The sequence below is a fragment of the Arachis ipaensis genome, chromosome B9 (genome assembly GCF_059453495.1).
Source record: "Arachis ipaensis isolate K30076 ecotype BB chromosome B9, ASM5945349v1, whole genome shotgun sequence".
Lineage (NCBI taxonomy): Eukaryota > Viridiplantae > Streptophyta > Magnoliopsida > Fabales > Fabaceae > Arachis > Arachis ipaensis.
Window position 1 is genome coordinate 140,322,158 of NC_142444.1, and position 68,605 is coordinate 140,390,762.

Sequence of the window (68,605 nt, forward strand, 5' to 3'; positions counted from 1 at the left end):
TTAAAGTGCTGAAAGTAAATGGCAGAAATGTAAATAGCAAGAAAAGTAAATTGCATCAAATGTAAATGGTTTTGGGTGCAGGGAAATTAAAAAGAGCAGTAAATCAAGCAATTGAAATGAACTCAAGAACAAGTAACAGAAAGAAAGACTCATCAGGGATTGGAGAGATCATAATCCACAATGAATCAAATGGGTCTCAACTCCTTTCTCAATCATATGAGTAGATCTATGGCAGATTGAAATTGATTGGATCCCAATTCCTTGGCAATCCAATCTCTCTAATCACAATCAATATTGCCAATTCCTTGATCTAATTGTCATGAGAAGAGGTTAAGCATGTTCTCTCATCCATAAGCCACACAAACTCTCAAGATCTCAATTCCTCCCGAATGGTGTTGATCAAGAGAGTTGTGAAGGATAGAACTCCAATTCTAATGTAGGTGATTCCCCTTTCGAAGCTCACACCCACATTCTGTTGAATTAAACCCCCTTCCGGAGTGAATAATCCACAATCAAAATAGAAGATAACCTATAGCTACACATTTGAATTGAGAAGAAGAAAAACTTTACTCAATTTATATGAATCACAATAGAGCTCCTCCCCTAATGAGTTTGGTTTAATTGATCATTGCTCTAAGAACACTTGCAGAAAATTTAAATTGCATGAAAGTAAATCAAGCTCAATAAGAACAGAAATATAAAACTGACAGAAAGGAAAGTTGCAGAAGAGAATTGCAGAAATTGAAATTGCATAAGCTAAATTGAATTCAATACTGAAATGTAAAAGTGCAGAAAGGTAAAAGTGTTTCAGACTATGCTAAGCTCTCTAGAGTCTCTAATCCTCCAAGAGAGCTCTGGAGTCTCTAATCCTCCAGCCTTCTATTCTACTCCTACTCCTACTGCCAGTAAAAAGCCTTTCGAATCCTCCTTTAGAATATGAAACTAAAGCCTTTATATAGGCTTTCCTAAATTACAAAGGAAATGAAATTAAAAATAAATTACAACTAAATGCAAAATTCCTATTCTAACTATTTCTTATGCCTTTGAATGATGTCAATGGGCTCTGCTTGCTTTGAAGTTTGAATGAGCTTGGAATCAGATTAGATGAACCAAAATTTTGCTCCCAGGAGAATGTAGGGTTCATTTGGAGAACAGAGCGCTTTTACATCCATGCGTACGCGTCCCATATGCATGCGCATCCTTGGCATTTTGATGCATCAACGCGTACGCGTGCTATACGCGTGCGCGTCCATAGCAGTGCTCTCCAAAAGAGCGTAGCGCTGCCCACGCGTACACATCCCCTACGTGTACGCATGGATCTTCAAAGATGCCACTTTCACGCTGTGCTTTACTCACACATTTGCGTGCTTTTTCAGAAATGTCCCACTGACGCGTATGCGTGGTCTTCCAGAATTGCAACTTCGACGCGTACGCGTGGCCTACGCGTACGTGTCACTTGCGAATTTTTCAGTTCCACAATCGCAAGTGCTCTTTGAAGAAGAACGTAGCACTCTTGGCTGGAGCGCTCTTTTGTGAAGAACGGAGCACGCTTCCTTGATTTAATCATGATCCACGCTTTTAAAAGCGTGGCCTAAAGTTCCAAAGCGTGCCCAAACTTTAAAGTGTGCCCCAAAATTCCTCTTTTCTCCTGTTTCTTTCTTGCATCTTTTTCATCTATCATCAATTAAACACATGCAATCAAAGCCTTACCAAGATCATAAGATTTTGCATCATAATAATCAAATAAACCTTGCATAAATCTCATGATAATGCATAAAATTAACAATGTTTGATTGAATCAAGACAAGCATGAAATTCTTATTCAAACACTTACTTATTGCCTAAAAATGCATGAAAACCAAGTAAAAACAAATGAAAAGGGCTTGTAAAACATGTACAAAATGACTTGTCATCACCTACAGCAACACCATGTGCGCACAGCATCAGCGAGACTTAAACCCACTTTCTGAAATTAGACTCTTGAGACTTAACCCTCTTTTTTTGGTGTCATGGAATTCTGATTCCTTTTAATTGAATTGACCACCATAAAAATTCATTGTATCAAAGTTCTCTAGAAAGGATGGATAACAACTATTTTCTTGAGAATATTTTTTTGGAAAACAAAGAGAGAACTTAGGTTGAAAGTTGGAATCTTTTAGAAAAAATCAACGTACTAATGCTTTCACTTGAAAATTTTGATCTTACTTGAGACCTAATTGACTTGATTGATTTGAGCTTCCTCAACAATTTTTCTTTTAACCCATCATTCTTTGCCCCAGAATCAAAAAATAATAAAAAGAAAAAATTGAACTTGAATTCGTTATTTGAACAAATTAGGGTGAAGATTGGAAAAATAAAGCTTAAAACTTTCTATTTTTTTTTTCTTTGGATTCTTCTTTTGATATAGTGATGTATTAGACTCTTAGCTCTAATGGCTTGTTTGGCCAGTGATGATTGTTTCAATGGTTGAGAGGAGAGAGAGAGAGTAGTGTGATGATAATAGTGGTGGTAGGTATAAAAGAAGGGTAAAACTGGAAAAAAAATTATTGATCATATGTTGACCGTTAAAAATTTGATGGTAGGGGTAGAATTAAAACGAGTTAAAACTCAAAATGGCCCCTGAATTTGCCAGGTCAGCTTTCCGGTGACGGAAAACGACGAAAGGACCAAATTGAGGCACGGGTCAAAATTTCAGAGTACAATTTGAGTCAATTGAAAGTTTAAGGGCTAAATTACGTCGGGAGTCAAATTTCAAGGGCCATTTTAAGTATTAACTCAATAAAATGATATAAAAATGGAAAAAAAATATATTTACCAATCTAGGAATAATAATTCATTTTTCAATAGAATAAATTATATATTGAATAACAAAAGTTATTATAGTTTTTTTTATACAAACTAATACTCAACGACGGTGTTTTGGTAATATTACCAAGAAATATTAATCAATCTAATAGCTTTTGTAATGACATAAGTTTATAAGTTTAGAAGCTTGAAAATTATGTCATAAAATATAAAATTTTAACCGGTAGCAACATTGATCATATTATTTGACTTCTTGAATGAATATGATACCAATAAATAAAACTGTTACAGTTAAATTTCAACAAAGATAAATCTCCATAAGTATTGCTATCATCAATGAGAATTGTTCTACTTTCAAGATAAATACTATTTTCTTTCCCTGTATTTTCCAACTCGGTAGGTCGAGAACTAATTATTCACGGATTGAAGCTCCATTTATTAAGGTCTACCGCTAACCAATGAGTTATTACATACACAAAGCAGAATTTGAAACTCTATACTTACTTAGGTAGACGAGTGAGATGACCACTCAACCATTCCAAATCAGTTAAGACAAATACTAATTATTTTTAATATTTTTAACATTAAAAATAATTAAACTTTAAATTTAATTATAAATTTATAAAATATTTATAATAATAATTATTATATATATTTTTTATTTAATCTTTTTTAATTAAAAAATTTATATATTTTTATTAATTATCCCGTACAATATACGAGAATATACACTAGTATTTGTAAAAATTCAATTCAAATTCGGATAAAAGTTATAGATACTGCGGATCATATTTGAATTTGTATACATCTAAATAAATGGACCATAAATTTGAGATCTTTTGGTAAAAAATTACAAACTATTTTGTATTTTTTTAATAAATATATCAATCTTTTGTAAGAAAAAAACCTACCCTTTAGCCTTACAAACTTCTATTAAATGAGTTAGGATCTTATTTTGAATATCTAAAAGTATTTGATATATGATTGATTTTTCTATTTAATTTGTGGGTTTAAATAAGTCATACTAACTATTTGGACAATCCTATAAAAAAAAAAGAGTGAAAATAATTTTGTTGTTAAAAATGTCAAAATTTCTACAAAACTAAAATTTTCGTCGAAACATTTCTGATTGAAAGGTCTGAGGAAGGAGTTTAGATTACCATGTCATTGTTAAAAATATCAAAAATGCCTATGAGATCGAAATTTGTAATAAAACACCAATTAAAATGTTTTAGGATGGAGTTGGCATTATTTAGCCAGAAACGTTCACATTTTCGAGGATAAGCGTAAACAACTTGGGGAAGTTCTGTCCCATACCTTAGAGCTTGCTGAGGAATTCGCACGACACAACATCCACATTGAGAAAAGATGACATCTTAGGCTACGTTTGTTTATAAGTACGAGACACTGAGACAGGGATACGGAGACATAAAATTATACTTAATAGATAAAATATAGACAGAGGGATTGTGTTTTAAAGACACTGAATTAGTGTATTTTGTATCCTTTATGATAAGAAGGACACAAAGATATTAACAAGAGACAAGTTAATTTTTATTTTTTCTTTTATTGTTTTTATCAAATTCTTATAATTATATTTTTTATTATTATATTTTTCTTCTTAATTTTTTTATGAAAAAAAGAAAGCAAATTAGATTTTCTAATTTGTGTCTTTGTCTTTTGTATCTTGTTCTCAATATCATGTCTTATCTTGTTCTCAGAATCAAAAACAGCCTTAGAGTTACTTTACCTTTTGTTCGAATATAGTTCGAATGTCTCTGAGTACCAGATCGATCTCCCACCTGCGTTGATGAGCGAATATTTTATACGCTTTTTTGGGGTAATTTCATGTAGTTTTTAGTTTGTTTTAGTTAGTTTTTAGTATATTTTTATTAGTTTCAAGGAAAAATTTATATTTCTGGACTTTACTATGAGTTTGTGTGTTTTTCTGTGATTTCAGGTATTTTCTGGCTGAAATTGAGGGAGCTGAGCAGAAATCTGATTCAGGCTGAAAAAGGACTGCAGATGTTGTTGGATTCTGACCTCCCTGCACTCGAAATGAATTTTCTGGAGTTACAGGAGTCCAAATGGTGCGCTCTCAATTGCGTTGGAAATTAGACATCCAGGGCTTTCCAGAAATATATAATAGTTAATACTTTGCTCAAAGATAAATGACGTAAACTGGCGTTCAACGCTAGTTCCATGTTGCATTCTGGCGTTAAACGCCAGAAACAGGTTACAAGTTGGAGTTAAACGCCAGAAACAGGTTACAACCTGGCGTTTAACTCCAGAAACAGACTAGGCACGTGTAAAGCTCAAGTCTCAGCCCCAGCACACACCAAGTGGGCCCCAAAAGTGGATTTCTGCACTATCTATCATAGTTTACTCATTTTCTGTAAACCTAGGTTACTAGTTTAGTATTTAAACAACTTTTAGAGATTTATTTTGTACCTCATGACATTTTAGATCTGAACTTTGTACTCTTTGACGGCATGAGTCTCTAAACTCCATTGTTGGGGGTGAGGAGCTCTGCTGTGTCCCGATGAATTAATGCAATTATTTCTATTTTCTATTCAAACACGCTTGTTTCTATCTAAGATGTTCATTCGCACTTCAATATGATGGATGTGATGATCCGTGACACTCATCACCATTCTCAACCTATGAATGCGTGTCTGACAACCACTTCCGTTCTACCTTCGATTGAATGAGTATCTCTTGGATTCCTTAATCAGAATCTTCGTGGTATAAGCTAGAATCCATTGGCAGCATTCTTGAGAATTCGGAAAGTCTAAACATTGTCTGTGGTATTCCGAGTAGGATTCAGGGATTAAATGACTGTGACGAGCTTCAAACTCACAAGGGTTGGGCGTAGTGACAGACGCAAAAGGATCAATGGATCCTATTCCAGCATGAGTGAGAACCGTCAGATGATTAGCCGTGCGGTGACAGCGCACCTGGACCATTTTCACTGAGAGGACGGATGGTAGCCATTGACAACGGTGATCCACCAACACACAGCTTGCCATAGGAGGAACCTTGCGTGCGTGAAGAAGAAGACAGGGGGAAAGCAGACATTCAGAAGACAAAGCATCTCCAAAACTCCAACATATTCTCCATTACTGCATAATAAGTATTTATTTCATGCTCTTTTATTTTTCGCAATTCAGACTGATAATCAAAATTAATCTCCTGACTAAGATTAGCAAGATAACCATAGATTGCTTCAAGCCAACAATCTCCGTGGGATCGACCCTTACTCACGTAAGGTATTACTTGGACGACCCAGTGCACTTGCTGGTTAGTGGTACGGAGTTGTGAAAAGTGTGAATCACAATTTCGTGCACCAATTTTTTGGCGCCGTTGCCGGGAATTGTTCGAGTTTGGACAACTGACGGTTTATTTTGTTGCTTAGATTAGGAAAAAATTTTCTTTTTGGTTTAGAGTCTTTTATTATTGTTTCTGGTTAAAAAATTTTTAAATCCTTATTTTCTCTTTTTAAATTTTTCGAAAATTTTTACAAACTAATAATTGAGTTTTCCTGTTTGAGTTTAGTTTCATATTTTAAGTTTGGTGTCAATTGCAATTTTTTTTATTTTCTTTTAAATTTTCAAATTTATGTTCATTGTTCTTTCTTAATCTTCAAGTTATTCTTGTTTATTTTCCTTGTTTGATCTTTAGTTTTTCTTGTTTTGTGATTTTTCTTGTTTTTCTTGTGCGTTTTCAAAATATTAGTTTTCAAAAAAAAATTTATACATTAAATACCTTATTAAAACACTTTAAATTTATAACTCAATTGGCTAGAGCGTTGTGTTTATGTTCCTGGTAATTAGGAATTTTCCTTTTAAAACTTTTTCAAAAATAATTTTTCTTTGATTAAATCTGGTGCCAAACTTTTAAGTTTGGTGTTCTCTTGTTATTTTTCTTTAATTTTCGAAAAGTTATTCTTAGTTTTCTAAAAGTTTTAAGTTTGGTGTTCCTTTTTGTGTTCTTGAATCTTTGAATCTTGTTCTTGTTGTTCTTGTGAGTCTTCAAGCTGTTCTTGAGTCTTCTTTGTATTTTGATCTTAAAATTTTTAAGTTTGGTGTTCCTTGGTATTTTCCCTCCAAAATTTTCGAAAATAAGGAGCATTGGATCTAAAAATTTTAAGTTTTGTGTCTTTTTATTGTTTTTCTCTTTCCTCATTGAATTCAAAAATATCTTTTCCTTTTATTTTAATTGATTTTTCAAAAATTACCTTTAAAAATTCAGATTTCTATTTTAAAAATCAAATCTTTTCAAAATTCAACATCTTATTCAAAAATAATATTCAAAAATTTTCAAATCCTTTCAATTAATTAGTCAATTCAACATTCAATTTTTTTTATTTTCTTTTTCTTTTAATTTTTGAAATCTATATTTTATTTTCTAACTATTTTACTTGATTTTATTTCATTTTTTCAGTTATTTTTAATTAAATAAAACAAAAAAATAAAAATATATTTTACTTGCAATTCACATCATATCCCTTTCTCCGTCATGGATCTAAGTGGAAATGAACAGTCCAGAAGGACTCTGGGGTCATATGCTAACCCCACTACTGCTGCATATGGGAGTAGTATCTGTATACCCTCCATCAAAGCAAGCAGTTTTGAGCTAAATCCTCAGCTCATTGTCATGGTGCAGCAAAACTGCCAGTATTCCAGTCTTCCACAGGAAGAACCTACTGAGTTTCTGGCACAATTCTTGCAAATTGCTGACACAGTACGTGACAAGGAGGTAGATCAGGATGTATACAGACTGTTACTGTTTTCGTTTGCTGTAAAAGATCAAGTTAAAAGGTGGTTAAATAACCAACCCACAGCAAGCATAAGGACATGGAAACAGTTATCAGACAAATTCCTGAATTAATATTTCCCTCCAAAAAGGATGACACAGCTAAGGCTGGACATCCAAGGCTTTAAACAAGAGGATGATGAATCCCTTTATAATGCCTGGGAGAGGTATAGAGGGATGCTAAGGAAATGCCCCTCTAAAACGTTTTCAGAGTGGGTGCAATTAGACATCTTCTACTACGGGCTTACAGAAGGAGCTCAGATGTCCCTAGACCACTCAGCTGGTGGATCTATACACATGAGAAAAACTATTGAAGAGGCTCAAGAGCTTATTGAGATAGTTGCCAAAAACCAGCATATGTACATAAGTAATGGGTCCTCCATAAAAGAAGAAGCCAAAGCAGTGTCTACTGAACTTGGTCCTCCAGAACAAGTTGCTGAACTCAATCAACAATTGTGCTTTCTAACAAAACAACTAGCAGAATTCAAGGAGATGCTACAAGACACTAAAAATGCTAATAAAAATATGGAGGCACAATTGAATCAGACAAAAAAGCAGTTATCAAAGCAGATAACAGAAGAGTGACAGGCAGTTCAATTAAGAAGTGGGAAAATATTAAATACCGCGCTTCAGAACAGCAGAAAGCCAAGGAAAGAACAACTGACAGAGGATGAGCAAAATATCATCCAAAATCCCTTTGAGGACAGTAAGAGCCCAGAGAGGAATGATTCTAGCGCTCAAACGCCAGAAAAGGATGGAGAGCTGGCGTTAAACGCCCAACCCATGCTCAGTTCTGGCGTTCAAACGCCAGGAACAAGCAAGGAGTTGGTGTTAAACGCCCAAAGAAAGCTCAGTTCTGGTGTTTAAACGCCAGAAACAGGTAAGGAGTTGGCGTCCAACGCCAATCCAGCTTCCACCCCTGGCATTCAAACGCCAGTGAGGGATCAGACACACACAAGTGCTGATAACAACCCCTCTAAAAAGGCTTCCCCAACCACCTCTGTAGGAAATAAACCTGCAGCAACCAAGGTTGAGGAATACAAAGCCAAGATGCCTTATCCTCAAAAACTCCGCCAAGAGGAGCAGGATAAGCAATTTGCTCGCTTTGCAGACTATCTCAGGACTCTTGAAATAAAGATTCCGTTTGCAGAGGCACTTGAGCAAATACCTTCTTATGCCAAGTTCATGAAAGAGATCTTGAGTCATAAGAAGGATTGGAGAGAAACTGAAAGAGTTCTCCTCACTGAAGAATGCAGTGCAGTCATTCTGAAAAGCTTCCCAGAAAAGCTTAAAGATCTCGGGAGCTTCATGATACCATGCACATTAGAGGGTAATTGCACCAAGACAGCTTTATGTGATCTTGGGGCAAGTATCAATCTAATACCTGCATCCACTATCAGAAAGCTTGGTTTAACTGAAGAAGTCAAACCAACCCGGATATGTCTCCAACTTGCTGATGGCTCCATTAAATACCCATCAGGCGTGATTGAAGACATGATTGTCAGGGTTGGGCCATTCGCCTTCCCCACTGACTTTGTAGTGCTGGAAATGGAGGAGCACAAGAGTGCTACTCTCATTCTAGGAAGACCTTTCCTAGCAACTGGACGAACTCTCATTGATGTCCAAAAGGGGGAAGTAACCCTGAGAGTCAATGAGGATGAGTTTAAATTGAATGCTGTCAAAGCCATGCAGCATCCAAACACACCAAAAGACTGCATGAAAGTTGATCTTATTGACTCTTTAATAGAGGAGATCAACATGGCTGCGAGTCTCGAATCAGAGCTGGAAGACATCTTTAAAGATGTTCAGCCTGATCTGGAGGATTCAGAGGAAGTGAAAGAGCCTCTGGAAATTCCTCAAGAAGAGGAAATACCTCCTAAACCCGAGCTCAAACCATTACCACCATCCCTGAAATATGCATTTTTGGGAGAAGGTGACACTTTTCCAGTGATTATAAGCTCTGCTTTGAATTCACAGGAAGAGGAAGCACTACTTCAAGTGCTAAGGACACACAAGACAGCTCTTGGGTGGTCCATAAGTGACTTTAAGGGCATAAGCCCAGCTAGATGCATGCACAAGATCCTATTGGAGGATGATGCTAAGCCAGTGGTTCAACCACAGAGGCGGTTAAATCCAGCCATGAAGGAAGTGATGCAGAAAGAGGTCACCAAGTTACTGGAGGCTGGGATTATTTATCCTATTTCTGATAGCCCCTGGGTGAGCCCTGTTCAAGTTGTCCCCAAAAAGGAAGGCATGACAGTGGTTCATAATGAAAAAAATGAACTGGTTCCTACAAGAACAGTTACATGTGGCGCATGTGTATTGACTACAGAAGGCTCAATACAGCCACCAGAAAGGATCATTTTCCTTTACCATTCATAGACCAGATGCTAGAGAGACTAGCAGGTCATGATTTTTACTGCTTTTTGGATGGCTATTCAGGTTACAACTAAATTGTAGTAGATCCCCAGGATCAAGAGAAAACTGCATTTACATGTCCATCTGGAGTATTTGCCTACAGAAGGATGCCATTTGGGCTATGTAATGCACCTGCAACCTTTCAGAGATGCATGCTCTCTATTTTCTCTGATATGGTGGAAAAATTTCTAGAAGTCTTCATGGATGACTTCTCAATATATGGAGACTCATTCAACTCCTGTCTTGATCACCTGACACTAGTTCTGAAAAGATGCCAAGAGACTAACCTGGTTTTAAACTGGGAAAAATGTCACTTTATGGTGACTGAAGGGATTGTCCTTGGGCATAAAATTTCAAACAAGGGAATAGAGGTGGATCAAGCTAAAGTGGAAGTAATTGAAAAATTACCACCACCTGCCAATGTTAAGGCAATCAGAAGCTTTCTGGGGCATGCAGGATTCTATAGGAGGTTTATAAAGGATTTTTCAAAAATCGCAAAACCTCTGAGCAATCTGCTAGCTGCTGACATGCCATTTGTGTTTGACACAGAGTGTCTGCAGGCATTTGAAACTCTGAAAGCTAAGCTGGTCACAGCACCAGTTATTTCTGCACCAGACTGGACATTACCATTCGAATTGATGTGTGATGCCAGTGATCATGTCATTGGTGCAGTATTGGGGCAGAGGCATGACAAGCTTCTGCATGTCATTTATTATGCTAGCCGTGTTTTAAATGACGCCCAGAAAAATTACACAACCACAGAAAAAGAATTGCTTGCAGTGGTTTATGCCATTGACAAGCTTAGATCATACTTAATAAGATCAAAAGTGATTGTGTACACTGACCATGCTGCTCTTAAATATCTACTTACAAAGCAGGATTCAAAACCCAGGCTCATAAGATGGGTGTTGCTTCTGCAAGAGTTTGATCTAGAAATAAGAGACAGAAAAGGGACAGAAAACCAAGTGGCTGATCACCTGTCCCGAATAGAACCAGTAGAAGGGACGTTCTTCCCCTCTATTGAGATCTCTGAAACCTTTCCGGATGAGCATTTGTTTGCCATTCAGGAAACACCATGGTTTGCAGACATAGCAAACTATAAAGCTGCAAGGTTCATACCCAAGGAGTACAGCAGGCAACAAAAGAAAAAATTAATTACTGATGCAAAGTACTACTTGTGGGATGAACCCTATCTTTTTAACAGATGTGCAGACGGAATAATCCATAGGTGTGTGCCTAGAGAAGAAGCACAGAAGATCTTATGGCATTGCCATGGGTCACAATATGGAGGTCATTTCGGAGGTGAGCGAACAGCCACCAAGGTCCTCCAATGTGGTTTCTACTGGCCTACCCTTTATAAAGATTCCTGAGAGTTTGTACGTAACTGTGACAATTACCAGAGAGCTGGTAATCTGCCTCATGGTTACGCCATGCCTCAACAAGGGATCTTGGAGATTGCGTTGTTTGATGTATGGGGTATTGACTTCATGGGGCCTTTTTCACCATCATACTCAAACACTTATATTCTGGTGGCAGTTGACTATGTATCCAAATGGGTAGAGGCCGTTGCCACACCCACTAATGATACTAAGACAGTGCTGAAGTTCCTCCAGAAACATATCTTTAGCAGATTTGGTGTCCCTAGAGTGCTAATCAGTGATGGGGGCACCCATTTCTGCAACAAACAACTTTACTCTGCCATGGTCCGGTATGGAATTAGCCACAAAGTGGCAACTCCATATCATCCACAGAAAAATGGGCAAGCTGAAGTCTCTAATAGAGAATTGAAAAGAATCCTGGAACGGACTGTAAGTAGCCATAGAAAGGATTGGGCAAGAAACTTGGATGATGCTCTGTGGGCCTACAGAACAGCATTCAAGACTCCTATAGGGACCTCTCCATACCAGCTTGTGTATGGTAAGGCCTATCATCTACCCGTGGAATTGGAATACAAAGCCTACTGGGCAACCAAATTCCTAAACTTTGATGCCAAATTAGCTGGAGAAAAAAGATTGCTCCAGCTAAATGAGCTAGAGGAATTCAGACTCACTACTTTCGAAAATGCCAAGCTCTACAAGGAGAAAGCAAAAAGATGGCATGACAGAAAGCTGTCATCTAGAGTCTTTGAACCAGGACAGAAGGTTCTGCTGTTAATTCTAGGCTCAGGCTATTCCCCGGGAAATTGAAATCCTGGTAGAGGGGACCATATGTGATTACAAGTGTGTCACCATATGGCTATGTGGAGCTTCAAGACATTGATTCTAATAAGAAGTTCATTGTTAATGGACAGAGAATCAAACATTATCTTGAAGGCAATATTGAGCAAGAATGCTCAAGGCTGAGGCTAGATTAAAAAGCTCAGTAAGGTCCAGCTAAAGACAATAAAGAAGCGCTTGCTGGGAGGCAACCCAGCCATTAGCAAAACTTTTTCTTATTAATTTTTTTATTTATTTATACAAGTTTAATATAAATAATCTTCAAGGTAAAGAATCAATTGCATAAGTTCACAGGGTTGCAGAAGGATTCAGAATACAAAACAGCAAAAAGAAGCTCACTGGTGCGAAAAAAAGCCAGTAAGAGCTATTTTGGGCGTTAAACGCCCAAAAGGAGCATCTACTGGGCGTTTAACGCCAGTAGAGATAGCCATCTGGGCGTTAAACGCCAGAAAGAAGCAGCTTCTGGGTGTTTAACGCCAGATTTACAGCATCCTGGGCGTTCAGAAAAACGCCCAGTAACAAAGGAGTTTCTGGCGTTTAACGCCAGCTAGAAGCAACAGCTGGGCGTTAAACGCCTAGACCAAGCACCAAGTAGGCGTTAAACGCCCAAAACATGCAGCAGTTGGGCGTTTAACGCCAGGATTGTGGGGAGTAGGCAATTTCGTTTTCAATTCAAATTTTTTTCCATTTTTTATGTTTCAATTCATGATTTCTTGCACAAACATGTTACAAATCCTAATTTTTCAAATCCTTTTTCAAAAGATATCAAATGTATCTTAATTCATAAACCTTTTTTTTAATCCTCTTCAAATTATTTTCAAATCCTTTTCAAAACAAATCTATCTCCCAACTAAGATCATGGCTCCTAAGGGAAAACAAACCAACTCAAGAGGCAAGAAAGAGAATATTCCAAAACCACTTTGGAATCAAGGGAAGTTCTTAACTAAAGAACATTCAGACCATTACTACAAAATAATGGGTCTAAGGTCAGTGATCCCGGAAGTTAAATTTGATATGAAAGAAGACGAATATCCGGAGATCCAAGAGCAAATTCGAAACAGGAGCTGGGAAGTCCTAGCTAATCCTGAAACAAAGGTGGGAAGAAACATGGTTCAGGAATTCTACGCAAATATGTGGCAGACGGACAGGTAGAGAATAGTGGGAACCGCATTCTATGACTATAGAACTCTGGTCAGAGGGAAGATTGTTCACACCCACCCTGACAAAATAAGGGAGATCTTCAAGCTGCCTCAACTGCAAGATGACCCAGACTCCTTTAATAGGAGAATGATGAGATCAAACCTGAACTTGGACAAAATCCTAGAGGACATATGTCTCCCTGGAGCTAAATGGACAACCAACACAAAGGGTACCCCGAACTAACTCAAAAGAGGAGATCTCAAACCAGTCGCCAGAGGCTGGCTGGACTTCATTGGGCGCTCTATACTGCCTACTAGCAACCGCTCTGAAGTCACCATCAGAAGAGCAGTAATGATTCATTGCATTATGCTGGAAAAAGAAGTGGAAGTTCATCAGCTGATTGCTTGTGAGCTTTATAAAATTGCAAACAAGAACTCCAAAGATGCCAGATTGGCTTACCCAAGCTTGGTCTCTTTGTTATGTAAAGATGCTGGGATAAAAATGGGAGTAGATGAGTACATCCCAGTTGAGCTACCAATCACCAAAAAGTCTATGGAAGGACAACAAGTGCAGGACGACCCCATCAAGAGGAGAGCACAGGAGTTCCTCCCGAAAATCCCTCAAATTGAATACTGGGAGCGCCTAGAAGCATCTGTCACCAAGTTGCAAGAAGCTGTGGATCAACTGAAGGAAGAACAGCAAAATCAGAACAGCATGCTCTGCAAACTGCTTAGAGAACAAGAAGAGTAAGGGCGTGAACTGAAGGAACTGAAGCGCCAGAAGCTATCTCTTGAAGGGCCAAGCACTCCACAGGCTAAAGAGGCATCCACCTCCCAAATTCAAGGTTGTTGAGTTCTAATCTTAGCCTTAACTCTGTGATAATTGTTCTTATCAGAAATTTACCTTAGAAGTTATATATGAGTAGTAGTAATTAGAATCTCTATTTTGATTTTATCTCCAATTAAGCTATAATTTATTTTTTTCATCATCATCAAACATGAATAAAATAGCAGATTTTTAGAATAAGGAGGCAATATTTTTTTCGAGTTCTTAATAAGGAAAATTCTAATTATTTATATGTGGTGGCAATACTCTTTGTTTTCTGAATGAATGCCTGAACAGTGCATGTTTTTGATATTGAATTTTATGAATGTTAAAATTGTTGGCTCCTGAAAGAATGATGAACAAGAGAAATGTTATTGATGATCTGAAAAATCATGAAATTGATTCTTGAAGCAAGAAAAAGCAGCAAAAAAAAATAGAGAAAAGAGAAGGAGCAGTAGAAAAAGCCAATAGCCCTTAAAACCAAAAGGTAAGGGTAAAAAGGATCCAAGGCTTTGAGCATTAATGGATAGGAGGGTCAAAAAGGAATAAAATCCTGGCCTAAGCGGCTAAACTAAGTTGTCCCTAACCATGTGCTTGTGGCGTGAAGGTGTCAAGTGAAAACTTGAGACTGAGCGGTTAAAGTCGAGGTCCAAAGCAAAAACAGAGTATGCTTAAGAATTTTGGACACCTCTAATTGGGACTTTAGCAAAGCTAAGTCACAATCTAAAAAGCTTCACCCAGTTATGTGTCTGTGGCATTTATGTATCTGGTGGTAATACTGGAAAACAAAGTGCTTAGGGCCACGACCAAGACTCATAAAATAGCTGTGTTCAAGAATCAACATACTAAACTAGGAGAATCAATAATACTATCTGAATTCTGAGTTCCTATGGATACCAATCATTCTGAATTTCAAAGGATAAAGTGAGATGCCAAAACTGTTCGGAAGCAAAAAGCTACTAGTCCCGCTCATCTAATTAGAATCTGAGCTTCACTTAAAACTCTGAGATATTATTGCTTCTTGAATTATTTTCATCCTATTTTGTTTGTCTAGTTGCTTGGGGACAAGCAACCGTTTAAGTTTGGTGTTGTGATGAGCGGATATTTTATAGGCTTTTTGGGGGTAATTTCATGTAGTTTTTAGTTTGTTTTAGTTAGTTTTTTTTATATTTTTATTAGTTTCTAGGAAAAATTCATATTTCTGGACTTTACTATGAGTTTGTGTATTTTTCTGTGATTTCAGGTATTTTCTGGCTGAAATTGAGGGAGCTGAGCAGAAATCTGATTCAGGCTGAAAAAGGACTGCAGATGCTGTTGGATTCTGACCTCCCTGCACTCGAAATGGATTTTCTGGAGCTACAGAAGTTCAAATGGCGCTCTCTCAATTGCATTGGAAAGTAGACATCCAGGGCTTTCCATAAATATATAATAGTCCATACTTTGCTTAAGAATAAATGACGTAAACTGGCGTTCAATGCCAGTTCCATGTTGCATTCTGGCGTTAAACGCCAGAAACAGGTTACAAGTTGGAGTTAAACGCCAGAAATAGGTTACAACCTGGCGTTTTAACTCCAGAAACAGCCTAGGTACGTGTAAAGCTCAAGTCTCAGCCCCAGCACACACCAAGTGGGCCCCGGAAGTGGATTTCTGCACTATCTATCATAGTTTACTCATTTTCTGTAAACCTAGGTTACTAGTTTAGTATTTAAACAACTTTTAGAGATTTATTTTGTACCTCATGACATTTTAGATCTGAATTTTGTACTTTGATGGCATGAGTCTCTAAACTCCATTGTTGGGGGTGAGGAGCTCTGCTGTGTCCCGATGAATTAATGCAATTATTTCTGTTTTCTATTCAAACACGCTTGTTTCTATCTAAGATGTTCATTCGCACTTCAATATGATGGATGTGATGATCTGTGACACTCATCACCATTCTCAACCTATGAACGCGTGCCTGACAACAACTTCTGTTCTACCTTCGATTGAATGAGTATCTCTTGGATTCCTTAATCAGAATCTTCGTGGTATAAGCTAGAATCCATTGGCAGCATTCTTGAGAATCCGGAAAGTCTAAACATTGTCTGTGGTATTCCGAGTAGGATTCAGGGATTGAATGACTGTGACGAGCTTCAAACTCACAAGGGTTGGGCGTAGTGACAGACGCAAAATGATCAATGGATCCTATTCCAGCATGAGTGAGAACCGTCAGATGATTAGCCGTGTGGTGACAGCGCACCTGGACCATTTTCACTGAGAGGACGGATGGTAGCCATTGACAACGGTGATCCACCAACACACAGCTTGCCATAGGAGGAACCTTGCGTGCGTGAAGAAGAAGACAGGGGGAAAGCAGACATTCAGAAGACAAAGCATCTCCAAAACTCTAACATATTCTCCATTACTGCATAACAAGTATTTATTTCATGCTCTTTTATTTTTCGCAATTCAGACTGATAATCATAATTAATCTCCTGACTAAGATTAGCAAGATAACCATAGATTGCTTCAAGCCAACAATCTCCGTGGGATCGACCCTTACTCACGTAAGGTATTACTTGGACGACCCAGTGCACTTGTTGGTTAGTGGTAAGGAGTTGTGAAAAGTGTGAATCACAATTTTGTGCACCATGCTTCCACTGTGCTTAATCACCTCAATCAAAGGTAAGCAATCCATCTCTATTATGGTTTTTCCCATGTCAAAATTTTTTACCATGGTTATTACTTTTCTCAGTGCCTAGGCTTCTATCACCAGACTTAAATTAACGTGTATGTTAGAAGCTGTACCTCCTCTTATTCTGCCCTCTGCGTCTTTGATCACCACAGTAATCACCCTTGAGCTTGATTCGGTTGAAAAAGATGCATATACATTAATCTTTAGCCATTCCTCTAGGGGGGTCTCCAAGATATAGGTAGCTTTCCATTCTTTTTCCTGTAGTAGAAATTATAATGGTGACCTCTAATATCTTACTGAATTCTACTTCTTGAAATTTAGCAAATTGAATTATAGCATGTGGATCTGGATTTATGTGTTGATGAATGATTGCGTTCCTAGTCTTTCATATTGGCCAAATTATGTGACAAATTCTCCTCCAATAAATTTTTTTTTCTGCCATGTCTATAGTGTCGCTTGCTTGGATCCTTCCTATTAACCAGTTACCTAGGGAAGTCACCGTATCTTTTATGGGGGTGCTCTGGACCTGGGAACCAAACCATGTAGCTCTGGTCCAGGGGCAGAGAAGGATGACATGTTCGGTGGTTTTTTCCTCCTGCAAACAAATAGGACATTTTAAATATTTTAATAATATCGAAATTATAATAATTTTAATTGTTAATTGTTAATTATAAAATATTTATAATTTAGATCAACCATCAGAATTATTGGAATACAATATTCCTGCAATAGTTTAAAATTTTATTCTAAATTTCATATAAAATACAAAATAGTACTAATGTATTAATTAAATAGCATATTATAACAACCTCTCTACAGAAACGCAGTACGATTTTTTCTACTGGCTAGCTGCTAGCAAGTTAAATAATTAGGGTTGCAAGTTGCAAGTAAGTAAGAAAAGAGGTTAAGAGAGAAGAGAAGAGAAATTTGAAGTTAGTTATTCTCTTCTTAACCAAATTAGCTCTTACTAGTATAATATTATGTATTGCTCTTCACAAGAACATTTTAATTTTTTGTGGCACATTCATACTCCATATGCCATTCCATAGCTCTTTTAGATCACTGCTTGCCGAGGGTTGAGCTTTGTTCCTTTTAGTTTCCTCTCCTTTGGTGATGTGATACCCTGTTTTGACAGAATAGTCGCCGTCCTGCCTGAATGGCCATATCAGGAGGTCCGGTCTTGAAATTCTACTCAAGGAAGTGTTAACAATGAGATTAGTCGTGTTGTCAGAATAAATCTTTGACCTTTGCTTCATTCCACTCTCTTTCATCAACAAGGTCAGCCACCCTATGATTCAGATACACACTCACTCTTAAATGGGCATTTAGTCCAAGAATTCAATTCTTCATTCTTACATGGACTTTACTTCCGGACCCTATACTCCATTTCCCATTCTTCTTCAAAAACTCCCTTTGATCATGCTCCTTCATATCCATGATTCATTCTTGTGCTTTGGAGCATCCCAAAACTCATTATTAGGGAAGTAAATGGCTTTTAGCACCGACCTTTACCCAAAGGTCTTCCGGGTCCCTAGATAATCTCCAAGCTTGTTTAGCTAGCTGAGTTGTATTCTAGTGGTAAAAATCTTTAAAGCCTAAACCATCATCCCTCTTGCTTGTACAAAGCTTATCCCAACTTTTTCAATGAATTTCTTTTTCTTTTCCAGTGCTTTTCCACCAGAATTTGGCTGTTTTAGAGCACAATTTCTTGCAGAAGTTTTTTTGAAAATATTAGTACGCTCATGCCGTAGGTCGGAATGACTTGTATGACTGCCTTTATCAGTACCTCTTTCCCTGCTTGATTAAGAAGCCTCTCCTTCCATCCTTCCATTTTTTCAGCTATCATTTCCTTTATCCAGTCTAGAGCTTTGATTTTTGATCTTTTCCATGTTGATAGGAGTCCTAATGATTTATCTGGATTGTCCCAAGTTGGAATATCTAAAATCTCCTCTATATTGACCCTCGTTTGTAGTGGAACTTGACTCCTGAAGGTTATCTGTAACGACCCAACTTCCAAAACGTCATGAACGTACCGAAAGTAAGGCGTTACTAACCTGTTTTCCTTTATTAACTATTTACTATTGAGCCTTTAGTTCGATATCGCGATTTAGTTTTATAGAAAATTCCAGAAAAATTTTGTTTTTGTTTATTAAAAACATATATCAAGATCACCAGATGATAATAGTCACATAATTATTAATAATAATAAATCTATACAAGTAAATTCAATATGAAACTCGAATACAATTCCTATCCCTCTGTATTAAATAAAATTCTTAAGCAACAAGGGTGAGGGAACTCTATGAAAGCAAATTAACTCACACTTAACTCATAAATAAATTCTATAATCACCCGCAGCTTCACACTGTGTCTTCGAACCTGTGTCACTGAAAAGGTGGAGGATTTTGGGGTGAGAACAAACCACATGTTCTCAGTAGGAAATGGGAATGCCGTAAAAGTAATGAAATAGAATGCAAATAATTAACATACTCAAGGAAACTATATTTTTATCAAACCCTTATGAAAATACTATTCTTGGTTTTACTTTAACTAATTATTTACCTCGTTCAAAGAAAATCTCTAAGATCAAAACAAATTCCAAAATATAAAACTGGTCACATTAAGCATTTCTCAACCACCCAATTAATTTTCAATCACAACATCAATTCTTACTCATCATCATACATTCACCAACTAATAGCACTAACAAGAGATTCAATTCAACACACAAACAAGTCACAGCAAGGCAAACAGCACAATCACAGGAAAGTACAACGTGCAAACCCAATCAAATGCAAATGCACAAACAAGGATGATGCATGTCTAGCCCTAGTGCAGGTAATGAGCTCATTTGTCGGTTACATACCCGCTCCCGACGTTACCCGGAGTCCTTTGACCAGGTAAGGCTTCCCTGTTGGCTATACCCCTGTGTACAGGAAATAACCCCTCTGCCACCACAGGGTCCACTGCACGCAGGAAATAACACATCTGCCACTGCAGGGATGTATGCCGACACACCTTCTGTATACAGAAAATAACCCCTCTGCCACTACAGAAATGGAACAGGTGGTCACGGTACTTCTGTAGCAGGAAATAACCCCTCTGCCTTACAGAATTAAAATATGGATCTGTACCGCAGGAAAGCGTTCTCAGTGGTCGCACCACTATCTATCTGACTGCCTCAATGCAGCAGATGATCATACAAGTATATCTGGCGTTGCCTTAACGCAACAAATGAATAAACACATCTCTTGGGTTGCCTCAAGCAACAAATGACCTTTCAACAGGTCCTCTGCTTTGTATTCTCTTTTATATTCATAAATATGCAAGCGGGACAAAACCCACGTCCTTGCCAACAATTTCATAAACTGAATATCTTTTCTCAAAAGAATCAGGGGAATTATCATCATAAGTTATCATTCTCGTTATTCATCTCCAGTTACATATTCTTATACAATATCTCTCTCTTTCTTTATTCAATCACGTTGTACAAACTTTACGACTTCCACTTTTGCAACCTCTTAACTCGAACCAATTTTAAAACTATTTTCTAGTTTAATTTTCTTTCAAAAAACTCAAGAAAATCATTTATTTTAAATTCGCTAAATACTTTTCAAAACATCACCCTCTTACTAAAAGTAACCAAATAAAACTCTTTTTCAAGTTTACTAACTTCCCAAAGACTCAAAAACCATCTCTCCTTACCATTCAAATTCAAGTATTATATATTCATTAAACTTCTAAAAAGTAATCCTTTATTTCAAACCCCAAGCATAACTCTCTTCATATTGAATAAATCTCAAAACATAAACTCTTTTATAAATAATTCAAACTTGAACATAAACCTTGGTAATTCAAATTCAAAATAGTATAATTCTCTTCTTACCTAAATAAAACTCAAATAATATAATTTTCCAAGTTCAAATCTTCTAAAATAACTTTTCAAATAAAACTTCAGAGTTTATAAAATTTCGGCAGCACCTCCCCTAAAACTCGAACTTAGCCACCCTTACGGGTTCCCTCTTTCTCAATATCTCATCAAACCTTTCTGAACAATTATCACAGCAAATCAATCAGAAATTTAACAATCCGCAATAGTTAATAATTCAGCCATAATCCGCAACTTCCACATACTCCATCTATCCAACCTCAATTTGATCAATTCATAAATTATTTTAACCAAAGGACTAACAATTTTGCACTTTCCAAACACCCAAACACATAGAGTATTTATTATTCACAAAATTCCAGTCCTCTTATAACTAACTACTATGTTCACCCAAAAATCCTGCTCCATATAGTTTCTAATTATCACAAGTTATACTTATACTTTTAGAATTATTGTTTTTATCTCTAAATTCAGATTTCATAAAAAAAGTCAATTTAATAATCAAGCTTCAATCTTTTAATAGTTCTCAAACATAATTCTAATTAATCATGAACCAACATTAACAACTACCAAAACCAATTCCAACCAGTCACAAGTCATGTTCACGGTCATTCCGACATGTCAAATTACCAAAATCAACAGTAAACGCTTATTCTCAATAATCAAAATACAGCCACAACTCAAACTATCGTCACAATAATCCCAAACCAAACACAAATCCAACTCAGTTTATCAAATATCAATATGACAACCTTTCAACAGTTAACTCATCAAATTTCAATTTAACAAGTATTATCAAATGAATCACCATTCACAACCACATTTCAACCAATTCAGCATTATCACATAAGATCAGAATTTTCAACAAAATCCATCAAAATCAGAAAACCAACATCAGTCACAGCATTAACCAAAATTAACCTTGTCAAATTAATTACTCACAATAACAAAATCCAGTGACATTCTCAGCCATAACCTAAACTCAATAAACTAATTGAAACACCAGAATATCATCTCAATATCAAACTTAATCCAAATTTCACAACCTCAAACCAAACTTATTCCTATCAATTAATCATATTTATGAATTATTTGCAATTACTCACTAAACCTCATTGGCATTCATAAGTTAAAACTGTTAATTTTAAAATGAATCATCTACCTCGACTAGCCGAAATTCGATAATCAAACGCAATAAAGCCTTCTTTTATTTTTAATTCGCAGTGGCAACAACAACCTTGAACCGAACCAACAGCAGCATCATTTCTGATCACTTCTCATCAGCAGCAGTGGCATGAACTAATCGATTCAGAACCAGAATAGTACTATTGACAAGCACCAACGACCTCGGTGGCAGAAAGCTCCGGCAACTTGTAGAATTCAGAGGCAGAGGCAGAACAGGAGCTAAAGATGAGTAGTGACATGGATAAATTGCTTCAAAATCAGAACAGTATCCTCGGCAAGCTCCAACAACCTTCCCGGCGACAGCTACGGCGGCGCGGTGATTCGGCGACGGCGCTACAGCCCTTGTCGAGCTTTGGCGTCATCAACAGTGATGCCTCTCAGTACCATCGCGTTCTGTTGAGTGTGGTGAGGGATGGGGTCTCTAGGGTTAGGGTTTCTCAATTAATTTAGGAATTAGGGTTAGAAATTAGGATTTTATAAAGTAATATGGATAGATATGAATAGATATTTTGATAAAATTGGAGGGTAGAGTAATTTTAGAATCAAATATACTCTATTAAAAATATTTAGGAACATTATTTATCATTATATTGCTAAGTTCAATTAATTATTTCTAATATAAATTATAAAATAAGCATATTAATCACATTTTCATAAAATATGCTTTAGCTCAATATTAGTTATTCAAATTAAATGATAACTTTTCATTATTTTTCTATCTCCGAAACTTTAATTTCAATTTATAAAATAATTAATTATAATAAAAATTGTACATAAATATTAATTGACTTCTCAGTAGCAGCAGTGGCATGAACTAATCGATTCAGAACCAGAATAGTACTATTGACAAGCACCAGCGACCTCGGTGGCAGAAAGCTCCGGCAACTTGTAGAATTCAGAGGCAGAGGCAGAACAGGAGCTAAAGATGAGTAGTGGCATGGATAAATTGCTTCAGAATCAGAATAGTATCCTCGGCAAGCTCCAACAACCTTCCCGGTGACAGCTACGGCGGCACGGTGGTTCGGCGACGGCGCTACAACCCTTGTCGAGCTTTGGCGTCATCAACGGTGATGCTTCTCAGTACCATCGCGTTCTGTTCGGCGACGGCCAAGCCTCCTTCCCAGCGACGGCGTTCGGGCTCCCTTCCTCACCGGCGGCTCTGATGGCAATAGCAAGGCAGAGCAACGGCGGTAAACCCTAGTAGCAGCAGCGATGGTCAGCGGCGCTCCTTGGACGACTACGCGTGCGATGGGTCCAACGGTGGTGGGGACAGTCGAGACGACGGCGACCATAGCGGCTCAACGACCCCTCGGGAGCTCCGCCATCTTTCTCGCGCGATGACGGCAACCGCTCAGGGGAGACGACGGCGCAGGCAAGACGCGACGAGCTGGACAGCGCAGAGTGCGGCAGTCCGGTGGTCACATCACGGCGGCAGCGGAGCAGCATCTCTTCCCTCTGTCTGTTTCTTTCTCAGTTGTGTGTGATGTTTGCGTTTAGGAAAGGAAAGGAAAGTGGGTGGGGGTGCGGCTGAGTGTGGTGAGGGATGGGGTCTCTAGGGTTAGGGTTTCTCAATTAATTTAGGAATTAGGGTTAGAAATTAGGATTTTATAAAGTAATATGGGTAGATATGAATAGATATTTTGATAAAATTGGAGGGTAGAGTAATTTTAGAATCAAATATACTCTATTAAAAATATTTAGGAACATTATTTATCATTATATTGCTAAGTTCAATTAATTATTTCTAATATAAATTATAAAATAAGCATATTAATCACATTTTCATAAAATATGCTTTAGCTCAATATTAGTTATTCAAATTAAATGATAACTTTTCATTATTTTTCTATCTCCGAAACTTTAATTTCAATTTATAAAATAATTAATTATAATAAAAATTGTACATAAATATTAATTGACTTAAACATAAAGTGTTTATAAAAATTAATCTAATCATTTCTAGTAAATTAATTCCTATGAGTTCAAATTAATAACATAATTCATTCAAAATAGAATTTATTTAAATTAAATTATACAATTCTTTCTTATTTTTTAATTACCAAAATTATAACTTCAATTATACCAAATATCTAATAAAGATTATATAAAAATTCTAATTAATTTAAACTTCAATTATTATGAAACTCCATTTAATTACCTTTAATAAAATAATTTTCTTAAAATAAAATTATCAACAAATAAAATAAATCACAAATGACTAATTATTTGATTTTCAAAAACTAGGGTTGTTACATTATCCTTGACTTGTCCACATTTATCATTTGTCCTAAAGTTGAAGTATAGCAATTTAAGATTTGAACTAGATGATAGATCTTTTCTTCCTTTGCCCTTGAAAAAATAATGCAGTCATCAATAAATAATAGATGAGTTATGCTAGGTGATATATGTGTTAATTTGACTCCAGATATTAATTTGTCATTGTATGCCAAGTCCATGAGAATAACAAAAGCTTTTGCTGCTAAAATAAATAAGGAGAAAAAGGTCTTTCTGTCTCAATCCTCTTTGTGAAATGACCTCATTGGACAAATTTCCATTGATCTTGACTTTGTATATGACACTTTTTACATAGTTCATGGTTCATCTTATCCACTTTCCATCAAATCTAAAAGCCTTTAGAACTTCCTCCAAGTAATCCTATTTCATCCTATCATAGGCTTTGTTCATATCTAGTTTGATTGCTAAATCCTGAGAGTCTTTTTTCCTTCTTTGGTTAGATTGTGAAAAGTTTCCTGCACAATAATGATATTGTCCTGGATGAACCTGTCACTAACAAAGGTACTTTGGACTGGAGAAATAATTTTCCCATGATCCCTTTGAGTCTTTTTACTACTAGCTTTGAAATGATTTTATAGATGTAATTACAACAACTAATATGTCTCAGTTGGTTTAGGCTCTCTGCTTGCTTGACTTTGGGAACGAGTACCACATGAGTCTCATTTATCTCCTTGGGAAGCTTCCCATCTTCAAAGAATCTTTTCACTACCTTGCAAATGTCATTTCCAATTACACCCCAATGTTTTTGGTAAAAGAGTCTATTTAGCCCATCTGGTCCTAGAGCACTGCCCATGCTAAAAGCTGCTTCTTTTTTTTTTTTTCATCTGTGACTTGCTTTGTTATATTCTTATTCATTTCCTCCATCACTCTGCTTGGAATTTTCCTTATACACTCTTTCATGTTCACCTTTTCTCTACTCATAAAAAGCTTGGTGTAATGATCTTCAATAAGCTTCATAACCTCTGTTTGTCCCTACACCCAGTGCCCATTAGTGTCTTTCAGCTTCTCAATTCTAATCTTGTCTCTTCTCTAGATCATTGACGCATGAAAAAAAGCTGTGTTTTTGTCACCCACATTTCAACCACTTGAGTCGCGCTCTTTGTCCCCAAAATTTCTCTTCTTGAATCTACAACTTTGATAATTCTTCCTTAACTTCTTGAATCAGCTGTTGTTTATTGCTAGAGAAATTAGAGTTTTGAAGGCCTACAATTTTATTCTACCATCTCTCTGTCTACTCTTCTAAAAGTGCTCCTACTCCAATTAATGTGTTCTAGCTTGCAATTTTTCATTTTGTTCAGCACTTGATCCACTCTCCTGTCCTGACCGATTCCTTCTCCCATCCCTTTTTATTATTTTTTCACAAATTTCACTATCCTATAAAGCTTCATATTTAAAGAGCTTGGTGGTTTTATGTTTTTGTTTAGTGGATAATATTAGTGGGCTGTGGTCTGAAGATATGGTTGGTAGCGCAGTGAGAGTGGCGTGTTTAAGCATAGCCTTCCACTTCCAATTGACCATAGCCCTGTCCAACTTTTCTCTAGTGATGACTTCATCCCGAGGATTACTAAACCAGGTGTATTTGTTACCTTTTGGCTCCAAATCCATTAATGCATTACTATCCACAAAGTTCTTAAATTCTTCTAATTGTGCTTTAGATTTTGGATGCATGCCTATCTTTTCCTCTTATTGAAAGATGTCATTAAAGTCTCTTATGAAGCACCTTGGTGTGTCTTGGTTTGATGGTGATAGCTTCCTCCACAACATCTTTCTTTGTTTGAAGTTCGGGTTCCCATATAGAAAAGCACAATCCCACCTATCCACAATATTGGTATCAGTATGAGTCAATCTAATTTTGATACCAAGAGTAAACTTCAATATTCAAATTACTTTTTCATAAAATACTTAGACCGCCGAACAGGCCCCAGAGTTCTACACAGAAGAACTTATCATAATACAACTTCCTAGATAGCATCTTAATTATGTCATATTTTGCTCTAGTTTCTATTAGGAAAATAACAGCTGGCTTATATTTTTTGCACATGCCCTTTAGCTCCACAAATGTTGCGGCGTCCCTTATTTCGCAACAATTGCAATTGAGGACGATCATGGCTGCGTTGGGCCATAGTTAGGCCCACCTCCTCAACCATGTTTTGGATTCTCGGGATTTCCAATGCTCTGGTGGTGCTTTCTTCTTCTTCACAACTTCTGAAGCTCTTCTAGGTTCTTCCCTCTTCTTCTAAGTCATTCCATTCATTGTCTGCTATGAAATTTTGGTTTACATTCTCCTTCCCTCTTTAATTGTAGTCTATCCTTGATGCAGATTATTAACTCCTTTTTTTAATAGTTGTTTTCGTTTGCTCCTTGCTCTTCAGGTATGGGTTCTTTTTCATCATCAGAAGCTAACTCCACGATGTATATACCTCCTTTTCCATCCATGTGAATCTGTCTTTCTTTTTCTCTCTTTTTTCCCTCCTTTTATTTTGACTTGTCTCTGATAGCCCATATCATCTTCTCGTGCAACTCTGAGTTTTCATGTGTGTCTTATGTCCTATCATTAGCTGATGTATTATTACTCTTTTTTAATCAATTTTTCCATATGACTCTCCATTTCCTATGTGTATAGCCCACAGCCTAGTCCATGGCCCTGCACCATTTGTTGAAAGTTTTCTTGCTGGGTTTGTCTGTTCTGGCTCAGCCATTTTATTGAAATTTTTGGTCCAATTATCTTTGTTTCTTGTTGGACTCATTTTTTCTAGCTGGATTTTTTCTTTTTTCTTGTTTTGGTTGGGTCTTAACTTGGAGACTGGTCCAATTAGAAAATTGTGGTTCATAGTTCCATCTGTTTTTAGTATCTCCCCATATTCCCCCTTACTTGTTTAGCTTTCATTTTCTTAAGCTCTTGGATTAAATCACTAAGGTGATAGATTAGTCATCCTTCTCGGTTAACTGTACCTCTTGCTTATATTAGTGGATTTGCTATCTCCTCCTGCACCCCTAAGTTACCAAAGCCGCTTCCACTTTCCCTTATTTCAAAGAGCCTCTTTCCTGATATCACTTCTTGTTCAGATTTTTGCTTTACCTGTTGGTTCTTCGCACTATCCTCAGCTTTCTAGTTATTCCCTTTCTCTTGTTGTTGTATTTGTATTCCATGCGCTTGCGCTTCTCCTCCAACTTCCTGAGTCATGGATTTATCTTCCAAATCAAGGCTCCTTCGAACTAGAGCTCTCACATGGCTGGTACTAAGCTCTTTTGTATACCTTGGTTCATTTGGGTCTCGGATTGACATGGCCATCTGGTTCTTGCATCTCCTCTTGTCATGATCTATGATTCCACAATTGAGGCAGAAAGTATCCTGTAAATGTTCATACTTAAAGCTTATCCAAGTCTTAGGGAGATGATCTCTTGCCATCCAGAAGTCAATTTGTAGAGGTTTAGTGATGTCTATCGCGACCTTGAATCTCAGAAAATTACTCATTAACATCCCATCTATTATGGGATCCTCCACTTCCTCTAAGATTCCCACTATATTTTCTATTGTTGATGCTGTTTCTGCTCTCATGTAATTTCTCAGGGAGTCCATAAAGATGGACCCAAAACACCATAAACTCATGACCCACTTCATATATGGATACATTTTGACACCAAGGTTGTAAGTTTAACAAGTTTTTTCTAATGCTCCATGGCCCATTGTTAATAATCTACTTTTTGTTGTTCCTATCCTTGAATCTAATAAGAAACTTGTTTCTCCCTACCTCAGAAAAAGCTACTCTTGTTGGGTTACCCAACAAGCCAAGTAGAGTGTTCTTACATACCTTGAACTTCATTTTTTTTCTCTAAGATAACTTTGTCCACCAAGTTGAAGCAATCTGGATCAGAACCTGGGCTCCTGTTGAGGTTGATAGTGATTGTTTGGCCTTTAATAAAATCAGTCCAAAGTTAGCCATTGGTAAGTGGAGATGCCTATTGCAATATTAGATGTATACTGTTATATTCGTAGTTGGATATTATTGTAATGTTGTTAATAGAAATGTGTTTTGGTTTAATGTAGATAGTTAGAGTTTGAAAGAATGGATGTTTATGGCTTTAAAGAGTGGATTTACATAACCAATGTTCGGGATTATCTCTCAATGCGAGAAAGAATTTTCTCTCCTTGTAAGAGCTAGAGCAAAGCAATTAATAAAATCTTAATTAAACAACTTCACTTGCGCGAGTCATGCATATTAAGATAAAAGATTTTATCCTAGGCTTGGATTTGAATATTTTCTTAATTAGGTCAGGCTAAAGCAGGCCAACTGTAAGTCAGGTCCCGCATAGGATGTTTAGCCTAATTCTGTCTCTAATCACAACCAAACAAATCCACTTGCCCATATATTTTTGAAATTACTATTTTATCTCCTTTCACTTATGTATATTCTTTCTCTTAACACCACAATTTTTTTCCCGACAACCACCACCATCGACTATTCTAAACTTTAAATTCTAAGTTCTAAATAGATTTGATTATTTTGTTAGTTCTTATAATTTTATCAAATTTGCAATTAGGTTTTTATATATTTTTTTCAATTAGGTTCTTATATTACTTTTAATTTTATAATTAGGTATTTTTTGTATCAAAAAGTTTAAAATTAACGAAATATTTCTCCCAAAAAAATATGTGATCAAATATCTAATTAGATTCTTAATTGTGATTATTTTCAATTTGTAAAAAAAATATTCCATTAAGTTTAATATTTTTTACATTGATAATGATCTAATTACAAGATTAAAAATAGTATAAGGACCTAATTAAAAAAAATATAAGAATTTAATTATAAATTTGATAAAATTATAAAAAGTAACAAAATAATTAAACTTTTTAAATATTAAATCTAAAAGTTATATTTTAAATTAAATTATTTAAAGTTTAAATATTGTTTACTTAAATTTTAGATATTTTTATTGTTTTAATTTCTGATTTTTTTTATATTATTTTCCTTTCAAACATAGTTTTTTTTCTAAATTAGTTAACTGAATTAGTATTGACTTTCTAAATTTTTTATTATATATAAGGGTTAAGTACTTTTTTCGTCCCTAAGGTCTGGGGTGAAAATCAAATTCGTCTCCGACCTTTTTTTGTTATTAAAATCATCCTTAACGTTATAAAACATTATAAAATCATCCTTTTGTCCATAAACAACATATTTTGACAATTTTACCCTTTAAACAAAAATAAAAAATATTAAAAAAAATCATCCCATTCCACCCCCTTACTCGGTTACCCCCACCCCACCTCTTATCCCTACCTAAGACAGAAAAAAAAAAAAAAAGACAAACAAAAGAAGAGAGAAACAGGGGAAGAAGAAAGAAAAGGAAAGGAAGAAAAGGGAGGTGACGGCGGGGAAGAGTGCGGCCGCCGCCGTCATCGTCGATGTCGCCATTGTGTCGTGACTAGAGAGAGACAAAACGAGGAGATGAGAGAGGGAACGAGAGAAGAGAGGAACAAAGGGAGAAGAAAGGAAAGGAAGAAGGAGGAGGTGACGACAGGGAAGAGTGATGGCGGAGAGCTGCTCTGTCGACGTCGGGCTCCATCACCGTCGTCGAGCTTTTGGTGGTGAGGGGCTTTGCTCTTTCTCCTCGCTCGATCTGTCCTCTCCTCAGCTATAGCTGGTGACGACGACGGTGACGACGACGGTCGTAGCTTCCGTGCCGTCGCTTCGTCCTCCTCTTTCCTTCAACCGCGACGGCGACGGACGGCAGCAACACCACCTCTCTTCTCTGAGTTTTTCTCTTCTATCTTTTTTCTCTCTTCTCTCTTTTTTCTCTCTTCTGCGTTCTCTCTCTTGAGTTTGAAGGATTAGAATTTGGAAATTTCTGTCTTGAATTTTGAAAGATTGCTGTTATTGTTGATGAATTTTTGAATCTGAGATGTTGATTCTGTGTTAGTTTTGTTTGATTTTTTTGAAATTAAAAAAATAGTTAGTGTTGTTGTTGTGATGGATTTTTGAATTTGGATATAATGTTATTGTTGATTCTATGTTGGTTTTGTTTGATTTTTTTTAAATTAAAAAAAAAATTGTTGGTATTGTTGTTGTTGAAGATTTGGGTGGAGAGAGTAAAGTAGGGAGGAGGCTGAGGTAGAGGTTGAAGTAAACAATGAAGTGAGAAAGGTAAAAGGAAAAGACCTCCGCCTCCTTCATGAGAGCTCCTCTATAGTTACGGAAGCAGGTTCCAGAAGTTAGGACGGAGAAACTTAAGCGGCGCCAACGAAGAAGCGAAAACTAGCACTAGCATTAGTCCCCAGAAGTTATCAACAGAGGAAATAGTAAGATTGGCAGGAACAAGGTATGTGCAATACTCTTCACAATGGCAAGATAATTGGTTCATGCCAATGCATCCTTATGCTCAAATTGGTTTCATGATTTTGTCTGAAGTGGAAAATAGGGACATTGACCTTGCCCAATTTCTCCTAGCTTCAGCTGATAAGATTGGGTGCCAACAATTCGAGCATGCGAATTCATTACTCCTTCAATGTCAATGAAATTCATCAAATCTTGGGAACACAGTTCAAAGACTCATCTTTCATTTTTCTTGCGCACCGAAAGAAAGGCTGAATAGAGAAGAGGATGAGGAAGGAGATGGGGAGAGAAGAAAAGGAAGAGATACGGGAGTGGGAGTACATGGGGGGAAAGGGTTTTGTTTTTATTTTTTAATATTATTTTTATTATTTATATTAATTATTAAGGGTAATTTGGTAAAAAAATAAAATTAAAGTAGAAAAGGACGATTTTATAACGTTTTGTAACGTTGAGGATGATTTTAATAATAAAAAAAGGTCGATGACAATTTTAATTTTAGCCTCACACTTTAGGGACAAAAAAAATACTTAACTCTATATATAATGTATAAAATATATATTTTTATTATTTTAAATACTGAGAGCCAAAATTTTTTATCAGGGTGTTAGATATTTTCTATCTTTTAATAATTTGATATTTTTTAATATACATTTTGAATTTATTAAAACAAAGTAGATTAATACCATCACCAATAAATTATTACTCAAATGATATAATTTTTCTATATTTATCTAAGAGGTCACGAGTTTGAATTTTCATATTTTTGATAAAAATAAAAAAATTAATACCATCGTATCTAATTTTTTGTAGCGAAAGAATATAAATCAATCATTTATAGCGGACATCAAAATTAGTGACTAATATAAAATATATTAAAATATAAAATAAATTAATAGGGGCTGATTTTGATTCGCAAATAATATTTTTGGGATAAATATGTAAAATGATTGTAGACTATTTTAACTCAACCTAACATAAGTTCTAAAGTGTTTGTGCTGCTGCCTCTCCAAGCTTTCAACACTGAGTATCTGGGTCGCCGCACCGTTCACAGTTCACACCCTCTGCAAGTCGCCGTCTGCCTCTCCGGAGTCCTCCCTCTCTCCGCCTCGCGACTCTCATCGTCGCGTCGCCCCTCTTCTTCAGTAGAATAGAAGAGAGGCGGCAAGAGCAAAAACCTCGAAAACAAACCTCACCGTCTTCAAACTTCACTTTCTGTGTGTTTGTGCATCTAAGAAGCGAAAATGGCGACCCGAGATGGCGGCATGAAGTCAACGTCGATAAACGGCGTGAAGATGTACACAATAGCTTCCCAGCAACCCTCACTCGCTTCCTGGCTCCCCACTAAGAAGCAGAAATCACATCGCAACGTCAAAAGTACTTCCTCCTTTTTATTTTCTCTATTCCTATTTTCCACTGTTAGGTTTGCATTGTTCTTTTTGTTCATCACTTTATTTATTTACTTGTTTGCTAGGTTACACGCAGAATGTGCAATTGATCGAGGATTTGAGGTTCACAACTGCAACCACCAAGATTAAGGCAACTCCTGATGGCGAGTATATCATAGCTTCAGGTACTTCAAATTCATGCTTATGTGTGTGTGCGTTATTAATTAGTAATGATGATTAAGTAACAAGGAGGAAAATTTTGTGAAGTGTGATACGGAAAATTAGTCATTGATTATTCATGGATTATTGCACCAAGTACTGCAAATAGCAGTTTGAGCAAGTAAAACATGTCTAAAGACCATGGTTAGTTTTCTTTAGAGAGGATGTTGCGAAGGAGCACTTACAAATTCAAAACTAGGATCGTTAGGAATTTGATGTTATTGTGGGTAAACTATTTTAAAGCAACTTGGGCCTTGAGAAAAAAAAATGGACAGCAGTTGCAACTTGCAATTGTTATCAATCATGTGGGGGGAAGATAATAGGATATTAGCATTTCAGTGAGATCTCTTGAGATTCCATAAATGACATGATGGTGTAGGAAAAGTGGCATGAAAAGATAGGTAAGTAGGTATTAATTTCAAAGTTTGGCACTCATGGTGATTCAATATTGTAGGTATATATCCACCACAAGTAAAAGTATACGAGGTACGGGAGCTAGGATTGAAGTTTGAAAGGCATTTGGATTCAGAGATTATTGATTTTCAGGTACTGAAACTATCTTTAGTTTAAAGAAGAAAGTGGTTAGCAACCTGATTGTTTTTGTCTTAATTTTTTGTTATGTGTTTTAAACTGTCCTCATTTGCATATTGGTTTGTTGCTTGAGTTTACCTGCATATTTTCTCAATTTGTTATTTTAGTAATTGAATAATTTTGCTTATGCAGGTTCTAACAGATGACTATTCGAAACTAGCATTTTTATGTGCTGACCGCTCTGTTTGTCTACATGCAAAATATGGAAAACATTACAGTTTGCGAATACCAAGGTTTTATTTCCCTCTACTAAAATATAATGATGAATTCTTTAGGTGCCTAGCATTTTGGTTTATAGAAATGTATACTTTTGGTGACTGAATGGTAATTTATCCTTCAATAAAGAAATATGTACTGACAATTAAACTTGGATGTTAGCATTAGTTGATCAGTCTATTGCTTAATGCAGTCTGTTTAAGATTCATTCCACCGCAAACGGAACTTTCACGTTTTGTTGGACACATTGGTAAAAGGAAAAAACGGAGCTTCTTCAATTGAAACTCTGCTTGCCATCCAAAATAAACTATATTATGTTTGTTCTGCTTTAGCTAATCACCTTACTTAAAAGGATCAAACCAAATGTTCCTTCAATATTTCCATTTGATTTTCGATGTGCTTTACCACTTGGTTATGATTTGGAAAATCTGTTTCTTGTTATACTGTTTGGCTTAGCTAATTACGTTGATTCTTGAATCTTGAGTTGTTAGCACGAATATGCAATAGCAGCTTTCCTTGCATTTGTCTGTATTTTTCATATATTTCTGGTTTATTTACATGATCAGCTGCAGTTGACCCTCTGGTTAAATGTAGCATGATATTTCTACTTCACTTGATCCTAGTAAGTCTTCTATAATTATAATCAAAATTCATGAGTTTGATTACATGCCATGATGTTCTTGTTTGACAGAATGGGAAGGGATATTACATATGACAGCTGGTCTTGTGATTTGCTTTGTGCTGCCTCTTCCCCAGAATTGTACAGAATTAACTTAGAGCAGGTATTCAAGCTTTAAGTTTTTGTTTCAAAGGCATCACTAGTGTCATGAATATTGATTTTTTCGTATTGGTTGAACTTTGTGAACGAAATCTGAAGGTGCAAACTTTAAATTATATTCTCATGGTACTCTTTGGAATTTGGAGTGGAATTCCTATATTTGGTATAAACATCATGTTCTGTTCTGTATTTCGTTTGGTGTATTTCTTGCAAAGAATTGGGGCAACACTTGTTTTTACTTGTCTTACTTATAGATCTACCTTTCTTTGCATGTCAGGGGCGATTTCTTTCCTCCCTCAATACACAATCCCCTGCATTGAATGTGGTTTCAAGAAGGTATGTAGTGGAACTTAAATACTGAGTGGCTTTATTTCCTTTCATTTATAAGAGCACTGTATCATATGCTTGGTATGAATAAGTGTAACTAAAATTGTATCTGAAATTCTGAATTTGCAAATTTAGCAAGCTTCATGGACTAGTTGCCTGTGGTGGTGAAGATGGTGCTGTCGAATGCTTTGACATGCGTGTGAGATCTTCAGTTGGCAGAATTGATGCAGTCGGACCTAGTGGCGATGTTGATCAGGTAGTAGAACATGTGGAGGCATTCAAATTTTCTGTGTACCTGAGATGATATTTTATTATTTACTATTTTGGATGTGCCAAAGCCTTTGGTGCAAGGCAAATATCATTGACCAAAATATGATATGTTTGATTTGTTAGCCACTTATTCGTTTTTTTCATGTTTCAAATGGTCGGAAATATGTATCATTCTCCCTTTTCTCAATGTTGTACCCGAGGTTGTAGATTGTGTTGCTTAACTGACATCTTCATTCGGCAACATTTCTGTATCTGTAGGGGGTCACTGCATTGGAGTTTGATGGAGATGGTGGTTTCTTAATGGCTGTTGGAAGTAGTGCAGGAAAGGTGTGATCCTATTTTACTAATATCAGAAACCAAACACTTATGTTGCTTATATGATAAAACTTATTTGTTTTGTAGAATATGTCATCTTATTAGTGAATAAGTGGAAAATGGTCATATTTGATGCAACATGGGATTTTGTGGCAAGGCTGTATTTGGTATTGCATATACCTAGAAGTGATACAAAATTAAGTGTAAGAAAAACAAGTGAATGGTCTTCCTTAGAAATTACACTGTAACATTTTGCCCGTCCCTCAATCAAGGGCATAACGAACTTGTACTGTGAATAATTCATTGGCACAGTTTCCTTGTTCTGAAGTTTAAGCTAGTTTCAGATGCAAAGTATATAATTCAAAAAAAAGGAAAGAAAGAAAAAGTTATGTTTTGCTTGGAAATAATTGTCTCTTAGTAGACATAGTTTATTTAGACAGTACAAACTTGTCATGGGAGCATTGAAGACCGGAATAATCTTGTGTTTCTTCTCTGTTATTTATAAGGATAGACCTTAGTAGTTGGTACCTTTACCTTAAAAAGAGATCTTATATGCGGTGGGGAATGCAAGTTCTCTTTTGCTGAACTGGGTCTGCAGGTGCAACCTTTCTTTCCCTTGAATACGAAATTATGGATTTTGTTTACATTTAATATTTGCACATGCAGGTTCTCATCTACGACCTTCGCTCATCCCATCCAATACGAATACAGGATCATATGTAAGCTAACATCCTTGTTCCAGAGATTTATGTTTGTATTAACATATATACTTCGTAACTAATGGTTGCTTAAAATTTGTCTCACAGGTATGGCAGTCCCATATTGGATATTAAGTGGCATCGGACTCTTAACTATGAACAATCTATGTTGATTACCAGCGATGATCACGTCGTTAGAATATGGGATCCTGAAACGGTAGATAAGATCTGTCATTCCTGCTATTATATTTTCATATTAACATTTCTATGCTTACCATATCGTCATCCATAGCATGTATCAAATACTAACAGCTGAGCCAGCTTTTATATCAGTGAGAGGAGAAAAACAAAGGAAATTTTTCCCAAAAAAAAAAAAATGAAAAGCACAAACCATATGAAACTTCCACAAAAAAATAACTCATCTTGATGGAACTTAAAAAATTGGGAGCAAGGAACAAGAATCGCAACAAAAAACCAGTATATCTTAGGCTAAATATAATGCAACAAAATTGCCCTAAAGCCATGGCAACTTATGCCTTAAGCCCTCTATATTTGCCATAGAAATGGCGAGTACACCAACATTTCTATGCTCACTCGTTGATGTCTCGTGTACATGTATGATCTATTCTTTAGATGAGCCCTATATGATTTCTTACACATTTTAGTAATGACTGAATTCAGGTATGTTCATCAACATTGGTTGTCACTTGTCATATGATTGGTTATGAAATGGTTTCAGGGAGAAGGCATGACCAGCATTGAGCCTACAGGTGGAAAAATCAATGATGTATGTACATTTCCTGGCAGTGGTTTGATCTTGCTGGCCTTAGACAGTAGCCAAATACCATCATACTTCATACCATCCCTTGGACCTGCTCCTAAGTGGTGTTCCTCTATAGAAAATTTCACAGTATGTGTTAACTATTTTATTTGATTATAGGATTAGCTAGTCTATTACTTGTTTTGACATTAGAACTATTTTTACAGGAGGAGCTAGACACAGGTGGACAGACAACTATCTATGATCATTACAAATTTTTGACAAAGGAAGAGCTTGAGAGATTAAATTTGACAAACCTAATTGGGACTAATTTGCTTAGAGCCTATATGCATGGGTACTTCATTAATTATGCATTATACAAAAAGGTGAGTTTTGCTGATACTTTTTTATACATACTTCTGAATTGGTGTAATGCTGATATTGTATTGCTAGATGCTCTGGATTCTGTTTCCGTGCTTTCATATGATATATCAACATTTTTGTAGGCTAAAGCACTGGCGGATCCTTTTGAATATGAAGCTTACATTGAACAACAGAAGAGAGAGAAGATGGAGGCTGAACGTGCCTCTCGAATTACAGTTGATTCCTTCACTCATAATTGATTTCTTTTCGTATTTAAGTAGCTAAGGGTGATTAAATGATATAGACTGGAATACTAATCCATGGTCTTGCCTAAATTGTTTCCCTTGCAGATAAGGAAAAAATTACCCAAAATTAATCGGAAACTTGCAGCACGCCTCCTTGAAAGTGAAGAAGCTGAAAATGAGAACAGAGATGCTGGTGATGATGAAAATAAAAAGTCATCCAAGAAAAAGAAAGGGCTTATCATGGAAGATCTTCAAGACGAGCGATTTAAAGCGATATTTACAAACAAGGTACTACAATCAGAAATATACCAGTTGTTATTAGTCCTTTAACAAATAGGCTGAGATAAATTAAAGCTCATACCTTGTACCGATAAATATTTATTTTTGGATGCACTGTAAATTTAGATGCTTGTAAGTTAAAATTTTATTAATGTAAGTGAGAGCACGTATGGGACATTTGGCTTATGCATAGAGTTTGTTTTATTAATTCTCCACTTTGAACATGATATTTCCTCTTTCAGACAGTTACTCATGCTACTTTTATTTCAGGAATACGAGATTAAGGAGACCTCAGACGAATATCTGGCTTTACATCCCGTAGGTGGTTCTAAGAAGCAACCTTCCTTGCTAGAAGAGCATTTTGAACCTGCTGAGTCGGATGATGATCAAAGTGAAAGTGAGACTGATGTATCAGCATCATCAGAAGATGAACTTTCGAAACCTCGGGTACCAAGGTAAAGAATCTATTACCAATTTGCAGAGGCTCTTATCAATCAGGATTTGGTGCTTTCTATCCAGTTATTATAATAAAAGAGTCTAGTTTTCATCATCTATGAAGTCAAGTTCTTTACACTATTGGCTTCCTGTTTGTAGAACATGCCATTTTGTTTTTTTCTTCTTTGTTGATTCTTAATTACTGAGATAATTTTCCTTGTTATGTGCACAGAATGTATGAAGTTAAGAATGAGCAGCACGCAGAGGCGTTCTGGAGTCAGAAGTCACTTGCTGGTGAGGAATCACTTCCTATGGGGGATAGAGTGGCAGCTCTCAAAGATCAACAATATTCTCGTAGTGTACCGAATGGTGTTAAGCAGGGTCCAGGAGGATCGCGGGAAATAACTTTCACAGCGAGAAGCAAAGCCAAGTACAGAGAAGACGACGAGGACCAAGAAAAGCCACACCAGAAAAGGAGAGGAGTTCAGTCTTTGGGACTTAAGCCGCCAAGAGGAGGAGGCTTTCGCGGTAGAGGGAATAGAGGGAACCGTGGCAATGGCAGAAGAGGACGGAGATAATGCCCTTTTACTCTCTTAAAGTATAATGTCATTTGATTCTTTAAATATGATTTTGCTTCATTTTTCTTTTTCATTAAAAATGTTTAGGCTGGGTGGAGGGATGGAATTAGTCTTAAGTTCTAATGTTGCTTAACTTTTATAGTTCACTCGCCATTTCTATGGCACATATAGAGGGCTTAAGGCACTAATTGGCATGGCTTTAGGCATTTTTGTTGTATTATATTTCATTTATTACGTGCTTAATGGAATTAACGACAGTAATTAGAATGGCCATTTTAAAGTTTTACTGGACTAAAATTGAAAGAAAAATTTATATATGAATTAAGAACTTATTTATACATATAACATAGTATGGTGAAGGTGTTATCCTATTTTATTATTAGATCTACCATGATGTTGGACATAAAATTTCAATGATTTCATTGCAGTCTTTAAGGAGATGTTTTGCAACTTTCAAAATCTACATATGTACAATAAAACAGAACCGGTGATGTAAGAAAAATGAATTAATTTCTTCGTCATAGAGTTTGGTTTCACACATGAAAATTAATTCAAAATTACAAAAAGAAATAGGTATCAGCATCGAAAGGTGGTGTTTCCAGGCATTGCGTTTTGGTTGTTGGCGGCATGGTGGTAGTTATCGGCAATGGTCGATCGTTGTTGCACGGGTAGCTAGTGACAGTGGGGCAAGAGGTGGTTGCTAGTGGTGGTAGTTGCTGGAAAGGCAGCGTTGCCAATGCTAAGTAGTTGTTGGTGGTGATGGTGGTTGCCAGGTACCGTCGGTGGTCATATATCGGCAACCAGTAGTGGTTAGCAGTAGCATAAGGAAGTAAAATATAATAGAGAGAAAATTGGCCTTAATTAAATCTAATGAAAACTCCTTAATCTATTTGTGAAGTAAACAAATAATAATATGAAAAGACTAGGTATCAAGCGGATTTTGAGCCAAACACTTTCTAAGCATTGTTCATGTGTATATATTGAAATGATTTTGAGTTTCTTTTTATGTGTTTAATGTAATTCCCAAGTCAAGTTTTTATATTGTACAAAAAAAAAAATTAATTAAATTTATGTAATTTAAACCTTTCTACGAAAGTTTTAGTTTAAAAAAATATGCAATTAGGTTTCTATGCTCTTTGAAAGAAATAATTAGAAAAAGATAATAATCCATTCCCATTTCTAATGAAGCAGTACTATTTTTTTTTTACCAGAAGATTACGTATTATTAGTTCTTTAACTAGAATATAATTTTTTTTCAATTGATGTTGTTAAATGTGATAAGTATCAATAGAGAGGATTCAATTTTTTTTTAGTTAAGAAGCAGAGGAATGAATTTGCCTGGCTATCCTGAAACAAAAGGAATCCTTACTAACTTACAAGCATGTCAAATTTTGAGACAACACCTTCCATTTCACTTTCCCAATAACACTTTTCTTTTTCTATGCTCCCTCATTAATCAATACATACAGGAGAATACTATGTATGCCATATGTTCTTTTCTTCTTCCCTATGCTTTCTCTCTTTCTCCTTCCTTTTTTATTTTAATTATATTTTCTTTCCCTATAGTTTTGCTTGTATGATTCTATACCATTCTTCTCTTCCGGCATTAAAGGAATTTCCAACAAAGAACCAACACCCCCAAAGGTAACAATTAATACCATTCAGACCCTAATGCTTCTAAGTATATTAGTAGTATGCTTTGGAGTATCTTTTAATTAATATTTGCATGCTATCACGTTTTCTTGTAGGATTGAATTAGATAATTTTTTTAATATATAATTATTTAGTTACATAATTAGTAATTAGTTGGCAATGAGTAATGCCTACCACTTGTGTTGTGTATGTAATTAATAACTGTTATTGATAATATCAATGTGTTATTGTTTTTTCTTCTTATGGATTATTATATTATTTTAGTATTTCATATTGTTCTAGCTAGACAAGCAAATCGGTTGCTTATCATTTGCGAATCTGATTCTGGTGAATTTAAAAATGGTAATTATTTCATTAAGTAATAAGTATCATTGATTTTATGTTAACATATAATAAAAATAAACTAATCTCATTGATATTTAATTTATTTACTAGAAAAGGTTTTACTGAATATATTAAAAAATGAAAATAATTAGAACTGTTTAGATTTGTTTGTCTAGAAAAAGAACATTTTTCATTTTTATATAGAGCACGTGATAGGTCGTGTTGTGCATCAATTGATATATATTAACTAAAATATGATTTATTATATATATTTGCATCTTACTTTGTATCTATTAATAGCTTTTAAAGCACATCTTCCCTTTCCTTTTCTAGTTGGGAGAGTATGTAATTTATATTGTGATGTGTATAAAGTTTCATTTGTTAGATATAATACGGTATACCTTAATGGTCACTAAAAATAATTATATTGGTAGAACATTTAAGGTAATTAACTATAAAAAAAGTAATAGTATTTTTAACAATTAATAATTGTATCAAAATGTTTAAATAAAGATATTTTTGGCAGTCGCCTAATTTTCATAAAGAAAAACATTTAATATTTTTTACTACAGTCAATAATTATTAAAAAAAATCTATGAATAAATATTTACATTGATCGTTAAAAAAAGTTTGATCGGACACTTTAGTCTCTAACAAAATTTTATTATTTAAAAGTCTTTAAAAAAATTACCTTTTCAAACAAATCTGTTTTTCTATCATTTTAAAGGGGATTAATTTATCTTACATTAATATTTTTGAGATCTAATTGTCTTATAATAATATTTGTTAGATTTTTTTTTATCTAACACGCATATTAAAAATTCAATTAAAAGTGATGAAAGGACTCCAACAACAATAAATTTCAAGGATTTCTAAAAAATAAAAAGTTCGATTTAATTTCTTTAAGAACCAATTTAGGTATTTACTCTAATTGCTTACAAAAACTATATTACATTAAAAAAAAAATTATCAAATCAGATATTCTTATAAAATACGTATTAAATAATATATGTATTTATATACAAATATATAATAATAATTAATTTTTTTGTGCACATAATATTTTGTTGGTTGCAAATATTTTTGACAATCACTTAATTGTTAAATAAAAAAAAAAAAAGACTAGCAACACTTTTACTCTCTAAAGTTTATGAAATCATTCCTAATTTCTAAAGTTTAAAAATGGGCACTTGTAAAATTACTTTAGGACATTTAATTTGTAAAAATTCAGTAATCACAAAAACCTTAAACTCCTTTTTCTTCATAGATATATTAACTTTAATAAGTAGTAAGAAACAGACTTAAAAATGTATCCAAAAGAGGATGTAGATTGGGAAGAGATATAATAAGGTGTATGGTAGTGTGCTTTTTTCCTACAAAACAAAGAACTTGCAAGTGGGCCCCACATGGCGGTGGATGGATCTATTTGCATTCTCTGGGAATCATTTTTCGTGACAGTGACGCATCCTATGCTCCTGCTGCCAACCGCACACAAACCTTTTTTCTTCTTTTCTTTCACTAACTTAGTTGTAAAAGCCTAAAAAAGTTATAATCTTCATTGAAAATTGTGCTTTAATCCTTCTTTTCTATTTAGCTAATTACAATAATTATCTATGTAGGCCTAAATCTCAATTTCATATAGTGGTTCATGTGTCCACTTTTATTTTATTATTTTTTATTTTTAATATATAACGTGTGTATTTTACATTTAGACGTTTATTTCTATTTATTATTAAATTTTACTATTGTTAAATATATATGCTCATTTTTTTTATATGAGAAGCATGTGTGTATTATGTGTTATTGTGGAAAATGTGGGTGTTAGACATGGATGTGGGACAGTTTTTTCTAAAACAAGGATGAAGAAATGGGACCATCCAATTTCTTTGTAAAAAAAATTAAGCCTACTAATTGAACAGTCCAATTAGTGTGGAAGAGAAAATTTAAATTTTGGCAAAGGTAATCGGACCCTTCGATTTGTATTTAAAACATTAAAAAAATTTGAAGTACACAAATCGGAGGGTATGATTTGTGTTCCCAAAAATAGGACGGTCCAATTTTTATTCCTGATACCACATTTGTGTAAAGCACTTATACATTCCATAACTGCGTCTTACACCATTCTCCCAACCACATCTAAATTAAAAGGTGAAATATATAACATCAACTTTAATTTATTTAATGTGAAACTAATTAAAGTGATAGATAACTTGAAAGACATTTTTATTCATTATTGAAGTATTTAGTGTCAAACAATGACTAATCATTCATTAATTTGTAAACACTTTAATAGATACAATTATTAGTTTACAAATTTAAAATTTTAAAATTATTTAAAAGATAATAAAAATTAATCTAAAATAGTCTAATTTTTTATTTTATAATATTAGATGTAATATTTATGAATTACAGATACTATATGCATCAAAATTATGAATATTAAACTAAATAAATTTATTTTGAATCATTGTCTCTTTAATATTATTGTAAATTATTTTTGTGAGCTCTCAATGTATTTTTTTTCCCTTATCTTCAGATCACATAATCTTCAGTTAATTATGATGATTAATTTTTCATTTGTAGACATTTGATAGAAATAGAACAATCTAAAGTCTCAAAATTTTTCATATTTCTAGAGAAAATTAAACCTTTTAATACTTGGTTAAAAAAATAAAACTCTTTATTATTACTCAATTGGACTCTCAATATATAAGTCTTAAACGAGAATAAGACTTTAGACCTAATATTTCAATCACTACTCGCTAATTATTTATTATTAAGAAATTTATTGTCCTTGTTAAAACCTCTGCATCCCGAATTATTGAATTTATGATCATAAAGGCTTGAAATATATATATAAAAAAAAGAAATTAAATAAAACTATTTTATGTAATGATGAATTAGCTGAGCAATCAGCATCACTATGTTCCTTACATTGCTTGCATATTCCTCAATTTGATGAATTGATGATGCTGTTACATTGCCTATATATTAATTATTTCCCTTTATTCCATATCCAAGTTATCATAAAGCTAAATGTGTCCCTCTTCTACTATTTATAAAGATTATTGGCTTATAGATCAAGTTCCCTACTTTTTCTTTTTTACTACTTGCTTCTTCATTCTTATAACTTAGCTTCCGGATTTATACTCAATCATGTTCACCATCAACTATGACTAAACTTTTTTTTTTTTCTCATTAGTTTATGGTCACGCCTACCTTTTAGGAACCTTAAAGAGTAAAGACAAAGAAACGTAAAAATGAAGCCATGGGGATTGATTAAAAAAATTGTCTATGCACCAAAGTTCACATGACCCTAATTAATTCTGTCACCAAAAAAAAAAGTCAATTGACATGTATTAACAACTTTTTCACTTAATTTACTTTTTATATACATTTCTTCATGGAGAAAAATGCAATGCTATGGGTACTTTTCTGTAAAAAAAATTAATGGATTTAAATAAATGTATATAGTGTCACATAAATAAATGTGGTAAATACTAAATACTTTTTATATTATTTAAATACTGTCCTTGGGGTAATTCTTAAAGTTACATTTAATTAAATAAGTTTAATCATCTCTATAATAAGTACCTTGAAAATTGTAAATTTTTAGGGTTTTAATAATTTTTTTAAAATATTATGCATCTGAATCATTCAAAATAATAAATCTGATTAGAGACCTTTTACTAATTTTTATGCATCTACTGCATTGGGATTGCTTTAATTAGCTTGGTAAAAAGGAGTTATTGAGTGACACTGAATAGTTCATTAGCACACTTCAAGAATTTTTCCCAAATTCTATAAAACCTTAAAAATACTTTTTTTTTTTACTTTAATAAATGTATAAATACATTAATAATTTAACTTTTTTTTTCTATATTTTTTTAATTGATAACTTTATTACCAGATATATATTAGCTAAATCCAATAAAATAATTCAAGTTTTTCATCAGCAAATTTAATGAAATCAAACTTCAAGATAGTCAACAGCAAACTTTCATATAAATTTATTATTGTTATTGTTATTGAAAATTCATGCATCAATGCAAGAACAGAAAATTGATCTGAAAAACAATTTGACATTTATTTACATGCACACCATTCATTTATTTAAATTAAATAACCAACGTTATAATAAAAATTTTGCGATTGTTTTAATTTGACTCCATTGTTTATATATAGAGATCGATTCCATGTATTGCCTTGTTTGAACGTTTGAGAATGTTATAGCTTTTAATTCATAGATCGGTAGCAAATAAAGTTACAATTTTGTTCTTAATTGTTAGTTCGTTAATGGTAATAATTTAAGATTATACTTCAAGAGCTTATTAGGAAAATGCATATATATAGTGTAAAGAATATATTATATTAGTAACAGTTTTATTAAAATTAACTCATAATTAAATGCCAAGATTTAGTAAAGGACATTTAATTTGCCAACACAAAATTATGAAATATCTGTAAAAAAGTCATTGCAAAAAATGTGATTTATATCAGGTTGGGTTATTAAGATATGGGTAATAAAAATTCAAGTATAACATTTTAATTTGTATGTCACATGTAGTGGATTTTTTTTTTTCCTTTTTTAAACGCTGTAATAGGTATCCAATGAATTGGTCAATACAATCTTAGATTTAAGAATATACATGTTTGTTCATAATAAATCTGACAATAGAATTTTAAAATTACTATTGCTATTAAAAAGTGAAATCCTCCACTTCCACTCTCTATATACTTTTAGGAATTCCCAAATGTCACTTCTTATTTTTTTTTTTTTTAATAAACACATATATACAACAATCGGTCAAAAGATTTCAATATTTAAAATTAATGAAAGAGTCCTTTTTCATAGCCTTTTCAACTTCCAACTTGGTAATGTTACGATAAAAAAGGAAATTTTGGTGGAGTGAAAAAAAATATTAGTAAAAAAATTTATTATGTGCAATGCATATATTTTTTATAAATTTAATAAAAAAATTTATTTTTTATTCAAATTTATTTTTCATCAAAGAAATTTTAAAAAAATTATTATGATTATTATTATATGAAAGACGCTACTCAAAGTGATTATGTGTAAGCATTTCTTTCACTCAATTTCTAATAAAAAAGAGTTTGACTTTACAATTGACTACTATTTTTTATTTTAGCCGGTAGTGGGGTACTATTCTTACCTTATAATATATATTTTACTGAGCATAAGATTATTGTTGGCAATAAAGTTATGGCAATAAATAACAATGTACAGCAAGAAATTTCTTAATTAATAATTAGTATTAGGTAATATAATGAGGTGTTGTTGGATTAGATAGAACAAAATACAAATCGCTGATTACCAAGGAAGTAAGAACAAAAACCATACAACAAATCTCTGATCAGATGCATATTAAATCCTCTCTCTACCTTCATATATAAAAAAAAAAAAAAAAAAAATTATTGTATAGGATTCCGTTCTGAGAGGATGATAACATTCAGATACGGCGTCTAAAAATATAATCCCCATCCTTGTCGAGATCTTATAACATTTCTTCATAAGAAGACAAAATAAAAAAGAAACTAATATTAGTGTTTGAAAGGCACAAGCCACATAGCATGTCTCGCCCACATCAACCACATTGCAATTGCATCCATCCCCACCTTTTTTTTTTAATTATTATTATTATTATTGTTATTATTATTATTCCATCCAATCAAAGTTCTTTGATTTCATCGATCCCAAAGCCGTGTCAAATGCACATTCATGCATTTTGCATATTTGTCAAACTACAAAAGCCACATCAACCAGCTTTATACATTCCTACGCTAAATGATTCTATCCCTATAATGTTCATCACAGTCACAGCCAAAGAATAAATAAAAAAGTGATAATAAAAAATTGTAATATTTCTAGTAATAGCCGAAATAATTCACCAAGGTAAAAGAAAAAAGAAAAATAATCAGAAACTATACATATATTCCTAGCTAGATAAAAAGAAGAAGTGGTTAATTCCATCACGAAACGAAAGCTAACTAGCCACCAACCTCATATCTACATAGCATGTGGTTTTTCCATTCGCAAACCATTAAACCTCACCAACCATTACATCATGTTACCCACAACTAGCTACCACTACATTATGCATTTCAAGTTATTTCAATTATCAAGCAAAATTCATCTTCAGATTCATAAATTCCATACACCGATATCTTCACTTAAATTTGATAATTGAGAATAATTACATAATTTAATTAAATTATCATCCAATAAATCTTAATTATTAATTTGATGCTGAGTATCTACCTACCAATAATGATTCTTAGATCAAAATTACAATCTAACTAACATAAGAGAACCACATCAAGCTCAATTCACAATTTTAGAGAATTCAAGGATTATATATGTCGATTCTGAATTTAATAACTAATGAACAGACACGATTAATTCAGGACGATCCAATATTTCACATCTTATACAAGTGAAATATATATAACATAAAAACAATATAATTAAAAAAAAAAAAGAAAAGAAAAGAAGAAAAAAGAGTAGAGTTAATCCAACAAGTGATGGATCGGAATCGGAATTTTATAAGAAGGAGAAGGAAGAAGAAATTAAAGAAGAAACTAATTAAAAATTGTGTAATTTACGTAGCTTCACATTCCATCAGCTTGGAGGAAGCCAAATTAAAACGTGGAAATATAATAACCGTTTTTTCTTTTTTCAGATAATGAGAGAGAAGAAGAAGATGATGATGATCATGTACAGGAGCATGTCCTCTTAGGAAAAGTAGATCTGAAGAAAGCGTCCATGTCTTCCTTATTGTTCACATCAAAGAACTGGAACTCATCTAGAAGCTTCCTCTTACACGACGCAATCGCCTTCGCCTTCTTCGGCGCCGGCGGACACGTCACCATCTCCGGAATCTTGCTCTCCTTCGACGTCGGCGTCCTGTAGCTCTCTTCCTCCTCCTCCTCCTGCTCCACCTCAACAACGCTCAAAACAACGGCGCCACCGTCGTTGCGGTCTGTAACCGCCTCAGGTCGTTCTTCCACGACGGCGACGGCGTCGTTTTGGTTTGAAGAGTGGATTCTTGATGTGTTCTCCATCTTGATCGGAGAGATTCGGAGCTTAGGGAGGTTGTGGTGAAGATGAAGGTCGGTGGACATGGAGATGGATGGGGATTATATATAACTGTAAGATCGTCGTGAGAATTTGGAAGAGCAAAAATTAAAATTAAAGAAAAGAAAATAATATGGAATTTGTTTTTTCTTTTCTTTTTTTTTTCTTTAATTTTTTTTTACTAAGCGTGAGGTGCGTGAAACTGGAATTGTCTGCGTTATATATAGATGATTATGGGGGGAAAAGCTTTATGGAAAGCTTTGAAAGCGTGCGTTAGAAGGTAGGAGGGAGAAGGAAGAAGAAGAAGAAGAAGGAGAGAGAGAATTGAAGGGTAGGAGAGAGAATAAGTAAGAATGGGTGAGTGGGGTATTATAAACCATAAGTGGTTTTAATTTTCCACTTACTGAGAGAGAACACTTTTATTACGGTACCACTGCTATATGTGTCAAATTAAACTAGTAGAAGATAAAATAAGATAACATATTATTGATTTTTTTAAAATATTTTTTGTTTTAATTTTGTATAAAAAGTTATACCTTTGTTTTTTAATTTTCTGTTTTCTTTTATTAATAAAATTTTGAAAATAAAAATACAAATTAAACAAATGATAAAGAACTTAAAAAAAAACTCTGTCTATTTGTGATAATTAAATAAAGAAAACATACACCTAGTTTACGAAACACTTTTAATTTGCAAGAATAAGACTATTAAATTACTCTTCTACCTTAACCCATGATAATAATAAAGAAGTTTTGTGGTCTATAAATACAACTCAATAGAATATATAAATTTAATTACAATTTTAGCCTATATTATTTTATCTTATCTTATCTTTATCCTATCTTTAGTTGTTTTTATTTTATCTTTATTTATTTTTATCTTTTGTAGGTTAATACTCTATATATATTTAGTTTTACCTTCATAATTTACAATATATAATTTAATTCAATTCAATCAATCAACAATTAATAAAAATTTCTTCATCTTTTTTATTCTTTTTCTATTCCTTCACAGTTTTATCAAAGATACTGACTTCTTTTATTTTCTTTAATAATATTGTATGGGAAGAATTTTAAATATATTAAGTACATCAGTATTCTAATAATTTTAATAATTAATTTTAATTATAAAATATATATAATATATATTAGTTAAAATTTCTTCATCTTTTTTATTCTTTTTCTATTCCTTCACAGTTTTATCAAAGATACTGAGTTCTTTTATTTTCTTTAATAATATTGTATGGGAAGAATTTTAAATATATTAAGTACATTAGTATTCTAATAATTTTAATAATTAATTTTAATTATAAAATATATATAATATATATTAGTTAAAATTAACGATTAAAATTACTGAAAAAAACAGTCTTTTTGATTATTTAAAAACTTTCTTATTGTATTACTATTTTTATTTCTAACAAGATGTCTAATTATATTAAACAACATTTAATTGTATTGAGAAAATATTGAGTTGGGAAAAAAAAAACCCTAGCAGAGAAAGAGTACGTACTTCGTACTCAGAGAGAATGAGAGAAGGAGAGAGCGGGAGAGAGCGTTTGAGGGTGAAACACGGTGAAGAAGATGGCCATGCCATCGAAAGAGATAAGGGGGAGAGTGTGGGAGGGTTTGCATCAGGTGTGAAGGAGGGATCAAGTAAGGGCGACCTTAGTTCCAGGGTGACTTCCAAGATTTCGTTCCGTGACAAGGTTATTGGTTCTACGGTAGCCACAGGGATAAATCGAGCTGAAGCTCTAGATGAGGATTCCATGGCAGTGGTCACTGGAAAACAAGGAGATCCTATGCCTCCAAGAGTTTGCTTCTCCGAAGAGGCTAGGAACATCCTTTCTGAACCATACAAGGAAGCAATTGTGATTAAGGTTCTTGGAAAAAACCTTAGTTACACGGCCATGTTTCACAAATTGAAAGGGGTATGGAGGATCACCGGTGGATATGAAATCTTGGATGTGGGTTTTGGGTACTTCCTCGTTAAATTTGATCGCATGGACGATCGAGAGAAGGTTTTACTAGGGGGGCCATGGATGATCTTCGGTCACTATATTGCGGTCAAGCCATGGACACCGGATTTTAAACCTTGTGAGGACACTTTCGGGGAGACTATGGTTTGGATTCGAATCTCTGGTTTGAGCATATGGTACTATCAGGATAAAGCCATGATGAGAATCGCTTCTGCTGTGGGAAGACCAGTCAAGGTGGATCTGGCTACTAAGTTGGCGGAAAGGGGAAAATTTGCTCGGGCTTGCGTGCAAATTAATCTTGGTTTGCCGGTGGTCCGGAGTGTGATTGTCGATGAGTTTGAATATAAGGTGGAGTATGAATGCTTACACCTTATTTGTGACAAGTGCAATTGTTTCGGGCATCCAGCAACTGACTGCAGAATGACCTCAATAGATTCGGAAAGGGTGGATCGAAAGAAAACATCAGTGACCGAGACGGCGGCTCGGGTGGTGCAGCCACAGGAAGCTTCAAAAGAGAAAATTTTTGAATTTGGAAGCAATCCCAAAGAGTCAGTGATAGTTGCAGAAATTGGGGAGGAATTAGATGATACGTTGCATGGGAAGGAAGTGGGGTCCCAACATTTGGAAAATGAGGCTGGCTGGACCAAAGTCAGCGGCAAAAGGAGAGAAAAATTGAGTCAATCAAACAAAGCCCAACAAACATCTAAAGATAAAATGCCGGTGCGCTCAAATCAGAAATTGGACCAGAACCGTGACTTTGGGCTACGTATGAGAGGAGCCGAATCAGGGGTGAAGACCGGGTCGGTTAGCGGATCTAAGGCACGCATGGCATCTTCCAAACAGCAAGGGGTGAAGGGCAAATCTGTCTCCGTTGCGGTGCCGACTTTCACTGCCATTATCAAAAACGGACACAAGAGGTTGCGCCCTTCTTCTTTGCAGAATTCGCCGTCGACTCCGGACTGCCTTGGCGACACCAGCAAGCAGCAAATCGGCAAATTGGAAGGGTTGTCAGTGGAGGGACATAGACAGACCGGGCAACAACCGGACAAGGACAAGCAAGGCTCAGGGGGATATGATGGTGGATCTTCATCATCTCGTTAGGGACTTCAGCTGAGGTTGGTCCTTTTTACAATACAAATTGTTTTATGGATTATTTAGATTTAAGCTTTCTATTTTGGAATATTAGAGGTGCCTCTAATAAATTGGCCCGGGTTCATAGTAAGGAGTTAGCGAATAAATTTCATCCTACTTTTTTCATTCTGTTTGAAACCCATATTGCTTTCGAGAGGATGAAATCTTTTTGGAATAATCTAGGTTACCAGGATGTTGGTATTGTTGAGGCTAATGGTCATAGTGGGGGTATCTGGGTTCTATGTTCTAATTCAAATATTTCTGTGAGAGTATTGGATGTAGTTGATCAATGTATCAGTTTTGAAATCACTATGGGCAATACATCTAGTTACTGCAATGCGGTGTATGCTAATCCGCATATACATCGGCGTAAAGAACTGTGGGGTGACTTGACAAGGATTGCTAATATGATCCACGGACCTTGGATTGTGTTAGGGGACTTTAATGATGTTTTGTTGCAGAGTGAAGTTAGAGGGGGGCAATTTAGACTTGCCAGAGCAGAACAATTTGCGGAAACATTGGAGGATTGTGGGCTGTTTGATATGGGGGCTATTGGGAGAAGATTCACTTGGTACAGGAAGGTGAAAGGTGGGGTGCAGGTGGCCAAGAAGCTTGATAGAGCAGTCATCAACCAGGACTGGCGACTAATGTTTCCAGAGGCTTATACTGAGGTGCTGGCGCGCCTTCACTCTGATCATTGCCCATTATTCACTAGGTGCAAGATGGCAAAGAGGGCTACCAAGGGCCATCGTCCGTTCAGATTCCAGGCTGCGTGGATGACTCATCCTCTTTTTAGGAATGTTGTTGATACAGCTTGGAATAGAGGAGCTCCGGATGTAGTTAAATGTTTGTTGGAGGTTCAAAAAGATGCAACTAGCTTCAATAAAAAGGTTTTTGGCAATATTTTTGTTAAGAAAAGGGAGTTGGAGAGGCTTTTGAATGACGTTCAGATTACTCTGGAAAGTCGGGAGGATCAACAGCTTAGGATCAAAGAGCAAGTTTTGCATCAGGAACTGAATGCTGTCCTTCTTCAAGAAGAGTTGTTGTGGTATCAAAAATCTAGAGAACAATGGGTGAGATGTGGAGACAGAAATACAAAATTTTTTCATCTGCAGACAGTTATCAGGAGAAAGAGGAACAAAATTCATGGGTTATTTTTGGAGGATGGGTCTTGGACCACGGAGACTACGACTCTAGAACTGGCGGCAAATTCTTTCTTTCAAAAGCTCTTTTCTACAAGGGAGGATATTGACCTGGACGCCATGGGGCCTTTTCCTTGCCCGTCTCTTAGTACTGAGGCTTGTCAAAAGTTAGTGGAACCGGTGACGTCTGAAGAGGTTAAAAGAGCTGTGATGACCATGAGTTCATTTAAAGCCCCAGGGCCAGATGGATTTCAAGCAATTTTCTACAAAGAGTTCTGGGACTCTCTTAGCAACGATGTGTGTAGACTGGTCAAGCGAGCCTTTGAGGGTGAGCCATTGAATGCGGCTATTTTCGATACTCTCATTGTTTTAATTCCTAAAGTGGAAGTTCCCTCTTCCTTACGGGAGTTTCGGCCTATTAGCTTATGTAATGTAATTTATAAAATTGTCACAAAGGTTCTAGTTAACAGGTTCAGACCTTTCCTATCGGAGATCATTGGTCCTTTGCAAGGAGGGTTCATTCCAGGAAGAGGAACCACGGAGAATATTATCATTGCTCAAGAGATTATGCACTTCATGAGGAACACCAAGTCTCGAAAAGGGACCATGGCATTCAAGATTGATTTGGAAAAAGCTTATGACAGGGTAGACTGGCGTTTTCTGGAAGCTACTTTGGTCCGGTTTAGGTTTCCAAAGGCTACCATTAATCTTATATTGAATTGTGTGACTTCCTCTTCGTTGGCAGTTTTGTGGAATGGGAACAGGCTCCAAAATTTCAATCCGAAGAGAGGGTTGAGGCAAGGAGATCCTATGTCTCCTTATCTATTTGTACTCTGTATGGAAATGCTTGCCTGCTTTATCTCTCATAGAGTTTCCCAAGGTTTGTGGAACCCAGTTGCGGTTTCTAGGAATGGACCACGACTCTCTCATTTGATGTTTGCAGATGATCTTTTGCTTTTCTGTAAGGCATCAAAAGCTCAAGTAATAGAGGTCCTGCATTGTTTGGACTTGTTTTCTAGAGCGTCAGGTTTAAAGGTAAATCTTCATAAGTCAAAGGCCCAGTGTTCCAAGAGGGTGTCGGAGAGGAGAAAAGAGGTTCTCTCAGGGGTCTCTAACATCCGGTTCTGCAATGATTTGGGTAAATACCTGGGAATTAACATCGGTCATGCCAGAGCTTCCAGGAAGACGGCTCAGGAGATTATTGAAAAAATTTCGAGAAAGCTCTCCAGTTGGAAAGGACGCCTACTGAATAAGGCAGGGAGGCTTTGTCTTGTTAAATCAGTTATGGCCTCTATCCCAGTTTATGAAATGCAAATTTCTCTTCTCCCGAAGTATGCATGTAATAAAATTGATTCCTTGATGAGACAATTCTTGTGGAAAGGCCAAGCGACTGGAAAAGGACTGCCTCTGGTCAGGTGGGAGGTCGCCATAACTCCTAAAAAGGCAGGAGGATTGGGTATTAGGGATACTTCCTGTGCTAACATGGCGCTTCTGGGAAAGTTGGTATGGGATTGTCTAAATAATAGTGAGAAGTTATGGGTGCAGGTTCTGAAGCATAAATATCTCAGGAATCAATCTGGTATGAACGGAAACAGTAGAAATTCTTCATCGGCTACCTGGAAGAACATTGTTAGTGCCTATGAGCATCTCAAGGAAGGGCTTCATTGGAATATTGGAGATGTCCACAAATCAGTTTGGTATGATGAGTGGACTCCTTTTGGTAAGCTTTGCAACCTTGTTCCTTATGTACATATTTCTGAATCAGATTTCATGGTGGCTGACTTGTGTAAAGGGGTGTCTTGGGAGGTTGATAGTCTTACCACGCCTATTCCGCATGAGATTAAGCAGTTTATTTGTGGTCTGAGATATCCTAGTTTGACTGAGTTGGAGCCACAGTGGGAGTGGTGGCCTGCAGCAACAAAAAAGTATAGTGCAAGGGAGGGTTACAGATGGTTATTAAAGAAAACATTAAATTGGAATGCCAACAGTAATTGGAACTGGTTGTGGAACACAAACATTCCAGAGAAGTTCAAATTTACTATGTGGCTTAGCTTACATGATGCTCTACCAACTGAGACCTTTCGATTCAAGCGGCATTTAGCTTCTTCAGATATGTGTAAGAGATGCAACAAGGCGCAGGAGACTATGGAGCATTGCCTTAGAGACTGTGAACGATCAAAGGCAATCTGGTATATGTTGGATCCTAGTATCCTGGACTCGACGGCTGGTACTGCTCTTGAAGAGTGGTTTCGGAAGGCCTTGGCTAACAATGAGGCGTCCTTTGGTGCAGGGCTTTGGTGGGTATGGAGACATAGGTGCAATGACATATTCAACACTGACAACCCTTGGACAGACCATAAGGTTGTTGCCTTGGCCAGAATTACCGCCAAGGACTTACAGGTTTACAAGAATCGAAGCAATGCCTTTAGGTCTCTCCGAAATTGCCTGTGTTGGGAACCACCGGTAGGCAATAGTTTTAAAGTTAATTGTGATGCAAGCTTGTATATGGATTCAAATTTAGCGGGATTTGGGTGTATTATTAGAGATTCTAAGGGAGATTGGATCTCGGGCTGCTCTGGAAGCATTCCCCCTTGGTCTATAATCAGATGTGAATTATTTGCTGCTTGGAGGGGGCTGGTTTTAGCTTGGGATTGCGGTTTGAGGGATATTATATGTGAAACAGATTGCCTTGACATTCTGCCCATCATGCATGAGCTTACAAGTGGGTATCCATCTGAAGTAACAGATTTGGTTCACAAGATTCAGGAGCTTTTATCTCGTCCTTGGCTTGTTCACGTTGAATGGGTGTCCCGAGAAGCAAATAGAGCTGCGGATTGGATGGCTAAATATGGTGCCAAGAGTAACTCTAATCATGTTATTTGGTCTGAGCCTAGTGTTGATCTCCAACGAATCATCCGCTCGGATTTAGAATAGTTTTTGCTTTGTTTCTTTCCTTGTTTAGTCACAAAAAAAAAACAACATTTAATTTTATTATATATTCATCTAGTTATATTTATTCTTTTAAATGATTATTTACACATTAGTTATAAAAATAATTATTTTTATAAAAAATATTAATATATAAATAGATGTATAGTAGTTATTTTTATTGATATGCTAATAAATAAATAAACAAATAAATGTATATATGTAAACAATTTTTACATTGGTAAAATTAAACTGAATTAAAAATGATAAAAATATATTTAATTTTGGTATTAGATAAGTAAGTACAAATTATCTATGAATAATTGTGAGTGTTAAATCTTTTAAATTGACAAAAAAACTATATATTTTGACATTATGTATAACAATACTTAATTAAGTGTAGGTATTCTCTAATCAATGTGCATAACAACTAAACTACTTATTAATAGAATAAAAAAATAGATACTTATTCAAATATAAATAATAAATAATATAGTAATTGAATAAGAAATTAATTATTATTTTTTAGAAAATAAATAAATTCTGAAAATCTTTATTAATTTATTTTGAATGAATTTGATTAGTTATTATTATATCTCAATCTCAATAATATATATCTCTCTACTATATAACTTCTGTTTTATTAATATTTTGATTAATTATTAATAATTTTTAAGGATATTACAGCATTTTTTGGTAATTACAAATGACTCTAAGTTCCCCTAATTTTGTTTCGATTAAACGACAATTTAATTGCACACGATGCGAAAAATATTATCTTGTATTATTTTATATATTTAACATTTAACCGTGACAAATTGCTTTTTTGTTGCGTTTTAGTTAGCATTTGGTGATTTAGACCTTGATTATTCCACCATGTCTATTGTTCAATTATTTACATGTTGGCTGGCACAGTAAAATTGTCACATGGGAAATAGGGAGTTAGAAGTACTACTTGATAATTTGGGAATCAGAAGAGAGATTACAGAAGATTTCATACTGGATAATGTCGAGCACTATAAGAAGTTTTAATTAATCTCATTAGAGAGTCTTAACTACTTGTAATTGCATAAGTTATCATACCGGAAATATATTAATTTATGAATCTCGAGGCCATTTATTATTTTATTACATATATCATCCAAACAAGCTTAGTTTTAAATAGTAATAAACGGAATTACTCCTTGCAGTAGTAGTACCTACCATGCACAAATACGGCTGAGTTGTTCCGTCTAAGTGTTAATTAGATATATTTTAGGTCCATTTTTTATGTTTAATTATGTTTTAATAAAAACTACAAAATATTCAAATATGATTATATATCGTTGTGTTCAATTTTTATTTTTGGTCACTATATATGTTTGAAATGAATTTAGAAATAATAGTATTAATTATTAATACAAAACTTATCTAAAATGTTATATGTAATTAAAACAATTTAGAAACATTTAAAAAAGTTATTTAAAATAATATGAATATAATTTTTATGTATCCTTAATATAAAATAAATTTATTCAAATAATTAATAATTATTTATTATTATATTAATAAAATAATAATTAATTTTTAAACTTATTATATAAAAAATTATATAAATATATAAATCTAATTAAATAACCGTAATGTATCTTATTCTTGTGTCTAGCAAAAATTGAGATATTTATGATATGTCGTATATGCTTCTCAATGCAAATTTATATTATCCAGAGTAAGTAGATTAATAAAATAATAAAATAATAAAATTAATTATTATTAAATTTATAACTATTATTATATATGAATTATATTATTTTAATTTTTTATTATCTTAATTTAAATTATTTTATAAATTTTTTCATTTTAAAAATTTTAATCCTTGAATTAACTTCCATCATCACTATATTTGTAAAGGGGACCATACGGCAGCGTTTTGGTGAAGGAGAAAGTAAAAGGTCCACGTGTAATACGTTTTAGGTGGTTAGACAAATGTAGGGTTTGGAGTGTGAGGGTGTATGGGAGATTGATGGAGTGGGGCGCAGGGGATAAAACAGGCTTTCACAAAACGGGATTCACGGTCCGTTGCTTTTACGTAAGGAGTGCTTCTTACGTTTATGGGGGGCAAAAGGATTATCACTGTCGCATACCCACCCTTCTCACCACGTGCTCCTATGGCGCGTGTTATCACACAACAATTCCTACACTCACTCCTACACTTTTCTACAACACCATTTTATTGGTTTTTTTTTTTACTTCCTATATTTTTATTTTATTTATTTATGATTTAAGCAGGTTTCTTTTCTTCTTCCTCTTTTCATTTTTAATTATTATTATTCTTATTATTATAGAACATCACAAATTCTGGATTTAATTCCTAGTTTTTCTCTCCTCTTTAAATAAAATATTTCAAGTATTTTTTTATATATGTTCATGAATTTATAAAGTAAAATATTTAATTTTTGGTTCATGAAAAGTTACACAAAACATAGATATATGATTTTTATAAGGTAAAAACTCTGGTGAAGTCGACTTCGCTTGAAGTTAGATAGTTGAAAACCGTTAGATGAAAATTTAGTCAATTCAGTCAAATCATCTAACGACTTTCAGGTATTAACTTCACGTGAAGTCGACTGCACACATGAGTTTTTACCTTTTTATAATTATATTAGTGTAAGGAATTTAAACTAAATTTTCATTGAGTAACAAATATATTAGTTTAGTAAAAATAAACTTAAATCACAAATTTTTCAAAGATCATTTATTTTATTTCTTGAAATTTAACATTTGAGGGGAAAATCAATGTGTTAACTGACATTTTTATCTTGCTTTGGACATTTATACATTATTCGGATCCAATGCTTAATAAGGTATATATCTCATATGATAAAAAAAAAATATTGGATGCAATGCATGCTTTATTAAATTATTTGGCGATACCTTACCAATTAATAACAATAATAACAAATACAAATTGGTAATTAATTGTACACAAGTACTGCATGCTGCAAGACATATAGTTAATTACATAATATTAATAGATATATAATTATTCAAATACTTTTATTATTACTAAAAGATTGCTTAATTTTGGTTTATATGATTTTTCAGAACTTTATAGAATCAAGTTTATAATTAAAAAGTAGATACTAGGCAAATTGCAGTAGGTGTTATGATTTAAATAGTGAAAAGATGCTCAACTTGTTATCATTATATATATGTGAAAATTTTCAGCATGCCATTATATGCACTTGAAGAAGTGAAATATATAATAAATCACTTTATTTGAAATTTCATGATATTGATTACTGCTTTGGTCATTCTTCTCGGCCACTTATATTTCATGTTGATCCCAATTCACCTTTCAGCAACATAATAATTTTACATTTTTATCAACAACATAATTCATGTTAAGCAAAAAGATGTTCTTCAATTTATAACGAAGAAGCTAATAAGGTATCCTTTTAGATTTTCTTTTAGACGTTTATAAATCTCAAAGTGACTACAAATTAAATTAAGGAGCAACCAAGAAACAAAGAAATAAATTAAAAGTGGAAACTCAGGTGCAGTCGACTTCACGTGAAGTTGATATTTGAGAGCCGTTAAATGATTTGACTGATTTGACTAAATTTTCATCTAACGACTCTTAGATATCAACTTCACTTGAGTTTTTACCTAAATTAAATCAGGATTATAGTAATAACAAGTGTATATTTAATATCAAGATAGTGCATTTTCATTTTTTTTTTCAATATTTATAAACTTTAAAGTGATATGTTGAGTTTCATAAAAAGAAAAAGAAAAAAGCATATGTTATATGTTTCACAGGAAAAGAATATCCACTTATAATTTGGTATGTACACATGACTTGATGCTGTACCATTAAACTAAAAAAATGACATATCTGATCGATCTATTTACCAAAACTGAGAAAACAAACACAAAAATAGGGCAGGCAATAATATTGAATGGTATAGCTGATCCATTTGAATATGTAGCAAATGATTTTTTTCCCTCAAAATTATCTCTTGATTATTTATTTCTGTATTTTAGAGATATATAATTCACAGATGGCTACTATATATGCAAATGAAAATGACTACTGATTCTTTACTATCTAATTTTATTTTATTTATTTTGTGTTTGGTCCCCTAGGAATGCTGAGAAGTAAAACAAGGACAACTAGCTAGGATCAAGTTATTACGTGTTTGATAAATATAAATAAATAAATGTATTATTTTATTTTTGAACTGGTATATATTCTTGTTGTATAATTTAAATATTAGTAATATTCCGTAAATGACCTTCTAATTCCTATATGGTTAGACACAGAGACACGTACGCACATACTCTATAAGCGGGAAAATAATGAATTTTAAACTTGATCATGGTTTTAAACAATGATTTTATATTTGAATATAAATACTTTAATTTCTTGTTGGTTCAACTAGCAATCAAATTGCTCAAAATGTAATAATCCAAATTAAGATTAAGATAAGATCCTTTTTATTTGATGTGATACCATACACGTTGACTCATGTAAAGTGGTCTGGGAGTGGTGCATGTTAAAAGATAAATTAAATAATTAAGTAAACAATTAATTATAGATAAAACAAAAAAAAAAAAAAAGTCAAGAAAGTAAATCATAGTAGAAATTAATTTGTTAAGCTTCCGTCTCTCCTGAAATTCTGAAACGATAATTTTCTTCTTGATGATTAAACTGTGCCATATCTACTAATTATAAGTGTTTAATTTGTATATATTATTATGAATCCTTACTTGAAATTTTACTTTTCTTGATAATGGTTAAAATTGAGATGTAAATCTCATCGATAAAAAAAGTTCAACCCCTTGAGTATAGTATATTATAATTACATTTACTGGATTATTCAAACATGTAGACAAATGGAAAATACATACAAATACCTTCATTTTAACAGTAATAAATATTTATTTATATTTCTTGAAATTAAAAGTTCACATTGCAAACAAGTTGATTCTCTAAATCTGTCACATATATAATTATTAATATATTTTTTTATCAGTTTAATTTAAAAAAAAATATCATGATATAATATCAGAATTTATATAATTTAAAAATTTGCATTATGACAATTGTTGACAAAAAAATTTTAACATAAGAGGATATTATTAAATATATAACTATTTTGTTATCTTCACCTAATTATTTAAATTTTTGGAATAAATAGCATCAGAACATAATATATATCACAATTGTATATATGTATTATGAAAATATGTAGAATTTAATTTTGTTGTCCCACAAAAAAAAAATATTAAATATATGAGTAGTTATCAGCATTTACCTAACGAGTTAAGTATTTTGATAGAAATGGTTGTACCAAAAATAAGAGAAGAAGAGATTATAGATATATGCATGGTGAATATTGGCAGTAGCAAACAATGATAATAATGATGGATATATATGGCATATGGTGGGATATGATGATGCATGAATTGAAGGTGTGTTCGCTTTCATTGATCACCCCACAGCATATGCGCGTGCACATGGCCATTGCATGCAAAGAACACACACACACCACCTATCTATCTTTCTGTGCCCCCTCACTCTTTCTCTTTCTCTTTCTTATTTTTATTTTTCTTTCTTTGATATATATGATGATATGATTAGCATAGGATACCATGTTAGAGCCTTGAATACGCCCATCTACCATGTCACACTTACTTTGTATATTTGGGTTATTAGTTAGTCTGGATTGGGTTTACCAAATACCAACCCATCATCAAATGAATCTTTCCACGTGCATTGTCTACTTACTTCTTTTTACTTCTTACTTATTACCACTATCTGCTTCGCTTTCACCGCTAATCATCATAACCACTCTTTATTTACAACCTCATCTTATATTATTACCCTTCAATTTTAATATATCTCTCATCTCTCGCTAATCACCATAATTTTAAGAATACTTACATAACCACACTAACTATCGTAGTATAAGTATATTAAAATCCATCATTATATATACCGTATTCTAAAACCTCAATTATATAATATAGACATACAAAATTATTTACCAAATAGTAGTCATTGTATGATAGTAAAAATTTAGTATTTATAAAAAAGTTTAATTATACTATTGTTAAAAAATTAATTAATTACTGTAAAATATTAATTTGTTTTAATTATTTTACACAATTGTCTAATTATATTTATTTTTTTAAATAATCATTCACATGATCAATGTAAAAGATAATTATTTTTATTAATGTATCATTATGTAATTAGATACACACATAAAACATGTATTAAAATTAATTTTATTATTTTATTATGTCACGTATACACAAAAATCAATCATCGTATATAAAAATATATATTTAACATCTCATAAAAAATTATTATACTATAATAATAATTTTATTATTTATTAATTGTAAATTTAATTACTTTACTATGATAAATTTAATTATTTTAATAGTTAATTATTTAGTTAAAGGAATGTCTAGATCAATATGTATAAATGTACACAAATTTGATTTTTTTATATATATAAATTAATATCTAATAATTTTTTTTAAATGAAAGGAAGAATACTGAGTTATGTTATCATTGAGTGTAATTAGACAAGACGAGTTTTAAGATCCCTTATATATATATATATATATATATATATATATATAAACTGTCATGCCAGAATTCAAAACATTATGTAACTAACTAGTGTATGTTAAGTGTTTAACAGAATTTAACTGACTTTTACTTTGGATATTTCTAACGTAACTAATTTTCTGTCAGGTAATAATCTCTTTTACAATAATTGAAATTGAACAATGATCATTTTGTGCTTACATTTTAACCCTTTTTTTGAGCATATATGTATAGAAGTAGCGATAAAGATTGAACTTTAATTTCTTAATAATTACATATAAACTTAACAACATTCTGTGGATTATCTGTGTTAAAGACTTAAGTTATGAGATAAGTACAAAATAATTTTATATTTAATTATTAATAGGAATTATTATATACAAAAGGTTTAGGTTTGATTCGACATAAAAGTAAATTGAGGTGACATTGAATCAAATAGTACACTTGTGGAAGGGGCCAAAGAAGGCAAAGAGTGAAAGATGGAAAAAACGATGGAGATTGAGCAAGATCTATAGGATTATTATTTATATAAAAGTAATTAAAATGAATAATTAAAAATATAATTATTAAATAATTTAATATATTTAATTAGACTGTTTAATATAATATATATTTATATTTTAATTATTATGTTTTAAATAAAAATCATTCGAATATTCGTTATGGAAATAGTCATTTTATACATTTCTTTTATGTTATTTAACATAATTTAATCTTAAATATTATGTATATTATATGACATTGGATAATGACAAGCCATATTAAATGATATTATTCTGTGCCACATGACATGTCACATTATTAATCAAAATTAGATGAAATGTCATGTAGTGTTTTACATAATTAACCAATAAAAACATTGAAAAATGAAAAAGTAAAACTGGTAAAGAGAATGTAGACGCAGTGATAGGGGGTATTTGACTTTGTAATAGAAATAAGAGAGTTAGAGTTCCCATGTGTCATGTGTGTGTGTGTATATGGCCCCAAAAAAAAGGTCGCACGTGGAGAGGTAGTTTTACAATGATTGTGACCACGGAACCCAACGTAACTAACTCTTCATTGTTATTGTTATTCAGTTATTCAGTAACTGTAACAACTGCACTCTCTTTCTCTCTCTTCGGGTTTTACGACTAACAGACAAACCTTCAACCCAATACTCCTTTACCTGCCTAACTGCCACTTTACTCTTCTTCTTCTTCTTCGCATCTAATTTTCTCAAACTTGGAGAAACAATTCTACTTTTCTTTCAACACTTCTATCTTTTTAATCAATACTCTTATTCAGTTAACGTAAGACAACTAATCTTTTCTTCTTTCTTTTTCTTTACCCTTCTTAAATAACATAACAGGATAAAGTATTATTTTAGTTTCTAAGATTTTAGTTAAATTTTAATTTGGTTTCTAATATTTTAAACGTTATATTTCTATCCCAAAAAATTTTAAATAGATTCAATGTGGTTCTATCGTTAAATTTGACATTAATAATTAATGGAATGAGTGGTATGAACATCAATAACATTACTAGTTAAGACATATCTTTTTCCATGTATTAGAAAAACATAACCAATACATTCTTGTAACACTTTTCCTCAATTTTCTTTTTATACAAAATTCCAAATCCTAATAATTAATCATCAACGCATCAAATCAAAGAAAAATTTTTTATAGTAGTGATTATTAATGGATCGATTTTACTTATATACTGAAATAAAATGATATTGACTCTTCAATATGCATATTGTTTGTGTCAAATTTAATGGTGAAATAATATTAAACCCGCTTAAAACTTTTTTTGGATTGAAATAGGACAGTTGAAAGTTTGTGAGACTGAAATAGAACGTTTGAAACGTTAGACACCAAATTAGAATTCAGCCCAAACATTAAAAACCAAAATAATACTTTACTCAAAATAATATTTAGCTAAAAATGTATATTTAAAAAAAGAAAAAATTCCACTCCCTCTCCTGCGAGATGTTAAAATGACACTCCCCTCTTCTCTATTTTATAAATATATATTCTCCTCCCTTCTAACATTTAAAAAATCTCCTCTTTAATCCATTTTAAACTTTTTGTGTTAACTAAAGTTAACTTTATCCATTTTTTAAGAAAAAAAATTATTTTTTAAAAAATATCCATTAGCAAAAATTTTATTTTTTATCGTTAAATTTTGCTTACCAAAATATCCTTTAATAAATTATTCTTTTATTGATTAAATTGTATTTTTAAAAAAATTTAATAATTATATTATTTTTTTCTAAAATACCCTTCAATAATTTTTTAATTATTAAATTATAATTTTACCAAAATTTTTGTTAACAATTTTTTTATATTTTACTATTAATTTTTTGATATCTATATATATTATTTTAACATTAAATAAAAAATTTTAGTAAGATTATTTTTCAATATCAATATATATTAATTGTTATACATATTAACAGTGGTAAGATTTTTTTATTTAATGTTAAAATAATATATATTGATATAAAAAATTAATAGTAAATATAAAAATAACTATTAACAAAAATTTTAGTAAAATCACAATTTAATAATTAAAAAATTATTGAAGGGCAAAAAAGTAATTTAATTATTAATTTTTTTGAAAATATTTTAGTAAAAATACAATTTAATCAATAAAAGAATAATTTATTAAAGGGTATTTTGGTAAGCAAAATTTAATGATAAAAAATAAAATTTTTGTTAATTGGTATTTTTTCAAAAAATAATTTATTTTTTTTTAAAAAATAGATAAAGTTAACATTAGTTAACATAAAATTTAAAATGGATTAAAGATGAGATTTTTTAAAAGTTAGAAGGGAGGAGAATGTACATTTATAAATAGAGGAGAGGGGAGTGTCATTTTAGTATCTCGCAGGGAAAGGAAGTGGAATTTTGCCTTAAAAAAAATGTTAAGAAGAGAGTGATAAAATATTTTTAATCGTTGAAAATATCTTTAAAAAATGCAATAAACCTTTTTCTTTTTTGTAATATTCTTAACAAGACCCAAAAATACAGTAACTTTTGAAAAATAAAATTGGTTACTTACAAAAAAAAAAAGAAAGAAAATTTTTAAAAAAATATAATTATATAATAAAAGGACGCAAAAAATCACAATAATAATAGACAAATATAAGAAAAATGATGTGAAAAGAAAGAGTTATAATAAAAAAATGAGGAAAAAAGGTTATAAAGAAAGGAGTAAGTGAATAATGTAAAATATGAGTGTATAAATAGAAGTGTACACATAATATTTTCCTCCGTTAATAAATGTACATGTATATATTCCTATAATTTATTGTCTTTTTTCATCATATATATATATATATATATGAAAGAATTGGGCAGAGTAGATCCACATAGAGAATAATAATTAAGAAGAGTTGATGTTAAGTCTCTTGTGTGCTGATCTTGCCAAATTTTCCAATCTGTCTTTATCTCATTCTTCTCAATCAAGTTTTTCTCTCTTACACACAATTGCTTTCTGACCAAATGTTTTCTCTTATTTCTTTTTTGTACTTTATTTGTAATAATTAAATAATTGAGAAATTATTATTATTAACAACATATATGTATGCAGATTGAGGCGGTGCATGAGAATCTGATAAAACGACATGCTTCCTTTACTGTACTATTTTTTTCTTTTTTAATGTAATAAAATAGAATTTGAGGATCTAAGAATGTGATTTGTTTGTATAAATACATGCAACTAACAATAAAATTAACTTTATATTTTAGTACAGATGGAGATTCCAATTATGCACTTGTGTACCATATATATACCTAGCTAGCCATCTTGCACCGAAAAAGATTCATTATAGAAAATAAATAAATAAATAAAAATAGCTAGAAGACAACTTATTACATGCATATATAATTGGCGAGTTAAGTAAATTGGGTTTTTATTTCTAATTTATAATGTTGATGAATGTTGCTTGGTTGTTCACTCAAGATGCATATGGGGTGTTCTATCCAGCTGGACATGGATTTTTGGCATTATTTGCATGAGGGTTCACTCATGCAATGTTTGGATCATGGGAAAGCTTAGCAATTTCTATCATCTATTATTGAATCATGATGATGACATGACCGACCTCTTACTAATAACCATCATGCCATCATATTCGTATGTATAATATATGTTTCTTCCCAAAGGTATCCAAAGAAAACTCGTTAATTAGAAAGTATCTTAATATGCCAAGAAATTTTATCTGTTTTAATTACCAACAGATTTATTTATTGTGACAATCTGTTAATTATTTCTTGTCTCCTATTCAAAATTTGGCATATACTATATGGTTCGGATTCGGTTACTCCAAAACGACTGAGTAATTAATGATCTAATTTTTCGGGTCGAGGTCCTATCCGTAGTTTAAATTGACTAAGAAATTGTAAATTTTTAATTAATATTTAAATTTAAATATCTCTTTTATTTTAGTCAACAAGATAAAATAAGATAACAACACACTATATAAAAAGAGTTAGAGACCCCCTCAAGTACGTTACACACTCATAACCCTTACCTATGCCTCTTAGATTCCTTTTTACTTGAGCGTTAAGTGTCTTTAATTTGCAAGTACTACCCTGTCGTTCCAAAGGTCCGATTATGTCATCTTTAAAACTGGCGAATTCCTGATCCTTCCTTCAACCCCTAGGTAAAGGAATGCGAGAGTCGATCTACTCTCCAAACTAGAAAATACCAAGTCGGACACGGAAAATCGGTCACTAATCTAGGAAGTCATCACGACATCATCCGTCGCGGCCACAACCTTGACAAATCTGACCTTGTCCAATCAACACTCTTGGACCTCCCCGATACTCGGGTACCTGGGACCTGTCCGAGGACCCAAAGGAGGCAAAATGTATAAAGCGGAAAGCAGCGAAATACACCACAATATCGGGACATTTGTACAAACGAGGATTGTTTCAACCCCTCATTAAATGTATAGAATCTGGCAAAACAGATGACATACTTCGTGAAATTCACGAAAGATGTTGTGGCCATCACATCGGGGGCAAAACACTGCTCAAAAGGTTATCCGAGTCGGTTGCTTCTGGCCCACCATCATCAGAGATACCCTCCAGCTAGTCAAAAATTGCAAGCAGTACCAAGTGCATACCGACTTTCAGCAAGTAGGTGCTCATCAGCTCAGAGTGATAATGGCAGACCGTGCTTTTGGAATCTAGGGAATCGACCTCATGGGACTCTTCTCCACGGCTCCCAGGAAGCTCAGATTCCTTATAGTCGCCATCGACTACTACACGAAATAGATCGAAGCCGAGGCATTGGCCACAATCACGGCCACTTAGTGCCAAAAATTCTTTTGGAGACAAGTCATAACCCAGTTCGAATTCCAGTGATCGGGATCTCAGATAACAGGAACTATTCGCAGACAAGTGTTTCAGGGAGTTCCTAGAGGGACTCAGCATCTCACAGAAGTTCAGCTCGGTAGAGCACCTGTAAAACCAACGGCCAAGTAGAGGTGGTCAACAAGATCATCGTGAAGGAACTCAATAAAAGACTAGATGAAGCCAAAGCCCTATGAGCCGACGAGCTCAGATCCATGCTCTGGTCATATCAGACATCACCCCAAACCTCAACCGAGGAAACCCTCTTCAGCCTAGCATACGACCTTGAAGCCGTCATCCTGATGGAGGTTGGGGAACCTAGCCCCTGAAGGACCGTAGGAGAGCACGATGAAGACGCGGAGCGGGACCTCGTGGACGAAGTCAGAAACATAGGCACCTCCGAGAACTAGCTCTGAAACAAAGAATAAGCTTGAGGTACAACTAAGGCGTGGTAAAACGGGACTTCAAACAGGGAGATCTAGTCTTACGATGCAACGAGATTGGCCCTCCTATACCGGGAGAAGGAAAGCTTATTCCCAACCGGAAAAGACCCTACCGAATCAAATTTGTCATCAGAATGGGAGCTTACAAGCTGGAACGACTTAACGGGACCGAGCTACCGAGATCGTGGAACGCCGCAAATATATGGTGCTACTACTCGTAGGAGAGCTCCACCGGACTGATACCTTTAACAAAATCTAAGGTTTATTTGTTGTTTTCATATTTTCTTTATTTTTACATGCTCTTTCCATTTTTCATGTTTTTTCACCTTTTCGGACACTCTTTCCTACCCAGAAGACAACGAGAGGTTTTAACGAGGTCTAACTTTCAATAAAGGTTATTTATTCAGATACTCATTTTTTAAGTTTTCGCATTTTTACCCGAAAAAAGGGTACGAACAAAATGGCTACCCCAGGGCCCGATCACCCCCGAAGCCAACACAACAGATATCCATATAAATAAAACAAGTGTTCAATTCGGCCACCAAAAGGCCCACAAAAAATAGTGCATAAAAACGGCCCGAGAAAAGCCACCAAAAGAGCAGTGTATATGTGCCGAACGAATGGCTTACAAACTTGCGAAATTATTTATCCACAAAATCAATATATCTATACACCGAACAAATGGCTTACAAACTTTGAAAATTTTTGCATAATAAAAAATAAACACAGAATTACCCCAAGTCTACAATCTCCCAATCTTTCACGGTCTGAAAGGCCCATGACCAACATATCAACATTGGGAGCCAATACTCGGACCTGAGCCTTCATAGCCTCTTCGGTAGCCGAAATAGCATTCTCAACATCATAGAGCAATCCCTCCTTGTCCTTCTTTAGCTAAGCAACCTCGGTCTTTAAAGACTCCACCTTAGCAAGTGTAGAAGTAGCCCCTGACTCAGCCTCAGCAGCCCGCCTGCGCTCCTGGGGCAGCTGAGAAAGGAGCAAGGTCACCTGCTCTAAAAGACAGAGGATTTTCGAATCAGCGTCCTCAGTACTTTTCACAGCCTTCAGCCGAGCTATCTCAGCAACCTCCAGTTGCTCCTTCAACTAACTGACCTCCGCCTGAGACTATCGGAGCTTGTCGTCAAGAAAAAGCACTAGGGACAACATCGGTTCTGCCTACTGAACAATGGCCGCCGAGCGAAGAAGGGCACGACACATAGACTTCGCCTGACCAGCGATGTCGCAATCGTGAAAGAAATCTTCAGTGCTGGCAGCAAGTAGGGGTGTAATCGGTTCGGTTTGGTTCGATTTTGGACCGAAAACCAACCGAACCGACCTGATCGGTTGTATGTTGATATCAACCATTCGGTTGACTGCTTTCTGGACAACCGAACCAAACCGAACCGAACCAAAAGCGGTTTGGTTCGGTCGATTTTTTTGGTTTTTTATACCTAATAAACAGAATTTAAAATATCATAAAATAAAGTTTAAAACCTTTAATAAACTAGAATAACAAGAGTATATCACATCCAAATCCAATACAAATTCAACTTAATTAAATATAAAACAAAGACAATTAAAAATGTCTAGCAAACCAACAAAAATAAACACACTTTAAACCGCAACAGTCACTTTAAAACAAATAAAAACCAAACAGCCAATCAACCACCATGCTTAATTTGAATGCTTAATCTGAATCCACACCAGACTCATCCTCATCTTCTCCGGTTGGTGCAATTTCTACAAAAATAAAACAAGAAAATCAATATAGATTATAAATATAATATAGATTATAGATTATAAACATAAACCATGAAAGGAACTACAAATTGCTTTCTTGCATACCTAATTCAAGAAAATCAATAAACTAGAATGCTTAAGGTTTTTAATTCATGAACAGCA

General features: G+C 33.9%; 4 protein-coding genes across 4 annotated transcripts; 3 read left to right on the forward strand and 1 right to left on the reverse strand.

Annotated features, from left to right (window-relative positions):
- Positions 1-31,548: 31,548 nt before the first annotated feature.
- On the forward strand, positions 31,549-38,329 carry EDA7 (embryo sac development arrest 7). Its single transcript, XM_088498457.1, has 16 exons — positions 31,549-31,971; positions 32,069-32,167; positions 32,656-32,747; positions 32,925-33,025; positions 33,700-33,790; positions 34,064-34,122; positions 34,249-34,369; positions 34,642-34,710; positions 35,365-35,417; positions 35,505-35,613; positions 36,136-36,306; positions 36,384-36,542; positions 36,663-36,755; positions 36,870-37,052; positions 37,314-37,498; positions 37,711-38,329. Exons 1-16 carry the CDS (start codon positions 31,839-31,841, stop codon positions 38,054-38,056), a joined length of 2,064 nt encoding a protein of 687 aa, XP_088354583.1. The 5' UTR covers positions 31,549-31,838; the 3' UTR covers positions 38,057-38,329.
- Positions 38,330-46,266: 7,937 nt separating this feature from the next.
- Positions 46,267-47,482, reverse strand: LOC107618900 (uncharacterized). Its single transcript, XM_016321077.3, has one exon. The coding sequence runs from the start codon at positions 47,174-47,176 to the stop codon at positions 46,766-46,768; it is 411 nt and encodes a 136-aa protein (XP_016176563.1). The 5' UTR covers positions 47,177-47,482; the 3' UTR covers positions 46,267-46,765.
- A 1,175-nt stretch (positions 47,483-48,657) lies between these two features.
- Positions 48,658-50,208, forward strand: LOC148546568 (uncharacterized). Its single transcript, XM_088497995.1, has one exon. It carries the CDS (start codon positions 48,658-48,660, stop codon positions 50,206-50,208), a length of 1,551 nt encoding a protein of 516 aa, XP_088354121.1.
- Positions 50,209-50,396: 188 nt separating this feature from the next.
- Positions 50,397-52,176, forward strand: LOC148546569 (uncharacterized). The gene is made up of 3 exons (XM_088499255.1): positions 50,397-51,286; positions 51,530-52,025; positions 52,126-52,176. Exons 1-3 carry the CDS (start codon positions 50,397-50,399, stop codon positions 52,174-52,176), a joined length of 1,437 nt encoding a protein of 478 aa, XP_088355381.1.
- The last annotated feature ends 16,429 nt before the right edge of the window (positions 52,177-68,605 follow it).

Excerpts from the sequence above, each read along its gene's own strand:
- LOC148546568 (XM_088497995.1), top strand. The coding sequence starts at position 48,658 with ATGAGAGAAGGAGAGAGCGGGAGAGAGCGTTTGAGGGTGAAACACGGT.
- LOC148546569 (XM_088499255.1), top strand. The coding sequence starts at position 50,397 with ATGAAATCTTTTTGGAATAATCTAGGTTACCAGGATGTTGGTATTGTT. Across the intron at positions 51,287-51,529 it reads CTTCAAGAAGAGTTGTTGTG|TACTGAGGCTTGTCAAAAGT; the intron begins GTATCAAAAATC and ends CCCGTCTCTTAG. Across the intron at positions 52,026-52,125 it reads TGGAAAAAGCTTATGACAGG|TTTTGTGGAATGGGAACAGG; the intron begins GTAGACTGGCGT and ends CTTCGTTGGCAG.
- LOC107618900 (XM_016321077.3), bottom strand. The coding sequence starts at position 47,176 with ATGTCCACCGACCTTCATCTTCACCACAACCTCCCTAAGCTCCGAATC.
- EDA7 (XM_088498457.1), top strand. The coding sequence starts at position 31,839 with ATGGCGACCCGAGATGGCGGCATGAAGTCAACGTCGATAAACGGCGTG. Across the intron at positions 34,123-34,248 it reads TTGAATGTGGTTTCAAGAAG|CAAGCTTCATGGACTAGTTG; the intron begins GTATGTAGTGGA and ends TTGCAAATTTAG. Across the intron at positions 34,711-35,364 it reads TTGGAAGTAGTGCAGGAAAG|GTTCTCATCTACGACCTTCG; the intron begins GTGTGATCCTAT and ends TTGCACATGCAG.